Raw genomic sequence first — 69,292 nt, 5'->3', positions numbered from 1 at the left:
CTAAAACTCAAAGGAGGGTGTGCTGTTTTCCCAATGTCTAGGCATACAAGCCAGCAGTTCAGCTAACTCTTGAGGGGGGATGGGCATTGGTCCAACAGTAGAGGTTGCCTAGACCACCAATCATTATGTGCCTAGTTGCTATTGCCCTTAAAAAATTGTATAAAAAGCTTATGAAAGAAAGATAAGGGCATTGCCTCTCCTCTGGGTGCAGGAACAACAAACCTCTTGCTTTTGCATCAAACTCTGTTTTCGAGTCTCATTTGGGGGGTCTCCCGGTAGCTAAGGCTAACTTTGAGTCTTACGCTGACCTCTCTCCTGTGATGTTCCCTAACCCTTGCATTTAGGAGTTGTGAGATAGCTATCCCTTGTGGCTGGGAGCCCCATGACCAGTTTTATTTACAACAGTTGTGACTTTCTGTAATGGTTTCTGTGTGTTGTAAAGAGAAGTTTCTTGGATGGGGCGTGAGAGCTATACTTAATTGTAGGTATAAGGATGACTTTTAGAATATAGTTTAGGAATTACATTGGTTTAGTAAAGTGGTGGTATTAGGTTTCCTCTAAGATCTATGACCTCACTAGTCTCGGGAAGTTAACTAGATTTCCAGTACTAGGCATATTTTCCTTCCTGTTGAGTGGGCTGTAAGTCCAATTAACCGGCTGTTGGCTATTACCAAGACATGAGTGCCGCCATTGTATCCTTAGGGATATCTTGCCACATTAGCCTTTTTTTTTTTTTTTGTGGCTCATAGGTGTCACATCTAAGTACTAGTCCTTGGGAGGAAGCTTTTAGGTCAGATCTCTCAGGTCCTCTGGGTCTCTTTATCTGGATCATTGCTGGACAGTGTTTCTTACTCTGGGGAAGGTCTTTTCCCTCACTCAATCCTTCCTTAATGGTCTCACAGAGGCTTGTCTCTTAGTCGATTCCAGATACTATCAACTTGATGATCAAGATTAGCCACTAGAAATATGTTTGGTGGAAATAGTGCCTCTGTGCCAGGACGATGTCAAATAGAGGGCAGTAGGCAAAAGGACTTCTACTACCTGTTAGCCCCCACCCACCATTAGCATTCCAAGTCCGAACTGAGTAGTTAAACATACAAACCGCCAAAACGTATTTCCTGTTATTCATTGGATTCATTCGCTCTTGGAAATTGAACACTGATAGGTTTTGCTTTGTTTTGTTTTGTTTTCTGGCTGAGTTCGAGCAGAGAGCAGAAATGACGTCAGGACACCGAGACTGTGGTCAGCTGCTGGGGCCAGCCTGGAGTCTTACACAATCACAGCAGATGGAACTCTCTCGGCTTTGTGTGGTGCGCAGCGAGCACCTTCCCTCAGGGAAGGTTTGGATTCTCTGCCCCATCTTCCCAGTCCTCTGGACCACAGTGGAATTAGGAACTCATCAGTCACAGGCATCCGAGATCATAACACATTTTCTAAAGCACTTCTTGCTTTTCAAGTAAGCACCTGTGTTCCCAGAACCAGACAATTGATTCCACTTCTTACTGGAAGCTGTTATGGACCCTTTGAGGTTGAGCAGGGGGCTGTACCTTCCAGGCAGGTGGCTGGACAAGCCTTCCTATGTCTTCCTTCCTTTCTCCAAAGGCTTGTAGCTGTGTCTTCTCTCCCAGATGCTGGCTGCTGGCCCACTGCTTTTAATGCCTTCAACTTCCTGGGTGATGAACAGATACATGGGTTGTTCTCACAGGTTCTTCACCAGAAGGACACAGGCGTGATTAGATCCAGTTAACAATTTACCATAACTATACAACAAAACCTCCATAGGCATCCCTAAAAGATGGGGTTCAGGAGGCTTCTAGATTGTTAAACATGTCCATGTGTCAAGAGAGTGGTGTACCCTAACTGCACAGGGTCAGAAGTTCCTACTTTGGGTATTTTTCTGAACCTTCTCTGGATCTTTTCATGTGGATAAAATGTCCTTTGTGATAATTGACAATAGTAAGTCAACTATTTCCTTAGTCCTGTGAACAGATCTAAAAAGTGACTGAATCCGTGTGTGTGTGTGTGTGTGTGTGTGTGTGTGACAGATTTGTAGAAAAGGTGGACAGAAATTATGGGTAACCTGGGGTCCCTGTACTTTTGATTGTCTGCTAACATAAAAGGCAGTGTTATAAGTCCATGCCCTCAGCTCTGGGATCTTTATTAACCTTGATTAATGTTATCATTGAATGACTGAACACTCGGATGGTGTCAGGGACTTGGCTGGCATTTCTTCTCCTAAGAGGTGAGGCCTGTAAAACTAGGCCTCAACCTTGAGGCTTTATCCAGATTCCATAAGTTTCCAAAGCGAGGCCTCATATCTAATGTCATTATAGTAGACTCAAGGAATTCAAATGAGAGTTCTTTTTCCTGGGGCATGGTGGGGTGAGTATAGGCCCACAGCTGAGCGCAGCAGAGGGCAAACATGGGCTCAGGGACTGTGACTAAACAAAACCTCACCTCGGTGACTATTCCTAGACCAGCAGCCATGTCATAAAAGGACAGAGTCTCAAGAAAATAAAAGTTTGTCCCTCTTTTCACTCTGTTTCTGAGCACATGTCCAGGAGAGTGACCTAGAACTGATGTTGTAGGAGGCAGACGCAAGCAAAGAGACTTGTGTTGTGTTGCAATGTCCTAGACTAGGAGAAGGAGGAGGCATAGCCATGAAGGTGGGCTGTGTGAGAAAAGTGGAGCCTAGTGTTGGGATTCTGTAAACCCCAATATCCAGTTACCTGGCAACAGCCAGGTATGCTCGCCCCAGTTACCTGACACTATAAAAGGGCTGCTTGCCCCTCCTCACCCTTCCCACCTCTCTCTCCGTGTGCTCATGGCCGGCCTCTACTTTTCCACCTCTCTACTCTCCTCTCTCTCTGCCTCTACTACCGTCTTAACTGCCCCATGACCTGAATAAACTCTATTCTGTACTATACTGTGTGGCTGGTCCCTCAGAGGGAAGGGATTCCCAACATGCACCCCTCCCAGGCATCTCCCTTGCTCCCAGGCCTCGATGCACCTCCACGAGCCATATCCTCCCCCCTCCACCACACACACTCTTCATCCTTTTCCTAACACCAGAAAGCAACCATAAAGAAAAGAGGAGGAGGGGAGACAACACTCTGGAAAGGAAGAAAACCATTAAAACTCTCAAAGTAAGTCCTGGAAAACCAAACACCCCTAAAATGTGTGGGGATGTGACTTAGTTGTTTGCACGAAGCCTTGGGTCTCATCCCCAGCACGGCAATAACAGGACTTGGTGGTCTCAGCTCTCAGGAGGAAGAGGCAGGAAGATCAGATGTCCAAGATCATCCTTGGCTACACAGCAAGTTCAAGCAGGACAAGCTGGTCTGTGGGAAGCACTGCCTCAAAAAACACAGGCAAGCAGGCAAGCAAAAGTTACTTTGAAGCCAGTCAGCTAGAGTCAAAGTAGACTTGGTTCTTTGGTGAAGACAGTGGGATTAGAGCCGTACATACTGGAGGAAACAGCCTATCCAGGTTGGAGCTGCTGTCTGACAACTGACTAGCAGGCAAGGTTCTGAAATGATTGGATGCATTTCACAGGCAGCAGCAATAAACTTGCCATGACCACATGTTCCTGGTGGTAATCTCCATGGGTTCTTTTACAGGTCCAAGACCGAAAACAGAGCAGGACACTTGTAACTGTTAGGCAAGGGCCTTTATTTTTCCTAATTCTTTAGCCTCAGTTTATACCCTGCCAATAATTTCATCTCCCTGGAGAGTCTTGGTTAATTAAGCAGTGGTTAATTAAGAAGCTTTTTGGGGTCTGGCTGTAGGCAGAATTGCATTATCTACTAAGAAAATTACACAGAAGGCTTGTAAAAACCTAAGACTTCATAAAAACATGGAACGTTATAGATATTTAATGAACGCAAGGTGTATAGTACCATGTTTACAGTCGCACAAAAAATATTAAGATAGGGTTGAACAGTTAAGGGTGCTTGCTGCTCTTGCAGAGGACCTGAGACCTGGTACACGGGCTGGACAGCTCACACCTGTCTATAACTCTAGTTCCAGGATCTGACACCCGCTCCTGGACTTGAAGGGCATCTGAACGCACACATGGAGCCTGACATGGTGGTGCATACCTTTAATCTCAGTACTTGGGAGTCAGAAACAGGTGGTTCTCTGTGATTCTGAGGCTAGCCTACTCTATATTGGGAGTTCTAGGCCAGCCTGGGCTTTGTAGCAGGAACCTCTTTTGAATCAATCATCCAATCAAAGGACAGGCAGGGTCAGGGGAGGTGAGAGAAAACACCGAGTTTCTATGCTTGGAAGAAAGTGATCTAAAATGGGAAGATCAAGGGAGCAGAAGTAAGGGTGTGTGTGTTTGTGTGTGTGTGTGTGTGTGTGTGTGTGTGTGTGTGTGTGTGTGTGCATGCGATGGGAGATATTTTGAGCACATTTGTTTAAAGTAATACTAAGTTCAGCATATGCTTGAATTCTGTTTACATAATTTATTAGCTCTGATCTCAGGGATATTTTTTTATATTATTTGACTCTTCTTTCTCTGTTTTCTCATTTGAAAAAGATGAAGTTTATCATGCTATTTGCAGGAAAACAACAACCTGGAAATCGTGTGTTAAAGACATAGACCAGACTCAGCAAAGTGAATAATGCATGTTTTCTTCATATGAGGAGTCTAGACTTAAAATTACATATATGTATTACAAGGAAACGAGGCTGATCATGGCAATCCATATGATAGAGCTGTGAGGATTAGATATATTAACACACGTGAAGCAACAGTATCCATGTCAAACACTTCCTACACACTGAGTGCTTGCTATTACTGTTATCATTTTGTTTTTTTAAGACCTTCAGAGGAGGTGGAGAGGGGGGTGATTTGGCAGTGGTGTGGGAGAGAATGAGAGGACTCCACAGCTTATGGGTTGACTGGGTGCTCTAGGCGAGAGGAGTATCCTTTACTGTGGCCAGCGAAGCAGGCTAAGTAAGATTACAGATGCGGATGGGTTTGACTCTGAAGAGTGGACATCGGGCAGGAGTCCGTGAGTGAGCGATCTCCATTTTATCTGCATCGCTGGAATTATTGGGGAGCAGAGCTGCATGTGACGGAGCTTCTCATCAGTTTCCAAGATGGCTTCACTGAGGCACGGATTTCCAACGTCGCTTAATTACTAGGGCAAAGAATAAACCTGCATATCAGGTTGCAGGTCAGACAGGGCTACATACTAAAATAGGAGAGAAAGAAAGAAAGAGAAATGAAGGAAGGGGAAAAAAAAAAAAGAAAATATGTTAGTGAAAGCATTTGAGAAACTGAGTCATAGAAATAAAATAGGTATTAGTGCCCATGAAATAGATGTCACCAGACAAGTATGTGTGTGGATGTATATAAACACATGGATACACTGTGTGAAACTATCTCTGTAAAGAAGCTGCCCCTGTCTATCTGGGCTCAGACTGGGGTTGAATTTCTCCAAACATTTGAAAAGGTCACAATGCAGCACACAGTGCTCCTGTTGGGTGGGCATCTCAGTGTTTCTTGTAGTGTATGTTTTCTTTTTTAAGGTATCATGTGGTCTTTGAGCCACATAGTAGGTATGGGAATGTCTTCCTGTTCTCCTAAACATAATTCACTTCTCTTGTAGTGAATACAGTAGATTATGTTTTGCAGTGGGCACTCAAGTGCACACAATAGGTGCTCTGAAAAAAAACTGTTAAGTAGAATGTGGTAATTCTGGGCCAAGAGTTTGGGGGAAGGAGGGAGCCAGTTTCTGCAATGTCCTCTGACCTCCCCACGCGGGTGGCAGAAACACAGACACACACACACACACGTAATACTTTTTTAAGTTAGGAAAATTTCTAAATATTCTATATTTATTCTCAGCCCCAAATGATGAAACTCTACATGTTTTTAGTTAGTGTTTTAAGATCACATAAATCTGCAATAAAACATCCTAATTGCATATTCTGAGCAGTGTTTGTAATTTGGGTAGATTTGCCTTCAAAACAGACACATATTTTGTTTTTCCGCCAGCACCTGTCTGACACTTTGCTATACCTTTCTGGCCATTGCTTTGGAGGGCTTTTCCAGTCTAAGTCAAACCTGGAAGCCCAAACAAACCTGGGCGGACTGCGCGAACGCATGAGTTTTGACCCTAGTACCTCCCCGTAGACTTCTGGCGGGACCTTTGAAAATCCTTGCCGCGGCGGTTATTGCGAGTGTTGGCGGGAGGGAGCTGTTCCTGCACTTTCAGAAGCAAGTCACCTCACTGCTTTGAGTTCTGAATCCAGTGACACCCCCCCCCCCAACCCAGCCGGTCGCGGCCTTTGAAATCGCGCGCGCCCTAAACTCTTCGGCGGTTACGGAGTTGGCGGAAGCTGTTCCTGCATCTTCCAGACTAAGTGTCCCCCACAGCTTTTACCGGAGGGTGCGACTGTGGTAAGGGAAAGCCTGGCCTACCCGAGGGTTGACAGCGGACGGGGGTGAGGGGTGGAAACCCGGGGGCCTGAGGGGAGGGGTCGTGGACCGCAGGGAGTATCCTGAATCTGGAGGAGCTCTGCGGGGAAGAAAGGCAAACTGGGGCTACATAGCTGCTGGGGGCGGATGGAGGGGAGGACCCAGGGAGGACAGTGGATGGAGAATAGGGGAACCCCTTGGAATCATCGCGCACCTCCAAGTCCCCGACCTTGAGCTCCTTGATCGCTGAGAGTTTGGGGATTCGGGGAGAAAGTCTTCCCCCTTCCCCATGAAGGAAGCGGGGCAGCACTTCTCAGATAATGCCTGTACTTTTAAGGTGAGGCCACCGTAGAAAGGTGGTCTGTGGTAGGGCAGTGACTCATTGGATACAGTCTGCCCAGCATGCATGCACCACTGGGATCCATCTTCAGGACCCCAAAACCTGGGAGCAGTAGTGAGTGCCTGTGGTCTCAGTACTAGGGAATGGAGACCTAAGAAAGGACAGGGACTGTGGCTGTGGGTAGAATTTTATACACGGGAATACTGGTGTTACTTTAAAAAAATTTACATGCATATATGAAAATTCATAGTGAAACTCATAATCATGTAGAGTTAGCATATGCTAATAAAAAGAGGATTTTGAAAAGTCAAGCAGTGTTAAATAATATTATAAAACTATGGGTGGGGGACGTTGGAGCGTTTATTCAGTGGTGAGGGTCTGCAGGGCTTTTGCAGAGGCCTGAGTTGGTTGCCAGCACCCATGTGGAGTGGCTGGCAAATGACTACATGTATTCCAGAGGAGACCTTCCTTCACTTCAGGCTCCTGAACCACCCCCTGCCACATGCACATATATGATGGAAAGTACATGTTGAAAAATAAAATCTTAAGAGCAGTTGTCTGGGTAAACCCGCATGGTGCACATGAGTAACCTCAGTGGGCGGGGATTGAAGTAGGAGTATGTAATGTTGGATATCAGCTTAGTATGCACAGCCAGTTGAAGGCAGTTTCAGTTATAGTGAAACCCAGACTCATAACATAAATAGGGCTTAGAAAGCCCATGTGTGAGCAGGGTCTGGAGAGATGGCTCAGCGGTTAAGAGCACTGACTGCTCTTCCAGAGACCCTGAGTTCAATTCCCAGCAACCACATGGTGGCTCACAACCATCTGTAATGGGATCCATTGTCCTTTTCTGGTGTGTTTGAAGATAGCTATTATAAATATAAAATGAATAGGTACATCTTTAAAAAATAAAAATAACTAGCTCTGTCAAATGTGCTCTTTGAACCCTAAGCCTAAGGGTGATAAGGTTTAGAGAAAGTATAGTTATTTAGCAATTAATGCCTATGGAATGTATATACAGATCTAAGACAGTATAGAGTAAGGCTTAAACTCAGCCAGGAAAGGAAAAATCCCAGACAACCGACCTGGGTGGGGCATATTTTGTGAGTATTTTTGGTATAGTGGAAGGTAAGGCATTTTTGAATGTCCAGAATGTAAGGGAATGTTGAAAAGTTTAAACCTAGGTACTTTAATCTCTTAAATACACGCTATGCTTTTGTATCCAGTCCTCAAGGTGTGGTGGCAAGGACGTTCTGCAGGCCACTCTTTGCCAAGCATTTTACATGTGGCTCACATTCTACAGTCTGCTTTCCCCCTCTGTTTCCTGAATCGGGGTCTTGAGGGTCCCGCCCTTTCTCATCTAGGATCTCAGCTTTAACCCCACGTCTGTCAATAAGCCCACAGAGTCATGTTTTTGGCTTTGCTCCAGATCTGTATTTGGCTGCCTGTTCAACCATTCCACCAAGATGTCTAATAAAGCATCCAAAAATGACCTCCCAATCTCCAGCATCCTCTCTTTTGTTTTTTTGTTTTTGTTTAATCTAGAAAGCCACCTCCTCCCCTTTTTTACATTTTTCTTCCTTGCCAGAGTTGAGCCATCGGGAAATCCTTGCAGTTTCTGGACAGCTCTAAACACGCTTGCTCAGTTGAATCTCCTGTGGCCTTCTCTATCTGGTTTCTGTCCCTTGGCTAAACATTATCTTCCTGGTGTTGTACATAGCAAGTCTGTTACTTTTTGCTCTGTATTCAGCATCTGATGGGCACTTCTGTTGTCTGTTTGGACTGTTAGGAATAATGCTGTTTGTATGCATGGTTTTCAGTTTTTGTTTTGTTTGCAGCAGGGTCAGAAGACAACTTGTGGGAGTTGGTTCTCTTATATATGAGACCCAAGAATTGAACTCAAGTTGACAGGTTGGCAGCGAGTGCCTTTACCTTCTGAACTATGTCTCTAACCTCTAAGTAGATATTTTATAGTTAAAGTTACAACCTCTAATCACTGATAGTATGACCATGAGTAAGTAATTGTATCTCTGGGTGTCAGTTTTACCTTTGTAAATAAAATGGGACTAAGTATTTGCTGAGGTCATTTCAGGTATTATATATTTCTCTGACAAAATGATGTTATGGGATTCTCCTCACAAATGAGAGTATTTTAGGTAATTGCAGTATAACTTAACTTGTTTTCATTATAGGACCTAAAGTGATTGCTACAATGGAAGGAATCAATAATTTCAAGACACCAAACAAATTACCTGAAAAAAGGAAGTCTGGTAAGATTGCAAAGGACCTTTTCTTGTTACTTGTTTCTACTAGAAGCATTTTAGTGTTTGTTCCTTTGTCACTGTCTGTAAACAGTTGTAGTGTAAGACCCAAACTGAGTCTTATCTATTTGAGGCTACCATGAATGAGATGAGAGATCAGGGATCGATGCAAAAGCAAGAGGTTTAATTGTCCAGTGCACTGGGGTGGCCTACATCCTGAGGAGAGGCCATCCTGAGCCCTCCGTCAGTATAGTTTTTATACACTTAGTAACCGGTGGGCTACAGCGATGGTGACTTGGCATGCAAGCATTGGTGGGTTTAGTTGATTTGTAAATCGATTGGCTGCTGCCAACATGGCTTGCATTTCAGGACCTGTGTCCTACATTCCAGGGCTGCTCAGATAAGACATTGCTTCCCAGGAAGGAGTATTGCTTGGTGCCTGCCTGGGTCATATATTAAGGTTCTTCCCCTACATTCCAGGGGCTGCCCAGATAAGGTTGAAGCACTCCTTCCTGGAGGGTGGGGACCGCAAAAGCCCTTAGTGGGGGAGGGGAGCTGTAAGACCCTCAGTGGGAGGGGGAAGCTTAAGGAGGATGTGGGACTGTAAAAGCCTTTAGGGTCCCTCAGTAGTACTGGTCGTTATAATAGTGCTAACCATAATAGAGATTATAATAGCACAGGCCAGACTTTCTGTGTACTCACTGATGGTTGTTCTGTATTTTAGGACCTGCCTAGTAATAATCTTCTGGTTTGCACTAGAGGATAATGGGAGTTGTATTCCTTGTAGATGGGATCCAGGAATCGTGCATCAGACTTGCACAGCAAGCATTTCTCCCTGTGGAGGTGGCTCCAAGATTGCTCAAGATGTCTTTAGTTGGTTATATGTAGATTAGTAGACATTGAGACATTGTGCATTTTTTCCCACTTCAGTATCTGTGACTTTTTTAAAACTTACCTTATTACACTGGCCCAGCATATTTTTGAATAAAGGTGCTAGTGGACACGTTAGTGTTGTTCCCAATGTATCTATTAGATATTTATTCACAGATACCCTTATTAAACTCCGGTCCCTCTACTGCCCCTGCGTCCTGAGATTATAACTTGTGCTCCACACCTAGCCCATGAGGATCTTTAAGAACAAGAATAGTGTGCCCAGACTATCTTTTACATCGGCCAGTATCTTTCTGAACTGTGTCTGTTTTTACTATTCATCTTCTGCCACTCCTGTCATTTGATGGTATATTTTCATTGGTTTATTTTTCTTCTGGCATGAGCCATGTTGTTTGCTTCTTTCATACTGGTAATTTTTGGTTAGGAGGTGGATATCTTATGTCATTGCATGCTAGAGTCTGTCACTCCTCAGAGTGGTGAGAGTGGTCTTTGGAGACCACGGCAGACCACGACAGACCTCTACAGAGCTCCAAAGCTGAATGGTGAGAAGCCTGCTACTTTTGAGACTGGTGTTTAAACTTTCTTACAGACTTTGCTTGGGCTAAAAGTTAGCTGTAGTACTGAGGGCTTTACTCCACAGTCTGCTGCAGTACCACCTGGTCTGGTTTATGTATGGTAAAGTGATCTTATTCTTAAATTCTTGTCGTTTCCTGTTGCTTAGCCTATTGCTTTTGTGGCTTTAGGAATGCTAAACATTATGAGTATAGTTAAGTACTTAGCCCAGCGCTCAGTGGATCTTTTCTGCTCTCGCCTTTCTTTTAGCTCCTTCCAGTGTCCTGCTCCTTAGCCTCCAGCTGCCTAGTTGTCCTTGACCTCTGCTTTGTCTCTGGGTTTGACTATTGGGCTGTTTCCTGTGTTCAAGCCTGGGACAACCTTTCAACGGCTATACGGTGACAACAAGCTTGCTGTTGTCTTTGCTCAGAGGTCTCAGCTCTGCTCTATCTCTTGTCGTATATCTGAAAACTATTGTATTTTGCCAGGTTTTGCAGTTCACAGAGCAGCTCCATTAGTCAATTACTCTTGACTGGAAGCAGAACTATTTCATCTTTAATAATTATAGAATGCTCTGGATTATATTTAGATGTTTTGTTTTTGTTTTTACAGATGCCAGAAAAATCCCAGTATTCAAATATGTTTACATAGGATGTATGTGTGTGTGTGTGTGTGTGTGTGTGTGTGTGTGTGTGTGTGTGTGTGTTTTCTCCTTGGGCATGTGCCATGGGGTAAGAAACTTTATGTAAAAGGCAGGTGTCCACATAGTTCCTGTGTGTAGCGTGTGGCCCCCAATGTAGCTATGGATGTGGCTCAGCACAGACTCATAAAAGTACTTAAAACATTAAAAGGTTTTCTCCCAATTTTACGATTTTGTAACTAGAGTGCAGTTTTGAGCATGTTCTTTGTCAACCTGTCACAGTGTCACAAAGTGGATGTTCCCAGTAGCCTTTGAGGACCATGTTATGCTTGCTTGTTGGTAATCCTTTTTCTCTCAATGTATTTTTATTAATGTGTGTGTGTGTGTGTGTGTGCATGCACCACATCTATGTGGGTGCCCTTGGAGGCCAGAGGAGGGCACTGGATTCCCTGGAAATTGGAGTTACAGATGATCATATACCTGATACGTGTGCTGGGAATCAAACTCTGGGTCTCTGTAAGAGCAGCAAGTGCTCTTGACCACTGAGCCATCTTACCAACCTCAATATTCGTTATTTTTAAGTAGCCTTTTAAGAATGTAAAAAAGGACCAGGGAGATGGCTCATCAGGTTGACCCAAGTGTGATCTGCCCAAATAGAACCAAATTTATGAAGCTGTCCTCTGACTTCCACATGTGTGGCATAGCATTTACCTCTGTACACACAGACATACCATGTATACACACACACAATTATTGAATGGAGTTTTAAGATCTTATAAGCCACAGAAAACAAGCCATTTACATTCGTGTTAGCGTGAGAGTTGCAGAAGTCATCTTAATCAAAGGATACCTGCATACTCTATAAAAAAAGAAATACCCTATGCCATTACTAATCTTACAATGGGGCTTTAAGAATGTTTAGATGATTTTGTACTGCTCTTTTCAAATGTTAAGTTTTTGCTTTTGCTTTTTTAGCATTATGTTTGACTCCATGTGTAAATATCCCTGCCTCTCCGTTTATGCAGAAGCTTGGCTTTGGGACTGGGGTCAGTGTTTACCTAATGAAAAGGTGAGCAAGATTTCCTTCTTGGGGACTGTAGGTCCCTTGTACTTGAACTGGGGAAGTTCCTCATTATGCCTGAAGACTGCATTCCAGTTCTTAGGATCTCGTTAACTGCCGGAGCTCTGACACTAATACTTGACTTCTAGATTCCTCCTGGTTCTATAAGAAGGCAAACTGGTAAAAAGATACTAGAAAACTCAGCTTTGAGTGTGGTGAACAGGTGCAGAGGTGTTCCGTGTGGAGTTGTAATAGCCAATAGTGAAGAAGAGCATGTTAGGGACAGGAAACCATTGGCAGTCACTGGCTCTAGGGAAGGGAGGGGCAGTTCTCTTTAGGGATGCAGACCCTGAGAGTCTCCATGCTCCAGTACTATATCCACGCACTGAGTGGATCAGTGAACTTAAAAAAAAAAAAAAAGAACCCGTGAAGTTAGGAGGGGAAAGTAGTGGTGGTGGGACAGAGGAGGAACTGGAGGGGAGGGAGCAGAAAGTAAATTTGATCAAACACATGTATGAAATTTCAAATAATAAAATAGAATACTATTATATAGAAAGTGTCTTTACACTTTAATATTAATTATAGCATATCATAAATCACCTCTGATACATATAGATAAATATTGATTAAATAATAGGCGAATGTGCCAGGCTAAAAAATAGTGTAGCAGTTCTGAAGTTTAATTATACTTTGATAAGTTCCCAACATCCCATCTTTATTTTTATTCTCTCATCCCTTCTCAGAACTTAGGTATCGGGTGCTATTCAGGGCATCTGATTAAATCCTGACACTGATTTACTCAAAGCAGAAAAGTAACAGGTGTTGATGAGCTAAAGAATTTTTAATACTTTTAAAAACCTTTTATTTCTATGGAGCAGAATTTGAGTGTTGGTGTTTTTTATTCATTTTGTATTTAAGTTTACGTGTGTATATTTTAGATCCCCCAGAGGGTTGTCTCATTCTCCTTGGGCTGTGAAAAAGATAAATCCCTTATGTGATGATCATTATCGAACTGTGTATCAGAAGAGACTAACCGATGAAGCTAAGATTTTGAAAAACCTTGATCACCCAAACATTATAGGTAAGTCTACATTTACTTTGGCAGTATATGGTAAGCAATGTTCTGTGTAGCTACTGGTTTTGCTAATAATGGGTCTACCTGTTGTTGGGAAGCAAGTTAATGTGAGTTGTCTAAAGTAAAATTTCACATAAAGGCCTAGAGAGATGGCTTAGCAGGTAAGAGGACCTGTCATACTTGCAGAGGACTCAGGTTCAGTTCTTGGCACCCACATGGTGACTCACAACCATCCATGTGGGATATAGCGTATGGACTTCCACTGGCAACAGGCATGCATGTGGCGCACATATAAATGTGCAGGCAAAATACCCATAAAATAAAAAATATTTAAAATTCACATATTTTAGATCTTTAAGCATTTGTATTTAACCTTACTGGAGTTGGAAATAGTAGTTTCGGTGCTGGTTCTGAGATCTCAGGGATGTAGAATGGTCCTCATGTAGACCATTCATGTTCATTTAGATGGATTCTTGTGCTGTTTTCACTTTGCATTTTTGGTACTAATTGGGCTGGTGGAATTATTCTGTTTACAGAAGAGTAAAGGTATTTTGATCTGTGCTGCTAGACGCACTTGTAGGCATTTGAATTGTGCCTCTGGGCTTTGTAAATAGTGGCTGCTTCACTGTGCTAGTGCAGGTCCATGTTACATTAATGAAGAGTTTAATAGAAAATGTCTTGTTTTCTAAGGGTATCGTGCTTTTACTGAAGCCAGTGATGGTAGTCTGTGCCTTGCTATGGAGTATGGAGGTGAAAAGTCTCTCAATGACTTAATAGAAGAGCGGAACAAAGACAGTGGGAGTCCTTTTCCAGCAGCTGTAATTCTCAGGGTTGCTTTGCATATGGCGAGGGGGCTAAAGGTAACTATGTCACTGTATTTTAAACAGTGAACTGTGAAGAAATTAAACATGTGTTGTACCTATTTTTTGCTGTGTTTGTAGATAGATAGAAGAAATGCAGACAAGCCTGGGCAGTGGTGGCACATGTCTTTAATCCCAGCAGGCAGGAGGCAGAGGCAAGGCTGATCTTTTGAGTTTTGAGGACAGGGCTACAGAGAAACTCCATTTCATAGGAAATTGGTTTTTGAAGCAGATTGAGAAAAATGCATTTTAAATATTTTTAGATAACTTTCAATAGGACAGAGCTGGGCATGGTGATACACACCTTTAATTTCCAGCATTTGGGAAGCAGAGGCAGGTGGACCTCTGAGTTCAAGGCCAGCCTGGTCTCCATAGTGAGTTCCAGGACAGCCGAAGGATAGAAGCATCTGAATTACTGACTTTAAGTATGTATATATAACAAAATGAATAAATTATAATGTAACCATGTTGGCCTCTTCACCATATGATAGGCTGCATTTGAAATAAGCATAGTAAGCTCTTGTGTAAGAGCAGATCACATCAAGAATGGCCTCATTTCAAATTTAGGCTCATGGTGTAGTTAGTACTCAAATGCTGACAAATGAACAGACAGCCATTGTGCAGCACTGTTCAAAATGTGACTATAATTGTTTGCAACCCAAGAAGTTAATATATTAAAACATAATATAGCTTTGGATTACACTTTGGCTTCTGCTCATGAATTATTGTGGCCCTGTGTCACCTACTTCTCTTGCATTATATCAAAGTTGAGGTAAGTTTGCTTTGTTGTGAAGATTCTAAAATTAAGTCTATAACTATTGGCCTCAAGTAAAATTGGAGTGTTTGGAAATCTAGATAGAAAATTATATAGGCTTTGAGAATTCAAACATCTTTAAGAAAATTTTCAGATGACATGGCATGTTCCCTCCCTGGCTTCAAATACTTTGAAATGGACAAATAAGTCTACTTTACAAAGGGAATTCAAGTCATTGCTTTATTGAACGAGTTTTATTAATTTTTCTGCTCATTTGACTGCTTTTTCCAATTTTAGTATCTGCATCAAGAAAAGAAGCTGCTTCATGGAGACATAAAGTCTTCAAATGTCGTAATTAAAGGTGACTTTGAAACAATTAAAATCTGTGATGTGGGAGTCTCTCTGCCGTTGGATGAAAATATGACTGGTAACTAGCACTGTTTTACATTCATACAATTTTGCATTGTAAACATAATGAACCTACATGGTTTAAAATGAACTCCTTTTGGAAAGTGTGTAATAGTGTCTTTTCAGTGGTTTGCCTTCTCTGAGCCTTAGCTCCTCCTTCCCTTGCCACATGGACGATTACCGACCTGGTAGCACTTTTTGTCTAACTTTGATTTGTTTTGAATACATCTGTTCTAGTTTGGCCTTGAACTCTTAGGCCTCCCGGCTTTCCGCCTGTGTCCACACTGGATTTTAACTGAATAACTTTGGGCAAGACACACCCACTAGACAGAGCTTCCCCAGCTTCTAGACTTTCTTAGCTAATCATGCTAATCAGGATCAACTAACATCTTCCCTTTTCTCTTCAAATGTTTCTTTTTCTACTTGTAATTTTACTAAAGCCTCAAAATAGGATTTTGAAGATAAAGTGCTTGCTTTTCTCCCCTATGGTTTGGAAGAGAGTTATAAGCATTTTGTTTTCAATTCTATCCTTGTGTAAAAATGGAGATTATAGTAATAAAATACTGAAAAATTAAACACTTTAAAACTGTCCAGTGAATTTGATTTATCCTAGTTACAGAATAGTTTTTAAACATGTAAAGCAAAATTTGCCTTAAGGAAGATATAATAAGTACAGTACTTTACTAGAAAAAGGAATTAAATTAGAGACTACTAACAAAATATTGAGGAGAGCCTTGGGTATTTGGAAGGTTAGCAGTATAAATTTATATAATTATAGGAGAGTATCTGGATCACAGAGAATTGATTCATAAGTGATACATGTTAAATCACTAGTTTCTCAGGAAAATTAGTAGCTATTAGTGATTATGTTAAAAAAGACAAAACTTCACCCTCACTGGCTTCACTTCCTTGTTAGCCAGGAAAGGAAGAGCAGAGTCCATGGAATAGAGACAGGAACAGAAGTCAAGAAAAACAAACCCTGAAAAATATTAATGACAATAAAGTCAAAAAAAGCTGGTTCTTGGGAAAAATAAAAATTCTCACCAAGAGAAAAGAGAGAATATAACCACCGGTATTAGGCAGGAAGAGGTCTCAGCTGCCTGTTCTACACATTCATAAGGACTGTTACAGAAAGCTGCTTTTCACCAAGTTGTGAGCATAGATGAAAATGATAATTTACTAGAAGAATATTATTATCAAAATTGACATAAGAACTAGGAAGGCCACAAATCTGTTAGTAAATAAACATCCTACAAAGACGCCAACATGGTTGGTTTTAGAAAAGTGACACTGGAATGACTGAGGTTATCAGTTAGTTCTATATATTAGTAAAATGAGGAAGGTGAAAACTTAAAATTCCACTTATAACTGTTAAATTCCCAACACATTTAAAAATGAGAATTAAAAAAAAAATCCACTAAGTGTAAGTCTCTAGTCTGGAAGCCTAAAGCATCATTAAGATGAACTAGAGAAAGATCTGTATATTAGAAAACTAATACTATTATTGTTAGATGATTCTTTGTGGATTGATCTAAGAGTCTGTCCTTTCCTAATCAGTTTTTGCCAGGTTTTTGTTGTTTTTCTATTGCGATTGACAAAATTACATTAGACTCCTATTCCTGGTCCTGGGCAAACCTTAAAGACCAGTGTGTTATCCCTTCTGGTTCTCCTGACTTAGCAGTCCTGGAAGCACTGAAATGTCATTTGGCTCTCAACCCTTGTGACTTTGCCACAGAAAGCCCAAGGGCCAGACTTGAAATGGTCTGCAGTATCACACAGATTGCAAATCTTTAAAGCGAAGCAAGGTGTACTAGCTTGCCTAGAATTTTGACATCTTTATATTTCTGTCACCTTTTAATTGAGAAATGGTTTCTTTGTGTAGCTTTAGGCTGGCCTACCCTCTGTAGACCAGGCTAGCCTTGAGAGATCCTCCTGAGTGCTAGAATTACAGGCTTGAGCCACCACTGCCTGGTTGAACTATTGTTTTCTTACATTCTCAACTGATGAGATCTTTTAATACTTGCCAGCCTGCTGAGGGACAGATCCTTTATAGTGAGGTTGAACATACTGATTAGCCTCTGAACACCCCATACAAATGGGTATTGCTTGTGTTGTTTTGGTTGCTCTCATGACTATTCTACTTGTATTTTGTTTTAGTGACTGATCCTGAGGCCTGTTATATTGGTACTGAGCCATGGAAACCCAAGGAAGCATTGGAAGAAAATGGCATTATTACTGACAAGGCAGATATGTTTGCTTTTGGCCTTACTCTGTGGGAAATGATGACTTTATGTATTCCACATGTCAATCTTCCAGATGATGATGATGATGATGAAGGTATAAATACAAATAGGTTTTAACATAAATCTGAATCTTTCCAGTACATTTGTGCATATAATTGTCTTTCCACTAAATTAAAAATTAAACAGTTGTTTCAGATTATTAGTTGGCTAGATTTAATCCTATATAAATGAGATGGAGATTGATAATAGGAAAATAAGGGTATACCTCTCCACTCATGAGTTCTCTTTATTTTTTTAATAATTCTACATTGGGTGGGTGGGGTATCTAGTTGAACAAACTGCTGAAGGAAGGTAAGCCATTGAGCTATTCCATGACCAACACAGTTTTGTTTTCATCTCTAACTCCCTCATGTGCAGATGCAACCTTTGATGAGAGTGACTTCGATGACGAAGCATACTATGCAGCTCTGGGGACAAGGCCATCCATCAACATGGAAGAACTGGATGAATCCTACCAGAAGGTCATTGAACTCTTCTGTGTGTGTACTAATGAGGATCCTAAAGATCGCCCGTCTGCTGCACACATCGTTGAAGCTTTGGAACTAGATGGTCAATGCTATGGTGATCTGAGCTCAAAAGCATAGCTTGTAATGGGAACAGTTAACTAGATGTATTTATTTAATGTAACTTATAATAGCTAGATTCTAGAAGTGGCTTATTTTAGGATCATTGTACATAGTTAATATTTGCATAACTTTCTTACATGTCATTTCATATATATGCATTTATTATACTTGGTAGTCTATGATGTTTAAAAAATTCCCCAGGTATCTAGAAGCTGCCCCTACTGTTTTAAACACTAGTGACCTCTAGGATGACTTAGAATCAAGGGGCCATTGCTTTGTTAAAGATCTTTTTAGATACTCTTGCTACTTTAATGGTTATTAAAAATTTCACTATATATAATACACACAATTGTCTGCTCATAGTGTCCACCCTTAAGCTGGCCTGTCAGCCATGTGCCCTGGAGCTTGAGAAGAGCATGGTGCAGAAGCATTAACTCCTAGGGTGTTTCAGACCGTGGTTACTGTCTTGCCTAATTTACTTTGTTTTTACTGACTGTATACTAAGTCTTTTACAGTTATGTAAGGAAAAATAAAAGACAGTTTTAGTACCAGACACCTCAACATTATTTTCTGTTTTTGTTGATGTGTTATCATTGTATTTATAGAGTGAATGTGGTTTCTTTTTCTCAACCTTGTTTTCTTATGTATATAAAGTGAGGTTAAATTGTCAGCTTTTTGCATCACAGCTCCTTACAATTACCAGAATTAACTAAAAATGGTGAGACCGTACTTGGCAACAGAGTCATTATTTTCTAGAATTTCCTGGTAGGTTCCCTTTAGGAATATACCAAACAGATCACTAATTAGCGGATTGTCTATCAAAATAGTAGGAAAGTGACATCAAATTGTGTAAGTGTGCACACTGAGCCTCAATATTCTCATCTGCTCCTTATCTGTTGTGTCATTTTAAGTAGGTTTGCCCAAGTGACAGGTCCTACTTGCCATAAAGCATGAATTAGCTCAGACATATACATTGGCACTTTCATTGTGAAAGGAAATTAAATTCAAGGTCTGATAATCCTGTTGCTGGTTTTTGGTATTTTCTTCATAGTATATTTTAGTCTTTAATAATTAAGATTTTCCACAATCTGACAGTCTCTGCAATGCTGAATTCTCTTTAAGGAGAAATGTTTCCTATACTTTCCTTAGTTTTAGTTGTCTGAAGATGATTTGTTTAGGCTATCTCTTATACAAGGAGATGGAATGCAGGGTGAACAGACAGAGAGAAGTATCTTGTCAGTTGTTAGATAGGAGATTTGGGGCTTAACTGCTTTCTCGGGATACCTGGGCACCATCGATTGCGGAGCTCTGGAATTCAGTCATTAGTGAAGCTATAACTTATCTTGTATAAACACCACGGTGCCTGGGACTGAGGAACCCCAGAGTGTAATTAATTCTTGTGTAGGTAGGTACCAGGGCCCTAGGAAGAGTCCATGCTCTCATACAGGGGGAATGGGGTGAGGAGGTCATTGTGTGGGGCTCAGGCTCCTGACTTCCTGACTGCAGTGAGTGTTGGGTGAGCTTTGTACTCTAATTCTTCCCAGCCCCGACCTGGGGTATAAAACCCCCCAGCTTTCGCGTCTCAGGGTCGTTACCTCTGTCTCCTGCATGAGATATGCATCACCCCATGCTTTTGCAGCAAGAAGGTCTCTTGAGTTTCACTGGGTAACCCCGTGTCCCAAGACTCGAGTGGGGGTCCCCAAAAGGGGGTCCTACAATTGAGATTTCTTCCCAGCAATTACTATAGACATCCCACTTTTCATATACCATTTACCCCACTGCACCTGTCACAATAAACCAGCACCGAAATGCAATCCAACTCCATACTTTATTCAGATTTACTCATCAGTGACTTTTTCTGTTCCAAGATCCTATTCAAATACCACACTTAGTCAGGGGTCATGACATCCCTAAGTTTCAGATTCTTGTTTTTCATTGCTTTTGAGTTTAGGGTATAGTGGTATAGGGTATAGTACCCCTCTGATATAGCAAACCAAATATTAACGCAGGAGAGAAGTGACTCCTAAGGGTTGTTCTCTAACCTCCATGGAGGCACCCATGAAATGCATGCATGACACGTGTACACTAATAACAATTGTAGTTGATTTCTCACAAGTCACTGAACAAGGAACATTAATTTATAATAAAACATCTAAAGAGGTTTTGTGCAGAAAATAGCATTAAGATGTTTGCATAATAATAATTTTAACACTTCCAGGCTAAAGATGAACCAATTTTACAAACAATAATACAATCTATAAACAAAAATTTCTTCCTTAATGTCTCATGCCAGGTATCAGTTAAATGACCTTTAAGAATTAAAACCACCTGAATTTCTTGCTTTACAAATGAGTATCCAAATTCAGAAACTCTTGAGTGCACTTAGGGGTACAAAGTATTCCATAAGGTCATTATGTTCTTAGGTCCGTTAGTCTGATCCATGACTTTAATGAACTACCAGCATTTTCATGTAATAAAATCAGGTAACAATGCCAAACAGTCTTAATTAAATTTTATAAACATACTTTTGATAAATTTTCTAAGGGATTATGGAATTATATATGTAGATATGAGATAATGATTCCTGCTATCTTATTACAAGTCAGACATTCAGAATACTTTGAAGTATTTTCAGCTTCAGCTGCTACAGTATGCTTGTGAAGTAGGATGGCTACATAAGGAACTGAGGAATTATCTCGTGGCCCATGTTTAGATTCACCTCTAACTGATGGAGCATGAGACAATCATGGTCTTAAAAGTGAGTTATGTGTTCCTTATAAAGTGGCCCAGTTTCTGCAAAAGCCACCTTGCTGTGAAGTTTTTCAGAATTGAGAATTCATAGTGTATACAAAAATCTTTTTCTTTGAATCCCAATTCTCAACAAATTACCTAACATATAAAAACTAGTATGTACATGTGTACAGTCTTAAGATTTTCATTCTGATACTACTAATTAGTTTCTATCTAGCTGAACTTTTCCACATTGTACCTGATTTGTGGCTGCAATTGGCTTTAGCTATGAAAATTATATACAAGGAAATTAGGGGTGTTGCAATACTTGGTTGCAAATAATTTGCCATCTGGTGTTGGATCAGAAAATGCAATTTCATTAGTGCTGAGGAAACAGCCAAACATGAAGCAATTCCTACAAGGAAAAAAAAGGGGAGGGGGAGAAAAGACCATTTATCAACTAAAATTTTGGATTTCAATTAAACAATACAACAACAATATAAGCAATTGACTAAAACTATTTCTGATAACAAAATGCCTTGGATTTAAAGATGGTGTCTCATGACATCATCTCAGATGAGAAACTCAAAGGACCAGAATGATAGGAATAAGAAAACCAAGAAGCACAACCACTATACAATGTGATCCTGCATTAAAAATAAAAACTAGTGAAAGGTATTTGAAATAAGTGAGAAAAATGCAACCTGGACTACCAACTAGATAAAGATAATGTTGACATTAAATTTCTTGAACTTGGCCATTCTGTGGTTATGTGAGAACATAAATGTAAGACAAATAAGTTGAGGGGTGGTGAGGGAGGAAGATAAAAGACATGGCTGATTAGTAAGTAGTACATATATACTTGTGGTAGTTTGAAAGAGAATGGCCACAAAGGTTCATATATTTGAATACTCAGTCCCTAGTTGGTAGAACTATTTGGGAAGGTGTGGCCTTGTTAGAGGAGAAGTGTCATTATGAACCAGATTAGATATTTCAAAAGCCCATGCCATTTCCAGTTAGCTTTCTCTGACTCATGTTTGTGGATGAGATGTGAGCTCTTCAGCCTGCCTTCTGATGGTTACGGACCCTAACCCTCTGGAACCCTGAGCCCCCAAATTAAATGCTTGCTTTTATAAGTTGCCTTGGTCATGCTGTTTTGTTACAGTAATGTCTCGCAGAGGACTAGAGTTTGGTTCCCAGTACTCAAATTTGGCTCGCAACTACCTGTAACTCCAGCTCCAAATGTGACGTTCCCTCTGGCCTTCAAACACTGCACCTAACATGGCTGATACCCACACAGACATAAAAACAAAAAAGTGAGAGCAAAGTGGTGCATGTTTGCAGTTCTAGCAATTGAAGCAGAATCAATAGTTTAAGGTCAGCCAATGCTAATAATGAGACCTACCAACCATGAACCCCACCTTTAAAAAAAATAAAAGAAAGAAAGAAAAGGGAAGAAAAGCCTGGCATGGAATGTATATCGAGTAATTCCTTCTAATGTTAACATCTGCCTTAGTCTGACTTTGACAGTATATAAAGAAATGTTTAACCAAAATTCTGTTTTGCTTGTGAATAAAGGAAGGTTCTGGGAAAGCTAACACGTCACTGTGCAAGGTCTAGAGCTGTTCTGTCTCCTCACCTGACAGTGTCAACCAGTCGTCTTGCAATGCGCTTTCTTCTTTTTAGTCTGAAAACCCAGATTCTACTTATTCCACAAACTGCAGGTTCTGGTACATCTGAACACCGCCAAGCTCTAGAACATTCTTTGGTGGCACTTGGTTCTGATAGGACACGAAAGGCCTGCAATGACACACAGAAGTGTCTACAACTAAATACACAGACAAGTTGACTTTTCTTTTAAAAAGCAAACAAAAATCCATACTTTAAACAAAACCTGTTTAGAGTTAGTCTGCAAAAAATATTGTTACTCCTTAAATCATATTTAATTATGCACGAGTGTTCTTTCTGCATGTATGTATGTATGTGCACTTGTGTATTTGATGTCTGCGGAGGTCAAAAAGGGTACTGGATCCCCTAGAACTGAGTAACCAATGGTCATGAATGCAGGTTGAAATTAAATTAGAACCCTTCAGCACAGGAAAGGACATATGCAGAAAGACAACTTAGGAAAAAATATCTACAAATTGCATAGGTCAGAAGGTTAAAATCCAAAATATACTAGGATTTCAACCGAATAGCAAGAAAATAACCCAAGGGCTAGAGAGATGACTCAGCGGTTAAGAGCACTGACTGCTCTTCCAGAGGTCCTGAGTTCAATTCCCAGCAACCACATGGTGCCTCACAACCATCTTTAATGGGATCTGATGCCCTCTTCTGGTGTGTCTGAAGACAGCTACAGTGTGTTCACATACATAAAATAATTTAAAAAGAACCCTAAAGATTACTCATACAAAACTGACAACCTAAATTCCTCCCCAGATCTCCTAGTGGAAGGAGAGAACCCCACACATGCCAGGCTGTCATACATCATGTAAACAATAATAATACAATATTAAGTGGGACAAGGACCTTACTATACCTTCTGAAAAAGAACCTACCAGTGCTGCGGGTGTTTGAAGAAATGCTCAATACTATTATAAACAGGGAAATGCAGATGGGAATAAGGAAGTATCCCAGCATGTTAGAATGGTTATTATATAAAAGTAAAAGGTCTTGGGCAAAATAAGGAACAAAGGGAACCCACAAATATAATATACAACTGGTGGGAGTGTAACAGCCAGTAGTGGAAACAGTATGAGAGTCTCAAACACACCAAAATTAAAGTAACAACAACCATAAGACTCAGTGCACCCACTTCAGGGTATGTCTCCAAAAGAAAACGTGGGAGGGTAAAGATGTCTGTGAGGTTCCTTGCAGCTTCACATAAAATCCAGGGCACAGAGTTAAGTGTCCATCAATGAATGAAATACAATAGCTGAGGAAACTCTATTCAAGTATAAAACGAAATCTTGTCATTTGAAGCAAATGGATGGACCCATAGTACATGCCAATCAGCTATCACAAAATGGCAGACCTTCAACAATCTAACAAATACAGAATCTGAAACTTATCAATGTTTCATTTAGATACAATGAATTCTACCTAAGGCCTCCACATGTTTATATGTTTAAATGTATAAATGCATGTATAGGGTTATAGTTAAGCTGTAGGTAAGCCCCACCCAATGGCGCAGGCCTGAAACGTACATGAGACTGAGGCAGAAGATCACAATTCAAGACCCCAGAATCAACTTGCAGAGAATTGCTTTAAAAAAATACAACCTGCTGTTTTAATCTATGGTGACATGAGTTAAATAAATCAAGACAGTTAACATTTTTAATCACTCTACATATTTTCCTGTGAGGAAAACATTAAAGATGTAATTTCAATATTCCTCTCCTCATTATTATTGTTGTTATTTATTATTCTTTGGTATTTTTGTGACATGGTTTCCCTGTATAGCCTTGCGTATCCTAGAACTCTGTATGTAGACAATGCTAGCCTTGAACTCAGAGATCTGCCTCTGCTTCCCAAGTGCTGGCATCAAAGGTGTGAACCACCACTGCCTGGCTAACAATTTTCAAGTATGTACGTACACGTTACACACACACACACACACACACAAAACTTGGGATCAAACTTGAACCCAGTGCATGCATGCTGCCCAAATGTTCTACTGTTCCTTTGGGTTCTTTTGTTCTTAGTAAAAGTGGTTTCTTGGCAAGCATTCTTTCCCAGCACCAAAGGATTAATGCACATTTTTGTTATGATGATTGTCTTTACTGCTTGCTAATGCACACAAACTGTTTTTCTCTAACTTTTAATAAGAAAACTGTTTTCTAGAACACTACTAATTACTTTAGTGTCTAAAGTAGATTATAGTTGGGCATAGGTACACCACACGCCTTTAGTCCCAGACTTCAGAGGCAGAGGCAGGAAGACCTCTGAGTTCCAGACTAGCCAGAGGTAGAGACACTGCCTTACAATAAACAAACAAACAAACAAACAAACAAATAAATACATAAATAAAATATTTTAAGTGAGGAATGAGTAATGATTTTGTTATTCTGCTGAACTGCGATATAATAACTTAGGTCTACAGATTCTCACATAAAAATCACTACATTTTTATACTCCCAGGTAGAGAAGTGGCTACACAAAAACAGACTTATTCTGCTTATACTTATATTATAGACAAATACTAAATACAATGTAGATGAATGAATTTAATTATAGCCAAATACATTTTAATAATGTAAAAGACATATAACACACCTGTTTGATGGGTTCCGCAATTAAACATCCAACTACTCTCTTTTCATCAATAAAGAGGAAGGTTTTGGTTTTGTTTGGACACATGGGAACAACCTGCTGGAAACCCAATTCCAGATCCACAAGTTCTTGGACATCCTCTACCTAACAGTGTTAAAAAACAAAACTCTTTTAGAAATCACAACAAAACTAAGTATGTGTTATATTCATGAAACATGATCAACATCATTTAGCTTTTATCATCTATTTTCTAAAAATATATCCCTCATGCTTATTTCAGAATTGATGCTCACACCTGGTACTTAGGAAAAAGGCTACTTTTAAGGAATGCTTTTAACAATCATTCAGAATCCTAGCAGAGAGGAGGAGTCAGAGCCCAAGGCAGATCTGCTTTAGCTTTATTATTCCTGCTGGTGACATTCAACTCAGGAAACAAGCACCACCAACAGAGAGTAAACACATCTGACCAGACTCTGTACAAGCCAGTATGAACACTTAAGCCTATGCACCAAGGAAGGCTATTGGCACACCAAGAGAGCAGTTCACACTTCACTGATGGTTTTGAGAGAAGAGAGGAGAGAAACAATCCCATACATACCTTTTTGATGGCATAACTTGGATCACGTGGCAGAACCAACACTATCTTCCCATCCCAAAACTCTGCTACTACCCGCTCTCTCTTCCAGCCCTGCCAAAGCAGGTAAAGGAGAAAACAGTGTTAGGAGACAGATGGTCAAGCAATGAGTGACAAGGCAGGTGTAGACCAGTGGTTCTCAACCTAGGGGTCAACATCCTCACAGATGTCACAAGACCATCAGAAATAACATATATTTGCATTTGGATCTGTAGCAGTACCAAAATTAGTCAGGAAGTAGCAACAAAAATAGCCTCTGTTGGGGGTTGGTATGGTGCTGTTATGTATTCATATGCTAAATTCTGTACCACAAGATCCCCCCCCCCCCCCCAATTCTCAAGTGCACCAGCTTACCAGCTTTTGTTGTGCAAAGTTTGCTCTGAAACTTAAAGTTAATTAATAAAGACCTGTGATTGGGCAGTAAAGGAGAGAAATGTTGGATTTAGGATGAAGGAGTCTGGGGCAAAACAAAAGAGAGAAAAGGAGAAAGGGAAGAGGCCGAAAGAGTACTTGGCCAGGAGGAACAGCAAGTAACAAAGGCTATATGGCTGGGATCTAAGTTAGAATATCGAAGTTCCAAAAAGTGTTAAAATTATAGAGAGGATACAAATGGACTGAAGAGAGAGAAATAAGCCCAGATAATCCTGAGGCTCAAACGCCTTTTCCCTTCAGGAATTCTGCACAGGTCTGACCCTAGATCATGTTTAACGAAAATTTCTCCCACAAGTTAATGTATTTGATACTTGCTCCCCTGCTGATAGTGCTGTTTGGAAGGTTGTGGAAATAGAGCTTCACTGGAAGTGGGCTGCAGAGATTAAGGTTTAATAGCTGGGTTCCATTTCCTGCTTACTCTCTGCTTCCGGACAACAAGTGTGAGCAGCTAGCCTCCTCCTCCTACCACACCTGAAGCTGTATCTTCACCATAATGGGATGGGTCTCGCCAACTAATCCAGAATAACCCCTCCCCCACCAATTCCTGCCAAGTACTTAGTCACAGCAAAGAGAGACACAACTAACTAGCTCTACACAAAGGAATTAAAAACTCTCATTCATTTATCTCACCTTTAGTGATTTGCCCACTTCCCTCTGAATGTGTAGAACCTTACAGGGGTGCAGTCCTAAAGAGCCTACAAAATGTGTTATTTCTTTACTTCCACTGAAGTGGACATTTCGGTTACGTCATGTGATTTTTTTTCTGGAAACTGTCTTCTGAGAGGATGTTTCTGCTGAAGCAGACACTTGGGAGCATGTTTTGCTGAGAACAGACACATGATGTTTGGAGAGGGTGTAATATAGTCCTGGGGACAGTGGACAATGCTGGGTGGTATTGGTATGCCTTATTCTTTGTTGGTCAACATTTGTTGTGACTTCATAGAGAAACGAACCAAAACACTCCGGTGGTATTCTGGTGGCAGGCCGACTGACAGAGCCTTGCAGTTTCTTCTGGATGGATGATCTGTGCAAACTGAACTGCTGAAATCCTGACAATGAAGACTAGATTTCCTCCAAATAAATATTTTTAAACAGGCCCACACCCTTAGCTACAGCTTCACAGTCATGTAAGCCCCTGGATTTTGATGCCTAGTGTGAAGGATAACAACAACAAAAACAACTTTTCATACCATCAACCTCAAGTATTCTTATTTTCTAGGGTGGTGTGTTACATATGAACCTGTGTGTATGTGCTGCTAGTGACAGTATGTGTCCTGCTCTGTCACTCTCTGTCACTCTCTTCCCCGAGACAAGGTCCTCACTGAATCTGTAATTATGTAGGCACTTACCAGAACCCAGAAATCACGTGTACTCCCTCACAGCTCTGGAATTCCAGGCTCCTATGCAGCCACATCAGGCGCAGCTAAGCATTCTTACTCTCTAAACCTTTCCGACAGCCTGTTATGCTTGTTTTCTTAAGACAGGGCCTCACTCTTATAGCCCAAACTGACGGACTGGCTTGAGGCTCATTCTGTACCCAAGCCAGAATCTGAACTCACAATGATCCTTATGCCTCAACCTCTTCCTAAATACTGGGATCACAGTGGGCTGGAGAGGTAGGTGGCTCTGTGGTTAAGAGCACTGACTGCTCTTCCAGAGATCCTGAGTTCAAATTCCACCAACCACATGGTGCCTCACAACCATCTGTAATGGGATCTGATGTTCTCTTCTGGTGTGTCTGAAGACAGCTACAGTGTACTTATATATAATAAATAAATCTTTAAAAATTGCTGGGATCACAGGTGGGAGCTAACACGCCCCATTAGCTTCTACTTCAAGCAATGAAATATTTAAGGATATATAGATCTTTCAACAATTATGGTACAAATGCCTTTGTTTGGACGGTTTTACCTTCAGAACAAACTGAAAGACTTGACTCACCACATATTTAATTCCTTCCAGAAACCGGTGGTGATGTTGAAGATGTTGTATTTCATCTTCAGGGTTGGAAGCAGTATAGATCATGCCACAAGACTTACACATAGTTGTCCCAAAATGTTTCTGACCTGCGTCCTACAATGAAGAATGAGCAAGCAAGCAAACAAAATCATAAACCCAAAAACTGGGAGAATAGACCTCCTTTAGAAAAGGCTCATATAAAAGACCAAGAAAGAAAAGGCCTCATTTCAAACAGAAGGGTTAACATTTTATATTAATCATAGTGGTTTTTGCCTTATGCCATCTGAAGTGTTAAATTCTTTATTTGTAAATATTAAATTCTTTGCCTCAAGAGCTAATAGGGCTCTACGAATTCCACTCTCACAAAACATTGTTTTTAATGTCATTGAAAATACTAGATTCTGAATTATTATTTAAGGCAGTGCTTGGCAGTTTTTCTGTGAAAGGGTAGAAGTAAATACTTTAGGCTTTTCAGACCCTGTGTGATCTGCCATTGTTGTATTTGAATAAGAAATGTATTTAAATACTTGGTGCCCGGTTGGTGGGGCTGTTTGTGGAGGTTATGTAACCTTCAGGAGGTGCAGCCTCCCTGGAGGAAGTCCATCACTGGGGGACAGGCTTTGAAAGCTTACAAACTACTTCCTGCTGTTGTCTCTGTTTCCAGTGTAAGGCTACAATGTGAGCCTTACCTTTCCACTCTGGCTGTCTGCTATGTTTTCCTTATCATTATGCCTTCCCTTCAGGAACCAGAAGCCAAAACAAACTTTCTTCTGTAAGTCATTGTAGTTTATGTACCAACAAAAAATTAATATAGTTTTATATTCTTCTCTTTGCTTCAAAACTTCTGAAAGCCTGGCCTGGAGGCACAGGCTTATAATGACAGCTGCCTCAGGGACAGAGGTAGAAAGATTTAAGAGTTCAAGGCCAGCTTGGGTGACTTAGTGAGATTCTTTCTCAAAATAAAAAGCCTCTGGGATGCAATGTAGCTTAGTGGCAGAGCCTTGCCTATCCATGAATGAGACCACCAGGCTCGATTCCTAGAACCATGAACATAAATAACGTTAACTACACTTTCCAACTCACAGATTATAGGACTGAATCTGAAACCATTTCCTAAACTTAGTTAATTTAATGTTGCTATTTTCATTGCATCTCTTATTGATCAAGAATTTTCTTACCTGGAAACCATTCATAGCAATCTACTCAAATACTAGCACTGCCCAAAACTCTGAGCTCCAACATACTGGCTAGCTTTGAATGCTACCAAAACAAAACTGACAATTACAAACTTGGAACTCTACAACCCAAGATAACCATTCTGAAAGGCTGATTGCATGTGCTATGTGTGGAAAGACCTGTTTTAAATTTACTCACAATGATGAGCTGGTCTTTTCCTCCTTTATTTATATCTCTGGAATTAATATTTTTCTGTACACATGTCTGTTTCAAAAAGTTAGTACATGTAGTGGATCCAACAGAAGACTGTTCGTCAGGTGGAAACCTTGAAAGAGAAATTAATATATAACAGTGAGAAACCCCAGGTCCCAGAAGTAATTACTTACTCAAAAGAACTTAATGAGTAAATTCAGTGTTAAGACTCAAATGCAGATCTGACTTATGGCCAAAGAACTTTCTTCCGTAGTATTAGATACACACATACAGAACTGCTTTGGAAGTTAACTGCACTCTAAAAATGGACTTTTCTCTGTTGGATCTTAGGATATTATCTACCCACTTAAGTATAAAGAACTTCCTAGGTAAAGTTAATGTTGAATCTTACAATCCAAAGCAACCATAGTTACCAACATGTTATGATCCAGCAACATTTTACTTGGGCACTTGAATGAGAAACCCTGTCTCAGAAAGTAAGGTGGCAGCTCCTTAGGAATATCACCCAGGGTGACCTCTGGCTCACAAATATACAGGTTTGTGTATACATGTACACAAGTGCCCACATCAATGTATACATACACACACACACATACACACATGGGTGCAGGGGACTAGGCCCAAAATTTTATTTCTGAATACCTAATCATTCAACACCAAATGGGTGGGGAAAAAAAAATCAATATTCTTTTAGCAAGATGTTCAGACAATACAAAAACTTAGGCCTTCCACTTAGCCACACTACTTCCCCATCACAGTATTAGCTTCAGTCATGACTTAACAATACTAAACTTACTAAATTTACTTACTTCTCTGGCCACAATTTCTCCCATCTGTAAATTGAAACTACTAGTATCTACATGATGATTATAAATGTTCATTAAAATTTAGTTATTGTTAATATACTGTCATCTAGGGGAGGCAATATAACCCAATGGGCTTTTAATTCAAATGTGAATTCTATGCCTGGCCTAGCACTAAGGACCTGCTAACTGTGCAATGGTGGCTAAATTTCCCAGTTTCCTCAGATGAAATGATTATACAATTTTAACAAGAGTAACCACCGTGTTTACCTTCTAGACTGTCTGAGGATCTTTAAGTAAAATAATAAACTAATTACAGCAGGCTAAGTACTATATAATAATGTAACAATTATTTTACTCAAGTCCACAAAGATCTATTTCATCTGCATAGAAAAAGAAACTCATCTCATCTTCTATTCTCAATATTATTCTTATTTCCCCTTAGTAGTAAAGAAAAAAAAGATGTAGCATTATATGGGAGAAGGAGAAACCTATATAATTAATAAAATTAGGACATTAAAGCAAAAATAATTCCTACCTCTTTGTGTTCGCTGAAGAAACACTGAAGATGGGATAGACAGACTCTGAAGAAACTGTTAGGGGGAAAAGCAGCAGAAGGTTGCATTACCAAATAAACGATGAGTTCTGACTCATAAGACTCTGAAGGTTAGTAAGAAAGTTTACACTGCTTGACTTCAAGAGTCAAATATAATTAAGACAGTACAACTTGTCAAAAAGAGATAGGTAGGCTAATGGAACAAAAGAGATCGGAATTGACCCATACAAACAAAGCAATGATTTTGGCATAGAAAAAGGTAGTCTTTCACAAATAGTGCTGGAACAATTGGGTACCCAGTCAAAATGGATCACCAATCAAATTGTGTGGTGGTGGTGCTGGTACATGCCTTAAATCCCAGCACTCGGGAGGCAGGTAGATCTCTGTGGGTTCAAGAGCAGTCTGGTTTACAAAAGAAACCCCCCTGACATAAAAGAAAAAACAATAGGGTAAATACTGGACTAGAGAATATGAACTCATGCTAAAACATGAGGAAGAGTCACATGCTCTCCAGGCATGTGAGGGCCTGGGAGCAACAGCAATCTAGGAACAACTATAGCAGGGCACTGCCCAGATCTTAATACCATTCTCCAGTAAAAAGAGTAAGGTTCTATGGAGAAATCCTGATTTTAGGGCTAGAGCAAGGGAACTAACAAATGAGTCCATAGAAAAAGAAACTAAGACAGTGCTAAAAAAACAAAGATATGAGATATGCCAGAGAATTAAGCTGAAAACAATCCTCATGATCAAAACAGAATAGTTTCAGCAACAAAAGTATTTAATTTAAACAGATTTAAATGCAAAAAATAGGCATTTACTTATCCATAGTGACACATATCCATGAGTTCACTGGTCTATTTAAGTGAAGAATAAGAAATAAATGTGAGAGGGTCTAACTCCCTAGAAAGCGTAGATAGTGTTAAGACGACAAATCACCTGAGGTGGAGGCCTGATCCCAAATTCAACCCATGGAATTAAAAAAAAAAAAAAAAAAAGCCAACCAGAAAACAACAACGGAAATCAAGATGCAGAGTTTGGTGCATGTAATCCCAGTAATCCTATGGGAAGATGGAGTTAGGGAATCAGACACCACAGGCTAGTCAGTGGGAATACAGAAAACACAAATGAGACTCTGACTAAACACGGTAGAAACAAGAGAAGCCCTCCAGAAAGTTTTCCTCTGACCTCCGCTTGTGCACAGAAGTGACCTTAGGAAAATTAGAAATAGCCAGAGATTACCTAAGAATAAATCTTTTGTGTTTGAAGCTTTAACCTAATGGTAGACACGGTAATTTTTTTAAAAGGTCTAAAAAATACTAGTATATATAAAATCTCATATTGATATGCACAAACTGCTGGGCTAATTAATGCAAATTTTCTTACTTACTTGTCTTGTTTTCATCAAGTGAATTCTCTGAAGGAAAGTTATGTTTATCAAGTTTACATTCCTTTGAAGAAACTACTGCACCTGAGGAATTCTAACAATAATAAACAGAAATAATTAACAGAAATAAAGAAAATCCCTGATCCTTAGTTATAGTTCCTTCAAGTGAGCAAATCTAAACAATGTATCATGTGCAATACTTTATAGCATGACTCATCAAGTCTCCGATCTATTTTTTTTGGAAATTTCTTCTGCATTCATTGAATACGATTCATCAGAGAACAGACATAGAGATTGCAATACTTGTAAAAATGCATACTTCAAGTTTTCGGAGAGATAGTACAGTGGTTTAGAAAGCTCTGGCTGCTCTTCTAGCCAGGTTCGGTTCTCAGCACCTACTGTTCAACAGTTCAGGAAATCCAGTTCCTGCTTTTGGCCTGAGGGCACTATACCCACATGCAGATGCCTATGGGGGGGGGGGGGGACCACGACAGGCTAAAGCTAATAATAGGTCTTTAAAAATATATATGCTTCCAGATGAGGAAGGTGTAAAGAAAATTATATACTATTCTTTTCATTATAGTGAAATTAACTTTTAAAAGTTAGCAAAGATGGAAAAAAAAATAACCAACTTTCTCTTAAAACTAGTAAGGAAAACAAAGTCTCATCATGGACTTGCAACAGGTAGGTTGGTAAAGTTTTTGCTGTATAGTATGGGGGCCTGAGTTGGACCCCAGTATCAGTTTGTGCTCCTAATCCCAGGGTCAGGGAAGAAAAAACAGGCAACATATATAATTGGATCCATGGCTAACCCCGTCCCCCCCGCCCCCCACCAAAAAAACACTTGCCACTGACCTCTCTACCATGGGCATGCACACATACACAGAATAATATTAACCACATTCTGAAAGTCATTAGAGGAAGTTTTGTCCATAATAGTTCCTACTCCTCCCCCTAGCTTTTTAAAAGACTTGTTTTATGTATATAAATACACTGTTGCTGTCTTCAGATACACCAGAAAGGGCATCAGATCCCAAAATAGATGGATGTGAACCACCATGTGGTTGCTGGGAATCGACCTCAGGACCTCTGGAAGAGCAGTCAGTGCTCTTAACCACTGAGCCATCTCTCTAGCCCATAGTTCCTACTTTTTAATGGTAGTAGAGAAACTACAAAAAGCAAAGGAGAAAACTTTCTGCTGACGTTCCAGAACATACTACCTAAAGCCAAAGGAGACCACATTTTTTTCTATCCATCTTTAATTTTATAACTTTATATTTTATTGATTTATAAAGGTGTCCCTCCAAACTGTTAAAAAAAATATATCCACTTATGTGATCTACATAATTATATACACATAATTTATATCTAAGCATTATTAAATTGCCAGCTGTTCTTAAATGATATTTAGCTTTACCTTTCTCAGTATCTCTTCATTTTTACTTCTTGCATCCAGTAGTTCAACATTTGATTTTTCTTCCACTAACAAGAACTTTGGTACTTGCTTTGCCTCAGGAGCATCTTTAGTGACCTTTGGTCCATTTTTCTGCATAAGTATCGGTAATGGATTATCTTCCAGAGGTGAATTTTTAAGAGAATTTCTTTTCTTAACAAAAAATGCTGCTCCCCCTTGGAGTGTAACTTGTGGCCTTATTTTCTGGCTTAGAACTCGACGAGGAGAATTTGGGGGATTTTCTGCTGGAAAACTGTTTTCTTTGTCCACAACTGGCTTATAGATGACTTTATTTGGCTTGGAACTTTTTAGGTTTCTTGATATAGACTTGATGTGCTTATAATTCGGTTGATGCTTAGCAGTTAAGCTCTTCTGGTTCTTTTTATTCTTCTTGGTACAGACCGGTTTCCTCTGAACTATCTCTGTCACACTGGGAAGGGGTTTATCTCCATTTTTAGTTGCTAGACAAATAGATCTGCACTCTCTTACCAACTTCCTCTCCAGTGGATTGAGGTAGTGCTTATTTTTATTGTAGAAAGATATGGTAGATACAGCTGGTTTAAATAAGGAGCTGCAGGCTGCAAATGACAACCTAGTATTTTCAGTTGTTTTGAGTGGACTGGAAGTGAAATGTCGTTGGTAGGAGCATGGCTTCTCTTCCTTTTGAACACTGCTTTGACAATTATGTTTCTTATTAGGTGATGGAAACAGATTTTCAGCAAATCTCAAATTTGATTTGCTTGATGAAATATCTGTTAATAGGCTACAAAATGGTAAGAAAGTTCATTGGTAAGTTTGTGGTTCTTTTTTGAAATTTATTTAGATCGACTAGTAAACTTCTCCCTACTAGTCATTCAAAAATAATACATCCCTCTCCATTGTTTGACATTATCTATTAGTTTAACAGGAGCCTCAAATTCTGTCTTTAAATATATTTCTAATATATTAACATTCATAAGCTGGGCAGGGCAGCACACACCTTTAATCCTGGCACTCTGGTGGCAGAGGAAGGAGAATCTGTGTGAGTTGGAGGCCAGCATAATCTATATGGAGTTCAGGACAACCAAAATTTACATAGAGACCCTGTCTCAAAAACAAGCATATAACATTCATAAAAGCAAATAGTATTTACAAAGGAACTTTGATATACAAGTAAGTGTATTTCAAAATCGGTTTCTGTCTAGGCTATATAAAAATTATTCCATACTAGGTTTGGGCATGGTGACACTTATTTTAATCCCAACACTCAGGAGGCAAAGGCAGAAGATCTCAATTAGCCTGAGGCTAACCTGGTATATAAATATTAAGACTGTTTCAAATAAACAAAACAAAATACCAAAGGGCTGAAGGGATGGCTCAGCTGTTAAAAGCACTGGCTGCTCTTTCACAGAACCCAGGTCTGATTTCCCACACATGGTCCCTCACAGTCTATAACTTCAGTCTATGTATGGGCATTGCACACACATGGTACACAAACATAAATGTAGACAAAACACCCACATGCATCAAACAACTTTTTTTTAAAAGACATACAAATTATTTATGTATTTTCCCAATCCGCCACTAAAATACCCTATGATAAATTTTCTGTAATAGACTGTCTTCTATTAGAAAATCCAGTCTCTGGCAAGACTGAATTTTCCTTCTTAAAGAGTTCATACGTATAGGTTAAGACTTACCCATCATCATTATCAGCATTCAGTGCATGTTGCTTCCTCTTTCTTGGAGTAAAAGTTGCCATCATCTTAACTATTCCTACAGGCAATAAATGTTATAATCAAAGTCATCAAGTGGATAGAAAACATAGCTATATCAAAATTGTATTTTAAAAGTCTGGATTACAAATAACTGATTGCAAATAAATACCCACGGGAAAATTCGTTTTTGAGATAATGCTTCATTTAGCAGAGGTTAGCCTCAAATTCAAACTCAACTCTAGTTTTGAGCTTTCCAGGATTAGAATTCCAAGAAACAGATTAAGAAAAACAACAACTAAACACAAACATACACACACACTATTCGGGTATGAAGGTGCTAATGGAAGGCTGAGGCAAAGGGATCCTGAGTTTGAAGCCAGCCTGGAATACAGGAGTTAAAAAGAAGAAGAAGAAGAAGAAGAAGAAGCAGAAGAAAAGCAGTAAATTATTTAAATAGAGACTTAAACAGTGGAAAGAGAAGGGAAGGAAAGTGGGTTGGGGAAATACTGCCCTACAGTAGATGAGAGCAGGGAAACGTTGGGATGCGTTTCTAGCTGAAAGGTGAGCGCCTATTGACGAAGCCAAGTGGACTCTAATTAGGAGTTCACCTTCCTTTCACTAAACTAATCACATCAAGTTTTAGCACTCCTGGTAGGCCTTCTTTGGCACTGCCCTCCTTCCACACTGCCTGCTGATGGATGTTCGCTCCCAGCTATGTCTCCTCCATATTCCACTTAGCACACTTTCTGACTAACCAACCATCTTCATTTACAGCTTGCACATCCAGCGAAGGCAGAGCCTGTTCGGATCCTTCCTGGAAATCTGAGGAAGGTAACGTGGGAAGGCCAGTCCTCCCCACAGGTCGCAGCTGGGCTCCCTTGCAGAAGCGTCCTTATTTATAAACGACCCCTTTCCTCATTAGAGGGCTTCTAAGGCAATACAGCAGTCAAGCCTCGTCCCTAAGGGAGATAACTCGAGAATGTTCTCTCCTTCCTCTCCCCTTCCTTCGGATAGGGTATGTCAGTCCCACAGACTCCCACAAGCGCGACCACTAAGCCAAACAGAAAGTCTACCAGCATCAGAGAAGACCTCTCCTGGCTGCGTGAGACAGAAGCTGGCACCCAGGGCACAAGCCCCGCGTGAGGAGCAGACAGCGTGGGCCCACATTCAAGCCCTTTGCCCCGTGACGTTACCTTTGTTCCTCAGTCTCTCTCTGGACCCGCGTCCACTGCTGCGGGAAGACCCACGGAAAGACTCTGCACCTCAGCCAGACAGCGAACAACTCGGCTCACAGGAGCCCGGCGCTCTGCCAGTGCGTTCAAATTCACGCGCGCTACTAGAGACTAACGCTGCTGCATCCTGATTCGTCGCTGCTCAGCGCTTTCCTAGTTCCTGCGCCGTGATTGGCTTGTCTCTAGTTCTTGCCCCGCCCTCCGGCGAGGTGGTCTCCAAGATTCTCCCGCCCTTGAGAGGCAAAGTTGGTCAGGAGGAGGGAATGGGGGGGGGGGGGGGGGGAGGGGAAGGAGGGGAAAGAAGACACGCCTCCTGAAATCCTGCAACAACTTCTGGCTTCAGACTGCCGCCCCGTGAAAGTGCATTCTGGGAATTGTAGTTTATGGATCAGCTGAATTCGAAGTTAAATTCTGAAGCACTTTGATGTAAGCAGTGAACATAAAGCGACATTTCCAAGACACTGAAGGCTCTTATTTTTCATATTTGTTACTTTTTCATTTTATAAAAAACAGTGAAATTTTAGGTTTCCATTTCACTATTTTATTATTCAAATTATGGTGTCAACGTTCGTTAAATTCTGTTAGATACTTCATATATATATAGATTTGTCTATTTGTTATATATAAGTACACTGTAGCTGTCTTCAGACACACCAGAAGAGGGCATCACTAGATCCCATTACAGATGGTTGTGAGCCACCATGTGGTTGCTGGGATTTGAACTCAGGATCTCTGGAAGAGCAGTCAGTGCTCCTTACTGCTGAGCCACCTCTCCAGTCCACTTTATATATTTTTTAAGATTTTATTTATGTTTTGGCTATGTGCTCGTCTTTGAGTGAGTATGCGCATGTGAGTGCAGACACCAGCATAGGTCAGAGGAGTTGGATTCCCTGGCTCAAGTTTTAGAGAGTTGTAGGCTACCAAATGTGAGCTCTAGGCATTGAACTCAGGTTTTCTGCAAGAGTAGTACGTGTTCTTAATAGCTGAGCTTAATCTCTTGTGCTGGATGCTTTACATATTTTATTTAACGTACCCCACAATCTAAGAAGTTTGTATTATTATTTAAATGAAAATGAAGGCCTGAACACAATGCTATTTACAGGGAAGGCCCGTGACACTCCAACCCAGCACTGCTTTTGTCAAGTATCTTTTGGCAAGCAGAAACGTTCTTAAACCACTCACAGGCTTTTAAGAAGTTATCAGAGCCTAGTAGTATCGAATACGGTTAGTTCTAAATAAGTTCACGTGATGCCCTTCTTCACAGAACAAATCTGGCTGGAACAAAAGACTAACAGATATTGGCTATTTTCAGGACTCAGAAATAGGTCAGCTTCTGTGTTAGAAGCCAGAATAGAGGTTTCCATTAGGCAATGGTAGAACAGTATGTTTTGTTGAGGGAGATGTCTTTGAAACTGAGGCCTCACTACTCCAAACTCCACTACAGCTCTGTCCCGAGTTCTGAGGCCCTGTAATAGGGCCCAGACCTTAACAGAACCGACTCCATGATGAAGCTGTCAATCAGGCTGCAGAGACAGCACCACTCGGTCAAATGAAAACAAGACCTAATCCATCAGAATCCATAGTTCTGGGAAGTCTCTAAATGCATGAACCTTGCTTTTTGGCTTCTGTAGTTTTTGTTAACTGAATAAAGCCAACCCAGAACATGTCTTTTTGAGATTTTTTTTCTTTTCCTTCCTTCCTTCCTTCCTTCCTTCCTTCCTTTCTTCCTTCCTTCCTTTCTTTCTTCCTTTCTTTCTTTCTTTCTTTTTTTCTTTTTTGTGCTTAAAAGCTCACCCTGAGAAAGGCTGAGAAAATGTTACACTGGGATCTCAAACTTCCAGCGTAGTATCTGGCCAGCTAAGAAAGCCTTTCTACTGGCTCAAACCCGCCTTGGAGCAATCTTCTCTGGTGGACACTCCACAACACTGACAAACACCAGGAGATGAAGAATAACAGTTGGTTTTGTAAAGTTAGAAACAACAAAAGAAAAAAAAAAAAACAGAACAATAGGAGAAACTGGTTAAGAAGAGACAATGACTAGTTTCTTTTTTGAAAGTGAAAGCCAGGGAGGGGACTTTATCATGCAGGTTCTACTTGACTGGAATTTCCAGTTTCATGAAAGACTAGGCAGGCTCTCCAGAGATGGCAAAACTCTTTTCCTGTAGCACTTTTGTTTGGTCTGACTTTGGGGACTTGTTGGAGGGATACAGTCCAAAATGGAGTCTCAAAATTTTTCTTGATCAGAAATAAGAAAAACTACCAAGTCAAGCCTAGGTGCTGTGAGAGCATTTTGTAAAATTATAGCAAGAGAATCTGAACTTCAAAAGTTTCATATTTGTAGTCTTGTAGGTAATTAGAGTCAGACATTAGCTTTAAAGGAACAATAGCCTGAGCCGGAATCCCAATTAGCATAGTGCCTCTGGAAAGTTAACAGTAACAATTCGACTGAGAACCATTTTGTTAACTGTGACAGGGCAAGACAGTGCAGCATTTCTTCCATCTTGCATTCTTGCTGAGGCCATCTCAGGTTTAAACACAGTTTGATGGAAATTACCCAGCTCTATTCTGACTTGGTTAAGCTAACAACAACAACGAACCACAACAAAACCCTCACCTATGTCAAGTGGTGGGAGAATGAATTTATTTAAAATTGGTTCTTACTTAAGTGCCTCCTGAGGAAATGGGTACAGGGACCCTTAACCATGCAGGCAATTTCTGCATTCTTGAAGCCCATGTAGAGTGGGGAGACAGATTAAAAAAACAATGACCAACTTTCATGCCCACTTAGTAGAGCCTCTGAAAATAAAGTCTGCCCATAACATTGATCCTCATGGCTTCAAACAAGATGTATTTTCCAGCTAATTTCACTTAACAAGTCGCTTGAGCGGAATCTTCAAAAATCCCCGGGACACCCGCGCTTCCGCCAACAGCCTTCCCCTTCGCCAGAACTAAAGATGGCGCCGACAGGACGGCGTTGTGACGCGACCGCACGTCCGCCGGAAGTGCCCAGAGGAGTGCCTGGAAGCCGGCTCACCCTCGCGCCGGTGGTTTCTCGAGCTTCGCGATTTGAGCAGAGGTCGCCACTCTTCTACCAGGATCATGGTGTTCTACTTCACCAGCAGCAGTGGTGAGTGACGCCGGGGCCCTGCTAGCAACTTCCTCCAAAGCCGGTATTCCCCAGCCGCCGCTGGGCTGAACCGCGTCCTCCAGCGGGCTCCTCTCCCAGAGCCTTCTGGCTCTCGGCTTGGCGGTCCCCTCGCTGCCGGGTCGTCGCGGTGGGAATGCGCCCCCGCTTTCTTTACACCTGCTAATCATTCTCACCCCCCACTTGACAGCCCCGCCAACGCTTCCTGGACCTGGGCAATGTGGGGGTTCGTGCATAGCTCGCCCCCCTCCCGGTCGCAAGCCTTTACCCTAGCATTCCGCCCGCACCGTGGAGCGCTACCTGACCAGTGACACAGGTGCCAACAGTTGTCTCCTACAGGAAGAGTACCTTGCCCTTCTACGAAGGGAGGGCCTGGAATGCCGAGGAAAGCCATAGAAGAGCTAGAATGTTAGTAAAACCCCTCCCTGGGCAGAGTCGAGGTCCCAGTTGACGTCTGGGTAATACTACTGAGTTGGTTTTGGGAGGTCAGGTGGTGTTCTGGTTTCCAGGAAATGCCGCGTCAACTTAGTGTCTCTGCCCATGTTGCTCTTGTCCAGAATCGATGTCTAATTTTAAATTCTCACCCCGTTAAAATGACTCTTGGCTTTTTAAAGGCACTGTGTGAGACCCAGTTTCCAGGTCAAGATTAAATACACATTTTTTTTTTCTGGACTCCCCCCCCACCCCCAACATTCCTTTCGGACCTCTCTCATGTGCCATTAAAAGCCGTCTGCTTGAGCTACAGGGCAGGTCTCTTAAGAGGCAGTCTGTCTTGTCTCCTTAGCATAGCGCCTTACTTATATAATTGGCTACTGTGTTGACTCCCCCACCCCCGTTCTTGAGACAGTGAGTGGCTCAGGGCCTTCAAACATAGACCCTCCTGCCTGAAGTCTCCCTGATGTTGGCATTACTTTCTAGGTCCCCCAATCTGGAGTGAGTGATCGGTGGTTTTGTCTCTTAGTGCTTTTCAGTTTGTTTATTTTTGAGACAGGATCTCATTTCTTAGCCCTGCTGGCCTGGAACTCACAGTGTAGACCAGGCTGGCTTTGAATTCACAGAGATCTTCCGTCCTCTGCTCTGCTGCCCCGGTGCCAGGATTAAAGGCATGCACTACCTAACCTTTCATGATACTTTCAATTGAAGCATTATTTTGTGAAGTGTCCCTCAGTGTGAGCGTGTTTCTTTGCTTTTCATTTTTATAGTCATGCTACACTAGTGTAGCACAATGAAAGATGTAGTGCCAGTCAGATGAGGCACACACACATGTACACACACACACACACACACACGTACACACACTCGTTTATATAGTTTTGAGATTGAGACAGGGTTGCTGTCCTGGAACTTGTCCAGGCTGACCTCAAACTCCAAGACCCACCTGCCTTTGCCTCCCAGGTTCAGGAATCTGTTTTTAAATGTTTGCAGTCGAGGTTGTTCGTTGTGGGGAATGGTCGTTGCTGTTGTCATTATTGTTGACGAAGGCAAAGGTACAGGACTGAGCTGGAAATTGCCATTAAACTTTATCCCTAAAGGGAAATAAAAAATAATACGAACTATGTCACTGAAAAGGAGAACAGCCATTCCGCTGTAAGGATTGCTAAACACCTTCTCTGGGGACAAGATACTATTTTACACTCAGTAACACTTATGCAGTCCCTAGTTTAATCTTGGCTGGCTGCTGTCAGTCCTTTAACTGTATACAACTTGTTCTTAACTCCCAGGATGCGCAAGAACAGGTAGGTAAGCTGGGGTGCTCCCTGGCCATGCTCTGATTTTCCGCTAATTGTCTTTTTATTTTTGTTTTATTTTAGTGAATTCATCTACTTACACTATTTACATGGGAAAGGATAAATATGAAAGTAAGTTTACAAAAGCATTTGATTTTGAAATTTCAGGCAGGTAAGTGCTGTGCCTGTGCCCTGTTTGTTGGGTTTATGGGTTTTGTTATTGGTTTCTTTAATTCCTTTTGAAAATTAGACTTCACAAACAACAGTTGCCAGCATTTTTGAATACGGCGTTTTGATATGTGCACACATTGTGTGGTGATATACTTGAAATCTGTCACCTCAGACTCTTATTATTTGCAGTGGAGTATTCAAAATCCTGTCTTCTACCAAGTTTGGTGTAGACTTTGATAACTGTATATACTCTGCGACAGAATTCCAGGAGTGCTCCTAACAGATCCTTGTTTTACTGGATGACTAGCCTCTCCCAGAGCTCCCCAGCCACTGCTAGCCTCTATGTCTATGAGGTTTGACTTTCTGTTTCTCCTCTGCTTGTCTTGTTCAACTGGGTCTGGCATGAAGCTTAGTTGTAGTATGTGTCTCTTGTATGTCTGTTATCCCAGCATTATAGAGGATGGTAGAACTGAGGGCCTCATGAAGGCCAAACACAAATACTGCAAGTAAGCTACATACCAAATTCACTTGAGCACTTTTTTTTTCTCACTTCTGAGACAAGATTGCACTCTATATAGCTCAGAGCCTTAGAATTCATAGCCATCCTTCTACCTCAGCCTCTGGAGAGCTGAGCTTCCGAATATGAACCCTTCTGACTAGCTCAAGCTGACCTTCTTGGTGGCCAAGAGAGCATGGTGTTTTTGCAACACTGGTCCTCATTGTGAAGCTGAAGAGGCAGGAGCTCAGAAGGAGCTGGAGAGACAGAGTGTCATTTCTCAAGGTTGGAAGGTACAGGGACTGTGAGGCTTTAGGAAAGGCAGCCGTGAGGTCACGCTGCCTCCAGCTGAATCAGCTCTCTAGAAAACAAGCTGCAGTTGCAAAACCTCTTCAGACCTCTGAGTTCTTAGACTTGAGAGACTCATGGGCTGTAGCTACTGCAGAGGGTTGTCTAGATTAGGAAAGAGGACCTGTAGACAGTGTGCCTAAGTAAGGGTTTTACTGCTGTGAACAGACACCATGACCAAGGAAAGTCTTATAAGGACAACATTTAATTGGGGCTGACTTATAGGTTCAGAGGTTCAGTCCATTATCATCAAGGTGGGAACTTAGCAGTATCCAGGCAGGCATGATGTAAGCAGAGCTGAGAGTTCTCCATCTTCATCTGAGGGCTGCTAGTGGAAGACTGGGCTTCCAGGCAGCTAGGTCTAGAGTATTAAAGCCCATGCCCACAGTGACAACACCTACTCCAACAAGGCCACGCCTCCCATCAGTGCCACTCCCTGGGCCAAGTATATACAAACCATCACACAGTGCCTACCCCACAGGTGCACTCATTAGCTGGTAGGTAGAATCCCTGGAGTTTAAGCTCTCAGATACCATTCTCCACCTTGCTTCTCTGGAATCATTCCCTGGGGGTGGTCTGAGTGCTGGCTGGTCACACTATTGTCTGTGTGTAATCTTTTGACACTCCTTGTCTGCCTTTCCTGGTTATTTCTAAAACTATCAGTTTCTAGTTTGGTACAGCTTGAGATTGACAACAGTTAGAATTTGATAGTTCATATGCATTAAAAGAGGCACACATACCATTCTTCAATAAGAGAAACTTCACAATAATGAAATAAGTAAGTCATAAATGGGTGCTATAAAGCAGAGCTGGTACGATCAAGATTGTGTGACGTGAGAAACAACAGATCACAGCAAAATAAAGTAGCTCCCGCTTTGAACCAGTCTTTCACTGTAATGAGTGTATGGCAGACTAAGGTGTGGCCTAATGGTAAGTCATCCATATTATATTAATACTGTTTTTAGCTTCTCCTTGTAGCCCATAATATCACTGGTCCTGCAGGAAAGGAGGCTGTCTCCCTGTTCTACACTGAACAGCAAACCACTGCTACAAGAGCCGTAGTTACTCAGAGTGGATATGAAAGCAGATACCAGGACTGTCAAATGTGGTTTTCTTTCTTCTCCATCAGAGTGGGGGAATGTGAGACTGTACAGCCGGGAAGCTTATAGCCAGGCAAGCTTCATGAGTGGTGCAGGCTTTGCACTGTAGAACCAGGTGGGGGAGCTTTACATATTTCTTAACGTAGGCCTGCACTGCTCTGGTTCGCATGGGTGGACTAGTGGTGGTTCTGACATTTCCACCTGTCTCTCTTTTCCTTGGGTGGTTGTCTCCTCTTTGTGGAGGGCTTACGTATGTGGAGGCCTCATTCCAGCCTCTGTTAGGAAGATGTAGGTGGAGATTTTGCTGCATTCTGGTGTTCAGACACAAAAACTAGTATGTGTTGACTCTGTTGTTAACCTAAAACTGCTCTGAAATAGAAAACATTTTAAAATGCGGACAAAGTGCAGTTGTTTCTACATTACATACTAGCACGTGCTGTAGGAGGCATGGTAAATGTGATTTAAGGCACTGAGTTGAGAAGCCTTCACATTTGTGGTAGAATTTATGCCTGGAGACACACACCTACATGCAGAGTCCATTTGTGAGTCTGGATGTCTAGAACCTCTGATGTTTTGTGTCACTGTGTATGTATATACGGAACATTTGCTCATCAGGAAACTTAGGGTTGAGTAGTCAGCCCCTCCAAATTAGCCTTATATGAAAGGAAGCTGCATTTTAAAGATTTATTTATTTATTATATATAAGTACACTGTAGCTGTCTTCAGACACACCAGAAGAGGGCATCATTAGATCCCATTACAGATGGTTGTGAGCCACCATGTGGCTGCTGGGATTTGAACTCAGGACCTCTGGAAGAGCAGTCAGTGCTTTTAACCACTGAGCCATCTCTCCAGCCCGGAAGCTGCATTTTAAAGCCTCCTTTTGGAAATATTCATGGTATCACCCATTTCCAGTAGTCCAGCAGATTCCAATTAACCACCACACTCCATACAACGTAAATGGAATTTTTAAGTAGTGTATTTGAACACTTGGCAGGTCTGTTCTCTTCATAGCCAGCAGATGGCCTCATCTGTTCATAGCACACTTAGAGATGTTTTACTCTTAGGATCTTTTACTTTTTTGGTTATTTGTTCAGCTTCCCGCTTCCCATAGTACGTTTCTGATATCTGTCAGGTAATGCCAAGAGTGTCCTCTCCCCACAGGGTTGTGTGTAACTTAGCTATTTAAAATCATCATGTAAGCATCACGTTTTCCTTGAAGTTTTTAATCAGCTTTACCTTTACTGGCTTACCTGTCACGTATATGGTTTAAAATATCAGATAATACAGTACACACATAATCAGTTCCCCACCCACAGAAACTCGTTCCTTTTCATCCCTCCCAGGACTTGAGTTCGGCTCCCTACCTCCCAGAACAATTCCTTCTCACTCTTTCACGTCTGTCTGCTGCTGCTTCTTCTCCACTTAGGATCTTTACTTTCCTTTAGACGTAGTTTGTAATATCCGTAAGTATACAGTCAAAGGTTGGCTTCTTTGTCTTTAGTTTTCTCTCTTCGGCACTGTTCTAAGACAAGGTCTTACAAGGTCTCACTAAGCTGACCTTGACCTAGCTTTTTAGTGCAGGCCGCCCTCAAACTCACCATCCCCTAATCTTAGCTTCCCAGGCGTGTGCAACCACAGCCTTCGAGTTTTTGAGGTTTCTCTTGGTCTGCGCATTTGTTTGTTTGCTTGTTTCTTCTTTCGAGACACAGTCCAGTTAAGGCTGACCTTAACTCTTTAGTGGCCAGGAATGACCTGGGTTTTGATCTTGTCAGTTGCTGAGATTACAGCTGTGTGAACCACACACGGCTTCCGTGGTGCTGGGATCAAACTTAAGGGCTTCAGGAATAGGAGGCAAACACTGCAGCCACTGAACTATATCCCCAGACCTTTATTATTATTATTAGCACTATGTAACCCATTATTTTAAAATTTGATCAAAATTGTATTAACATTTAATTAAGCTTATAGTCAGTCAGAATCTCCTGACTTCCAGCTGTTGAGATCTTTTTCAGTATCCAGATCATTCAAAGAAAGCGTCTTTGGGTTTTGGATTAGAAGTGCGGAAAAACCATGCAGCGTATGTTGTCTGACTGTAAAAGCTGTCATTCTTTTTTTTTCCAAGCTTCCAAGTCCCCACCACTGTTGTCTCCATTAAGAAAGACAAAGTGTGAGGGGGGACGGGAGGGGGTGATGGTATTTTTTCCCCTTCCCAACATATATTTTCAGTTAGCGCTTTTCTTAGTTTCTTTTTCCCTCTTGTATCTTACTGCAGATGAAGATCTGATAAAGTACGGCTGGCCTGAAGATGTTTGGTAAGTAGCAGTTTTTATTCTATTTCAGACTTGGCCATCTACCTTCCACCTACAATTTAAGCACATCATCTACACGGTGTCTTCCTTCATGGGGTTCCTGAGTGAGTAGCCATGGTGCCTTCAGTGCTCACCCTGTGACCCAAGAGGAGGGTGTAGGCAGGCTCCTAACACGGCTTCTCACCTCAGTCTTGTCCATGTTCATTTCCTGTTTCCTACGGCTTATTCTCTCTCCTGGGACTCGGTCTTACCACTCAGTGGCTAGCGTGCTCCCTGGATAAGTTCTGGGGTCCTGTTTACTTGGGTATGATGGCAGTAGTGTGCATTTTTCAAGGACTTAACTGCCAAATACTGTCAAGTGTCAGTACATTTAATTTCACAACAACCTATGAAGTGTTGCTACTGTGCCCACCCTTCTTCTGCACTGGTTATTACTGGCCCAGCCTGGCTCTCACCCCCAGCTCAGCTTCTAAATCATTGATGATTTTCCTCACCTTAGGGCACCATTCTACCAGGCTCTCACACCGAGCTCAGCTTCTAATTGTTGATGTTGATTTTTCCCCGCCTTAAGGCACCATTCTTGCCACCTTAGGTCACTGCTTCCTGCTGCTCTTTCACCCCCTCCGAGGCCCAGGCCCATTTCTGAACTCTGTACAGACCTTTTCTCCAGCTGTGAGCTCCCCATCCCCTGATTTCCTTACAGTACGTGAGCTTGGGTGGCCACTCTTCAGAAGAGCTGGTTCAGTTTTCTTCAGTAAGGCAGATGGCCTTGAGCATTTAACAGGCTGTCTTACAGGGAGTAACTCAGCTCCCACTGACGTGCAGCTCTACTCTGAAGCCCCATGTGAGGGCTCCCTAAACAGTCTCTTGGACTTTTATCTACTTGGTTAGGAAGGGCTCTAATTCATGGCTATAATGGGCATGTTCTTCTTTCATTCCGAAGTTCACACTGAGAACCAGTAGGTGGCAGAAACATGAGGAATTTCAAAGGTTTAAAAAAATGAAACTATTCCAGCACAGTGTCCTAGCTTCTGCGCTCAAATGTACCATCATTGGGTTAGACACTTCTTAGGTAGGACCCCTTTGCTCAGGTAGGCAGATTGTACTGCTGGGAATTTCTGGTCTTCCTTCAGAAGGCCCTACCATTCCATAGGACAGTGATTCGCCTGCTTTATGAACAAGAGGTGGCCGGTGCTGGCACATAGCAAGAGTTTATACTTGACTCACGTGCTGCCTTCACAGAAACACACATGTTGAAGGCTTCCTCACCGTGAATGCTTCCTTGTCTCCCCATTGAGTATCTGTCATCCCCAAATGCAGCCTCTCTGATGTCAGTATCTGTACCTCTTGGCTAGGTAGTCACCTGTGGTTCCTTTGTCCCCTTTATTTTTTTCCAAGGTAGAGGTTGACTATTCAGGCTTTCCTGGAACTCACTTTCTTGCCTCAGTCTTCCAAGTGCTAGAAGCACAGCTGCTGTGTCCACCTGCCCAGTCCATGCGCCTACAGACTGACACATGGCTGCCCACATAGGAAAGGTTATATATTCAGATAGACCTTGGAAGTCAGTTTACCACACTTTAAAACTTAAAAAAAAAAAAAAACAAACAGGTAGAATCTTTAATTTTAGACAGATTCTAATTTAAAGCCCACACTAGTAAATACAGCTTGAGTTGTTTTTTGTTTCTTTCTCCAGGCTGATAGCTACCTAGAGTTCTCTCTTGGCACCTTTAGTAGTCAGGAATGAATGACCAAAGCTCGGCACAGTTAACTTTTATCTTCAGAGCTATTGGAGAACTCAGGGAACTGGAGTAGCCCCAAACCTCAGGACCCATTCCAGTTCATGTGTGGTCAGTCCTGACGATCTGCCAGGGAACCGAGAGGCACTCTGAGCTCATCTGCAGTGCAGAGTTTTTACCTGGTATTCTCTGCTGCTGGTGTGGAGAATTTACCTGTTTCAGCATTCAAGTCTATCCTGGAAACCTGAGGATTGAATGAGATTAGAAACAATAGTTTTTAAGTGAGGAAAAGAAAAAGGTGTGCTTTACTTGCTGCCAACATCGCCTGATGAGTAGGATTTTCACAGACCCCACTTTAAGAAATTGAATCGCTCCCTGAGCCTCTGCACCCTCCGGTAATTGTTGCTCTTTTATTAGTGAGGGACATCAAAGGCAAGCAGGAATGAAGATATAACAAGGACACGAGACTAGAGTGGGCATAGTTTAAACTCTAAGTGTTTTTAGTAAAACTGAAAGACTTTTTACAGGAAGTAGCTTGTGCTGCATTGTTTCTGGGTTGGGTATTTCAAACCCTGCACTTCTCTCTGTCTCTCTGCCTTTGTAGATATTTACCATTATATATAAGCATGAAGATGGCATACACAAAGTGTGAAAAGACCATGACCACAGAAACTTTAAATAAGAGAAAGCGTTTAGTTGGGGCCTTGCTTACACTTTCAGAGGCTTAGTTCGTTGTCACCATAGCAAAGAGCCTGGTGGCACACATGGAACTGGAGCAGTAGCTGAGAGTTGCATCCTGACTCACAGGCAGAGGGAGAGACTGGGCCTGGTATATGCTTTTGAAATCTCAGAGGCCACTCCCCAGGGACACACTTAAGCCAACAAGACCACACTTTCTACTCCCTGGTGACTAAGCATTCAAATATGAGCCTGGGGGGGGGGGCACTGGCCGTGATACTCCTACATGTGCTTTGATTACTTAGGTATGAACTCACTAGCATATATTGAATTATTTTGGTATTTCTATCGACAGCATTCCATTTAGAAGACCTTGAAGAAAAAAACAGAATCGAATAGAGCAACTCTTGCTGCTATGCAGGAAGAGCTGTTATTAATCAAGAGCTGTCACTAAACAAGCAGGAGCCAGAGTGGCAGGTGCACCTTTTCAGTTGAGGTCAGTTCATAGCATGACATTTTTCTTAAGATCCTGAAAGGAGAATGAGATGTATAAAATCTCTAGATAGGAATTTTTCTGGGCAGAAAAATGCCCAGCTAAGGATGATACTATGAATTTTGCATGGGAATGCAAATGAGTAAAGGAACAGCTTGGAAAAACATGACTCAAATATGATGTAATGTCCATTTTTGGCTATCAGTAATGACTAAGAGTTCATTTGCCCAACGTCTGAACACTGTTCTATGTCCAGAACAAATAGCAAGATACTTAGCTTCTTTGAGGGCATAGCTTTCATACTTGTTATATCCTGTACTGAGTGTGACCCTTTTAACACCTAAAATAGAAGTTGATTAACAAAAAACTGCCTGGGGAAATCTGTAATGCGATGCATTAGGTTTTTGTTTGGTTTTAGGATTTTCCTAAGTAGTTCAGGTTGACCCTGAACTCACGCTACTCCTTCCTGCTGGAACTACAGACCTTTGCTACTCTGCACGGTCTCCATAGGCTTCCCCAAACCCTGTTAGGAACAGTAGCCACTAAAGTTAACAGGGTCACAGTGTCAGCCATGTGCAGCCTTGTTCATTGTTGATGCTTGAATTCTAGGCCCAGCTCTGTGTGTTGCAAATTATATGAATGAAAAATGTCACATCAGTTTTAAAAGATTGCATTAAGTTGATGGACAATGAGAACCCTGTCTTAGTGTCATTATTTCTGTAATAAATAATGTAATAAAACTCTGACTAAAAGCAGCTTGGGGAGAAAGTTTCAGCTCAATAAAGCATTCACCATCAAAAGCAGTGATGACAGGAACTCACACAGGACAGGAACCTGGAGGCAAGCACTGATGCAAAGGCCACGGAGGAATGTGCTTCCTGGCTTCAGTCTGCTTTCTCATAGAACCCAAGAGTACCAGTCCAGAGGTGGCCACACCCACAATGAGCCAGACCCTTCCACATCAGTCACTAATTAATGCTCTACAGGCTTGCCTACAGTCCCATCTTTTGGAGGCATTTTTTTAGTTGGGCTTCCCTCCTCTGATGACTCTAGCTTGTGACAAGTTGACAGAAAACTAACGAGTACAAAAGCTAAAGAAAAGTGAATTCAAGAATTTAATTAATGGTCGTGTCTCACCCAGCATTTAGGAGGCAGAAGCAGGAGGTTCTCTGTGAATTCAAGGTTAGTCCAATTTACATAGTAAGTACCAGGCCAGCCAGGGCTTTGTAGTGAGGCCCTACCTCAGGAAAGGGAGGGGGTGTGCTATGGGGCATTCTGAATGATTTTCAGACAGTTCCAGTGCCGTATAGGCTGTGTTCATCCAGAGATGCATATTGATGTGATCATCAGTGTGTGTGGCCGGGCTTGAGGTCGGAAGAACTCTTAGTCTGGTTCATCTGGCTCGTTTACTGATGTAGCCTGCTTAGTGAGCTAGCTAACTTCTCTGGATCTGCACTCGATACTTGGTTCTGGTTGTTTTGCTATTACTTGGAACCTGGGGTATCAGAAACCATATTGTCCTCTTCTCCAGAGTGCAGTCCTACAAAGCTCCCAGGTCAGCAACAGCAGGGTTTCACTGACTTCTTCCGTCCTTTCTCATCTGAAATTCTTGCCCTGTTTCTTTTCTTGGCCTGTGCTTTGGTTGGGCCAGCCACTCTCAGCTCTTCCACAAAGCCTCTGGTCACTGGTAGCTCTTGTCACTTGAAGCTGCACTCTACAGAGGATGTTCCATATTTATTATCCAACTCACCTTGACTTGTCGCCATACATAGATGCACAACTCTCAAGTCTCTTGCCTCTCCAGCTTGCTGGCCAGCCTTTGGAGACGGTGTCTGTCCTCCACTCTCCGTGCAGCCTCTCGTGTGATAAGTCCCTGAGAATGCTGTTGTGGAGTGAGATGCTTTCAGTGCAAGTAGTCAAAGACATGGTTGTCTCGTTGTTGCTAAAAGTGGTTTCCTTCTTTGTAGGTTTCACGTGGACAAGCTCTCTTCGGCTCACGTATACCTACGATTACAAAAGGTAACAACTGAATGTAAACACGGATTCATGACCTTTACTGATAAGCATCATATTCTTTTTGTGTGATTAAGTTGCCTAAATAATAAATGTGTTCAAAGTCATAAAGATTAGTAAATGTCTTCCTCCTATCCAGAAAACTGTTATGGAAAATTCTGGATGATTTCCATGGAGAAGCCCTGCCTTATCCAGCCAGCTCAGTGCGTCACCTGTCCCCTCTGCTTGTGCTCCCCCTCTGTTCAGTTGATGCTGTCGTCTATTTCTAGTGGCTTCTTCTCGGACTCACCCAGTCCACCTGTCTCTCGAGGGCGCTTGTTCCCAGAATCAGTGTCTTTGGACAGTCGAGAGCAGCAGTAGGGATATAGGGACGAAGATTCCATGGTCACACAGCACCGCCATTTGTTTCTAATTTGCTTGTATTTGTATTTTCAGTAGTTAAACTACATACTGTGCATACTTGTGCTATGTTTTAAAAAAATAAATGTACTTTGGACTTACAAGATTTTAGAAAGTCACAAAGGTCACATGGCTTCCCCTGTGGCTAGCATCTCAGGTTACATGGCAGATGCCTCAACCAGCAGGCCAAATCCACTCACTACTGTCAACTGAATTTTGGACTTGATTTGAGCAGTTTTCCCATTAATGTTCCTTTTCTCTTCCTGAAACCACTATGAGGTATCATTGTGCACTCACTTGTCCCTTCTGCCCTGATTTCAAGACAGTGTCCCCTTTTTATGACCTTGACAGTTCACTTAGTGATCTTATATGTGTCTTAGTTTTTCTCATAACTGCATAGAATCAGAGTGGGCGTGGCCTCTCCTCCATCACGTCAGATAGTATGTGTTCTAACATGCCTTACACTGGTGGCATGAGTCTGTACAGCCTGCCCAGGGCTGTGCCTGCCACCTTTCTCCACCATGGCGCTGCATTTCCAGAGTTGGTTACTACAGATCAGTTGGGGTCCAGCTTCTACTCAGGCAGGGCCAAAATGTAGTTCCATGTCTTGGAGTAGGGTAGTTTTACTATTTGAGGTTCATGCTGGATAGGGCTCTTTTCTTCCCCCCTTATTTGCATAAGTGAGGACTTTTATATCTGCTGTAGGCCCTTATGTATATTCAGACTCTGTGTTCTGTTGATATTTATTCAGCTCTGGTGAGATCCCTTTCAGCTTCCTGCGCTCTGCCTAACACACCCAACCTCTTGTTCATTATTTTTATGAGAAAAAAACGTTACTAATTTTTTTTTAATTTTGTTTTTGTTTTGAGACAGAGTTTCATTATGTAGCCCAGGCTGGCCTTGATTTCAAAGAAAGCTGTCTCCTGAGAGCTGGATTCAAAAGCATGTGCCATCATGCCCAGTCCAAAAAATGTTCTTAACAATGTTATGCTGTGGAGATCTGTTCAGGACCTGTTAAGTAGAGCAGACTGGCCTTGAACTTATGATCTCCCTTCCGAATGCTGGGATTACAAGAATACAGATGGTAACTTAAAACTCTGAGCTGCAGTACTTGGCAGCGTTCCTTGCCCTCAAGTTTATGGTGGCGTGCACCTGTTGTGTTTTCAGGGGGGCGGCTGAGGTGAAGTCGCTGGGCAGCATGGGAAGTGATGCCTGAAGGTTTGGTTATGAGTTGATTGGGTGCCATTGTGAGTCTCAGAAGCTGGAGACTGCAGCTCAGGCTTAACGCAGCTGAGGATTCAAGGACAGTGGTGTAATGATTCTGATCTTCCGCTTTGTGGTTTCCATCCAAAACATTGTCACCAAAAGTTTAGCTTAAGCATCCTTTCTGTTCTGTCTGCACATCTGCCATGTAGTTGGACTATTTAACCTTGGCCTACAGCCATGCTGTCCCAGGTTGATGGAATTACTTCTTAGGGTCATGGTTTATAAACTCCGTACTATGTTGTTTTCTTGTTTGTTATTTTGATTGCCGTAGTGAGCTGAAAATAGTGGCCCAGTTAATAGGAAAGCTACTTTGTCAGAATTTAGATTGTGTGCAACTTTTCAGCATTATAAACCCTTACTTAGAAATGTTTATTTGTTTTGAAAGTGTCACTGTTGGCCATGCTGATCTTGAACTCTTGGGTTCAAAAGACCTTTCTGTTTTCTGAGTAGATGGGACTGTAGGTGGGCAATCCATCACCACACCTGACTTTGACCTCTTTCTTTCCTTTTTTTTTTGTCACTGTGGCTGGTTGGGAACTTGCTGTGTAGAACAGCCTGAAATCTGACTGTAGCACATAACTGCCTACTTCCTCCTGTGTAGAAGGGACCAACTCCTTATTCAGTCACTGTGAGGGTTAAGACCTTGAAGCTTTACAGAGTAGCATCTGACAGGTACTGTGTACCTTCATTGTGGTTCGAATCCAACCCAAAATGTGCCGATCCAGACTCTCAGCCGTGTTCACTACTGCATGAGCTCATCCATTGCTGCTGCTGTTTCGGCCTCCACTGGCTGCTTTATCTTCCACTGGGAGCAGCACAGCAGGTGAAGAACACACGAACTTCACCCTGATTTTGGCTGGGAAGTAAACAGCTGGTAGATGTTTGGGATCCAGAACTCCAAGGCATCTGTTTCAAAGGAAGGTCACAGGGACCTCAGCCAGCAAGATATCTAGATGGGTACTATTTTCCCCAAGCTACTGAGGAGATGAATGAGGATCACAAAAGCTACTGAGACATAACTGCAGTTAATGCCTTCAACATGGTTTTTTAAAATGTGTTAAGTATAGTTTTCTGTTGGTTCTCTCTCTTGGTCCAGTTAGCATTCCATGGTGGGCATGGTAAATTTACTTCATCTTTCAGTGTTCTGTAATCCACCTGAAGAGCCCCTGCTTGTAAGCCCGTGTTCACTAAGGCAGCAGATGCCTTGTGAGTGCTCCAGTGGCCATCAGTAAACAAGAGGATTGTTTGTTTATCTTGTGTTGCAGGGAGAGAAGATAGAAGACATTCCAAAGGAGGTTCTGATGGACTGTGCCCACCTCGTGAAGGCCAATAGCATTCAAGGTCAGTTTGTTTAGAGGTGTTTCCTAAATCAGCATGTACTTTTTCCATGTCTGGATCATAGTCCATGTTAGCAGGCCTGAGTCTGGGGACAGCAGAAGACATGTCTGAGGAGGGACCATTTGGAGGCTTGTTAGAGAACTAAAGGCTCATGTCCTACTCTTCAGTTTTACTGTCCTTTCTGTCTCCACTCTTTTGACTTTCCCTTTCCTTAAACAGGAAGTCATCCAGTTCTGCCTAAGACTTACCAACATGGCAGTGTTGATAGTGATAGCTAAGGAGGTGTGTCTACTGCCACCATTTGTTAACAGATTATAAAACTACAGGGGATTGGCTCAGGTTTTCAGGTTTTTAAAAATATTTTATGTGTATGTCATTTTGTTTGCATGTTTGTATTACGTGTGTGTCTGGTGTCCTTGGAGTACAGAAGAATTTGTCAGATTCCCTGGAACTGAGGTTACAGACAGTTGTGAGCCACAGAGTGGCTGTTAGGAAATTGAACCCAGATCCTCTAGAAGAACATCCAGTGTTCTTAACAGCTGAGCCATCTCTCCAGCCCCTCATTTGGATATTTTGAACCTGGATCTTGATATGTGGCCTAGACTAGCATGGAACTCACTGTGTGGCCCAGGCTAACAACTCAAAATTCTACTATTTCCGCTTCCTGGGTACTGGAAGTTTAGGTGAGTTTTTAACTATAGTAGGCTTAGAGCCAGAGTCTTTAAATCATGCCTTTTCTTTTCTCCTCTCCCATGCTTTTCTTTCATTTAATTTGTGAAGGTTTTGAGTCCTTTGACTATGTTGTCCTTCTTATCCACAAAATCTTATTTAGCTGATCTGGGAGGTCTGTGAGTGTCCTTATCATTGAGGAGCTCTCTGGGTGAGTCCAGTGTTCACTGTGAATTGGAAACAATCACCTTTTGTGTTTTAGGCAGTAGTTAAAAATACAGGGCTTGGTGCCTGTGTAATTCTAGATAAGATTAAATCTAATCGAAAGCTCTAGAAGGATTGTTATACGGGTGGGGATGGCAGTTATGAAGAGGTTGAGAGAGGGGTGAGTTGGAATGATTGAGCTAATGAAGATTTTAGGGGTAGGCTGTAGACCTGGATAGAGAGAGAACTGTTTATAAATGAAGCTGGAAGATGATCGAGAGCAAACACAGCTGATAACAGGCATTGGAATCCCTGATTACACCAGGAGAGCTTAGCAGCCTTTCTTCATGTAGGCTGCTCTCTTTGGTCTCAGCCCAGGCAGCCTTAATTACAAACTAGCTACATAGACTAAGAAACTTAAAGCTTGCTTTTAGGAGCCACCAGTTTCCAATTCCACAGTCAGCAGGTTGTTCTGAGTGAGGTTGGGTATTGCCAGGCTGTGGCTGGTTAGCCACTACTGAGTCAAAAATTCATTCAAGAGTCTAAGGAGACTCAGTCCTTTTCTCTTGAAGACTATGCACATGGTAAGTTAGCATTCAATATTAGGAACTTTTTGGAAGTTCCTGCTGTTAGTCATGGACCCTTGCTTTTTCTACTCTAATACTTTGGTATAATGTTCAATTCCCCACGCCTTTGGTGCTTTGAGACATTGGAGGTGAGCTCTCCTTAAGCGTTGTCTGGGTGGTTGATATTTTTCTGTGGTGAAGGCTGCACTACTCACTCTCACGTTTCCTGCCTGTTGAAGACAGTCTCTCTTGGCAGGCTGCAAGATGAACAACGTTAATGTGGTTTACACGCCGTGGTCTAACCTGAAGAAAACAGCTGACATGGATGTGGGGCAGATAGGCTTTCATAGGCAGAAGGACGTAAGTGCTCAGACCACCGAGGGAGCAGGCCTGACCCCAAGATGAGTGTCATGTGCTTCCTACGGGTGTTAAACTGGGTGACTAAAGCCCTGGAAAGCCAAAGCCTTGCCCTCTTAGGTGAGAGAAAAAAATAATTAAGTACTTTTCCCCTTACCTCCCTCAAAGGTAAAGATTGTGACTGTGGAGAAGAAAGTGAATGAAATCTTGAACCGATTAGAAAAGACCAAATTGGAGAAGTTTCCGGACCTAGCAGCAGAGAAAGAAAGCCGAGACCGTGAAGAGAGGAATGAGAAGAAAGCCCAGATTCAGGAAATGAAGAGGAAAGAGAAAGAAGAAATGAAGAAGAAAAGGGAAATGGATGAACTTAGGTAAGCTGGGCTGAGGCCTTACTCTTCACTCTGGCTCTCCCCACGGGTTCTGAGGATAATGCTGGAGGCCACACACAATCCTGGAGGGTTGACTGAGTTGTTAAAGGTAGTTGTGTTGATGTGGCAAATTCCCGTTATAGAGGTGTTGGGTGTGAATGAGCAAAATGGAAGATTACTTCACCATAAGCCACTGTGGGCTTTCCTCAGAGGCTGGCTTGTTCTTAGGGAAGGAAGAGGTATAGGAGTCTGTACAGCTGGGCCATTGGAACCACAATGTGCAGCCGAGCAACTCAGAGCTGCTTTCAAATGCCTTTCCTGCCTTTTGGAACTTGAATGTAGTTGATGTGATGAGACCTGCTACAGTGTCCCACAGTTTTAACAAGCAGTTAAATTACAGCTTGGCTCCGGAAATCTATGAGAATGCTGATTGTATCAGTTTTCTGTTGCTTCTGTAAAAAGTTGCCCCAAATTCAACTTCTCAAAGCAATGTACAGACCTCCAAGAAGTTCTGACTAATCAGAACAGACCATAAGTCGGGCATTCCTTTCTGGAGGCTCTAAGAGGTGACTCTGGTTTGCAGAGGCTGCTCACATTCTGTGGCTCCTTGCCCCATTTCCTGCCTTCTCTGCTTTTAAGGAGCCATGTGACTGGATTAGACACTCTTGCATCATCCTCAGTCATCTCCCTGTTATAAAGAGCTGTCACTCCTGCAAAGTGTGTGTCTACATAAGACACCATGTCTGTTGCTTCTGGAGATGTGGATGTGAACATCCTGGGGGAGGGGGAGCTTTGGAAGCAACATTCCCCCCCACCATGTTGAATTGCTGCACTTGAACAGGCCCAGTTGCCCTGTTTATGTTTGAGTGTGGTGTTGGCTTTTTTGAGATAGCTAGCCTCAAACTAGTAAAGCATCTGCCTCCTGAGTGCTGGATTGCCAGCATGTACCAGCTACCCCTTGTTTTTCTTTTTGCTTTTTCTCTTCTTTATGCAGTGCTAAGCATCTGACTAGGGCCTCATGCACATGGCAAATGTGCTAACATAAAACTATCTCTGAGGCCCCTCATGTTTCCCCTAAGAGGAGGCTGTCCTTGGGACTTTTAGACATGGAACTCCTAGGTTTCCATGGATGCCATTTGTGATATGTGCACTAGAAAGGACATAAGTGCAGGGTAGTGGGTGGCATCAAATCAAAAGTCACCTATCTGCCCTTGCTTTGACCCAGCTTTCTATGAATACCCTGGGTGTTTAGGAAGCTTGTTGGGCAAGAGCATAGCTGCTGTGGTTGTGTATGTTCAGGTGTGAGGTACCTGCTTATGTTCCTGTCCAGGTTCTGAATCAGGAAGTCTGGCTTCTTTAAAGTTGAACATTCAAATGGAGAGCTCAGGGAATGTTGTCTTGCACTGGTCTGCTGACTGAAGCAAGCCTACACGTAGACTTGAATATCTGGTATTGCCTGCAAATGGGAGCCTGCTGTGAGTTGTTAAAATGGCTCATTCCAATAACATTTGAGTTCTGGCAAGCAGGATTTGCAGCTGTCTTAGAGTTTTTATTGCTTTGAAGAGACATCATGACCACAACTCTTACAAAGAAAAGCATTTACTTGGAGCTTTGGAGCTTGCTTATGGTTTCAGAGGTTTATTCCATTATCTTCATGGCAGGAAGCATGGTGGCACAGAGGTGGAGTAGCTGAGAATTCTACACCTTGATCCCAAGGCAGCAGGAAGAAAGTGACGTTGGGCCTGGCTTGACCATTTGAAACCTCAAAGCCCCACCCCTAGTGACACACTTCCTCCAATGAGACCACACCTCATAATAGTGCCTCTCTCTATCTCTATGAGCCTGCAGGTAGGGGATGGGGGTGGCATCATTTTCATTCAAACCACAACAGCTAATTCTGGGTTTTAGTTTGGAGTATGGGGAAACTGAAGAAAATACACCCTTCTGTTTCCTTTGAATCTTTAAATAGTTCATGTAGAAACATGGATGGATGCTTTTTGTTAGAAACACAATATCACTTCATTCACATCTTGCTAAGGATGAATGGCTGACACTTTTAACATTTGCCATTTGACTCACACTGTTCTTGAAAGTGCTTCTTGCATGTCCTCACTAGCAGTGACATATTTCTGTTACCTGAATTTGTAAAAGGAAAGTGAGTCTGAAGAGCACCTAAGCATCTTGCTGAGAGTCATAGCTAAGTGTGTCTGTCGTCTGGTTCTTAAGTCTACACATTACAAAGCTTTGCTGCCCTCTAGTTAACTCCGTGTATACAATATTCATTAAGAGTGAGTTGAGTAATATAGAGATGTCATGACTGATGGTGGAGGTGGAGCGGTCCTCTGACCACCATGGACAGGCTGCAGTTATACATACGTACACATAAGACATCATTTCTTCTTTAAGTTGCAAACAAAAGTAACGAGTGAGTGAGAAAGTGAGTAGTCAAGTTAGTTTTTTTTGAAACAGCATATCTCTCTGCAGCCTGGCCTAACCAGGGATTCTCTGTGAACCCTAAGCTGACCTGAGTAGTAGTTTTGCAGGCATGGGCCCAGCTGGTGGCTTGTGTTTTAGTAAGACTCTTTGCCTGGTGGATTATAGTAGGACCCAGAGGCAGTGGAGACAGAGGTTAAGTGATGGGCAGTGGTCCAGACCACGATGAAGCTTGGACTCAGTGAGAGGGAAGTTCACTGGATTGGAAATGGAGTGGACAGTGATGCTGTTCTAGGCAACAGGAGAGTAAAATGTATTTGTTTCTGTAGGGAATAGATTTTGAGTTGGATATAGACCAAAAGTCTGGAACTATCTTATAGGAATCTCAAAAGGTGTCGGGGCAGTTGGGTTGATAGGAGGGAGCGCAGAGGAAATGTGGCCTTCAGAAAGGCACGGTTGTGGGCTGCTTTCTTTAGAGTGGGAACAGAGTCACCAATGTGGTGACCGTCTGTGAAATGTTTGTTGACACAGTAACCTCATTGGGTTTTAGGGTGCTAGCCACCCACAAAATGCTTATTGAGAAATAACCTCAATTTGACTATTTTCTTTTCTTCTAGGAGCTACTCGTCACTAATGAAAGTTGAGAATATGTCCTCAAATCAAGTATGTTCACATTCTTGCTCTAATGTTGTGCCTTGAAATATTGCACAGAGTCTTTAGTAGTTGAGTTATTGATTTCAGTAGTGTTGCAGATTACTTACCATGATTGGCAGCTAGTACTCAGAGGAGGTTGTGTGTGTGTGTGTGTATGTGTGTGTGTGTGTGTGTGTGTGTGTGTGACTTTAAAAACAGGGTCTGATACCTCACCTGTTATGAAGGGCAGGCCTATTAGTATTACAAGGTGAGGCAATCAGCTTTCTCTTACTCTAGCACAGTGCCCAAGATAATCAGTTTAGGACAAAAGGAGCTTTATTTTGACTTGGGATTTTAGAGGTTTGGGGCTATGGTCAATTGCCCTGCTGCTTTGGGTCCAATATTAAGGTAGCATCATGATGGGAACACAGGAAACTGCTTGTCTTACAGCAGTGGGGAAGCAGAGGTAAGGGGAAGGCAAGAGTCCAGCACCTGTGAAGGACACGCCTCGGGTACCTGACCTTCTTCACACTGGACACCACTTTAAATGTTCTGCCTCCCAGATGGAGCATGGGCTGGAGAACAGGCCTTTAGCACGTGGCCTTAGGGGACATTTCCAGACCCAAAATTGTGGCACAGCATTGTAGTCCAATTCTTTCCTCTTTTCTAATTTCCTCTTACTACTTCCAGCCACCCCCCAAACCAGCCCTCCCAAAAAAAAAGAAAGAAAGAAAAAAAGAAAAAGTAAGCTAATAAATTTCCATTTATTAATATCCTCTACTAATGGTACTATAAACTTCACAATATAGTCAAACAGTCAGAATTACCCCTTTTAATTAAATAAATGTACCAAATACAGAGACCATATGTTTCAGCCTAAAGACCAGCACTGATTCTTTTCATACTTGTGAGGACCTGGAGTAAGTGTTGACATGTTTCAGGGTTTTGCTTTGGTTTTGAGACAGGTTTTTTCCTTTGTTGCTCAGGCTGCCATGAAACTCCCTTCACCCAATCTGGTCTCAGACTCAGTCTTACTGCCTCTGTGTCCAAGTGCTAGGATTACAAGCAGGCACCACCACATTTGGCTCAGGTTCTTTCATAATACAGCTTTTAAAATGTCTGCTTTAGATTGTGTCGTCAGATATGCTAGGCATGAATTGCAAATGCTGTTTAAGTGAAAATTAAGTTTAAAGCCTGTGTTCTTCAACTGTACCAGCTTTGTGTGGCCTGGTGGCTGCTATTTCAGTACAGATAAAGAACCTGCCATTACCTCAGGAAGCTCTGCTAAGTGGCTCAGTTTCCCCCTAAGGTTATCTCCTCAGACTCCAAGCTAAGTGCATGATTGGAGTCAGTAGGACTTTAGACATTGCTCATGTCCAGTACCTGTCCAAGAACGGTTTGATTTATGAATCAAAATGTGTTTGTATAAATTATTTCTGACAATTTCAAAAATAGCACTGTGTAGTTCATCAGGACTGAATGTGAAGTCAGGAGATTTAAACTGTCAGTGGATTGAGCCTACTACATTTTTAGCCTTTTTAGGGGGATTATTGCTTAGTGTAGAGACATTACCTCATGAAGTTGTTGTAACCTGTAAACAAGGCTGTGACCTTATGCTAGACTTGGTCATGTCATAGGTAACTGTCATTGGTCCTTACTTGGAGACCTGAGTTTGTTTAGCCCTCTGCATATTATTCTTGGCTTTCCAGAAACTCAGAACATTTTAACCTTAGCAGAGGCCTATGACAGATTCCAAGTCAAATTCAATAAAAACTAATGCTCCTGTCTCTGCTGTGCTGACTGAAAACCTTCTGAAACTTTATTTGGAGTGGCTTTTCACCAGAAACCTGGCCTGTGTTTCAGCCTTGTGCCTGTTGTTCACACAGTGGATCTTCAAGAGCTTACATGTTCTTCTAGAGTTGGAAACACATACATGCATATGCACACACACTCATACACATACACGTGTGTGCGTATACACATATATGTGCACACACCATCTCTTGACATTTTTGAGGCATTGGTTCCAAGGCTCTAGGAATACTAAAGTCTAAAATCTGCAAATGCTCAAAGCCCTCAAGAAATAGAGTATTCTCATGTGAGTCATGTTTTACCTCCCCATGTGCTTTTTATTCTGAGTATTATCACTTATACCAAATACAGTGTAAATGCAGGTGCAGATAGTTGTCACACTACAGTGCTTAGGAAATGATGACAAGAAAAAGGCCAGTGCCTATGTTTGTGGGATCCCTAAGTGCTATGTTTGGTCAGATCTGCAGACATAGATCTCACAGATGCAGAGGTCCAGCCATGCATGTGTATGCACAGATACTGTCATTAAGAGTCCTACGACTACAGAGTTTGACATGAGACAAATGCTCCCTCCCCCCTCCTACTCTGTTACTTGCTGCCCTGGGTGAGATGCTCAAATTGAAAGGCTTCAGTCTTCTTGGAACATTTTCTGTTGTGTTACCATCTTGTATTTTACACTGAATTTACACTTGATCTTCATTCGGAGGCTGATGCTTGTGTGAGACAGGGTTGTACAAGCTCATCAGAAAGACTGCTGGTCTCTGAGTTGATGTTCATCAGAATTTTTGATTTTCCATTTAGCATAACATCTCGGATCTGTAATTTTTAGTCCTTTTTTATGTGTGCTTGGAAGCACAGATGGTTGCTCTTGTATTCCTCTTCTTCATCAGTTACCACTGGGCTACCAGGGGCCTGTCTGTAAGCTGAGTGGTAGAGGGATGGAAATCTGAAATGTCATAGTTGTGCAGGGACATTCCCAGACTTCAGGCACTCAGTTAAACATTCCTGTGGTGCCAGAGCACTTTCCACTGGGCAGTGTAAACAGCCTACACATCCAGTGAGTAGAGTCACCCCTGTAGTGAGTGTGCACTGTCCTCCTCACCAGCTGGGTGGCCTTACTGAGTTGTTTGTCCTCACTCGCTGAGTAAAGAAGCTGTCTCTGATGCTGCTCCTGAAGTTTAGGGCTCTGAGGCAGTCAGTCCTACTGCTGGGACAAAACACAAACAGTTGAGCCAAGTTTCCCATTGTTCTGATTCCTGTGCTAACAAAAGAGAAGCACATGGGTTGGAGTCATGGTTCTGCAGTAAGCAGAGCTTTCTGCTCTTCCAGTAGACCTGATTCTGTTCCTGGCACCCACACAGCTGCTTGCATCTCCTAAGACTCTAGTTCCAGGGTACCCAGTCCCTTCTTCTGTCTTCCCAAGAGTTTTTGCATGCATATGGTACATGTACACATACACTAAAGTAGGAGTATCTTTAAATTAATCTAATTTAACTTATTACTCTGTGTGGTGCAGCACATGCATGCAGTGCCCTAGACACTAGAAGATGTTGGATCCCCTTGAACTGGGATTATGGATGGTTATGAGCCACCATATGGGTTCTGGGAATTGAACCTGGGTCTTTTGCATGAATAGCAAGTGCTTTTAACCACTGCACCATCTCTCCAGCTCTTAAAATAAACATTTTTTAAGAAGAGGGGGGAAGAGGAGCAGCATAGAAAGAGCCACTGAATGAAGCCAGAGGAAAACAGCCTTTATAGAAACTACTGTCTTCCTACCATTTCCAACAAGGGTCCTTAAAAAGAAACCTAAGTCCCATCCTTGCCCCTGGCAGTACTGGTATTGAGCGATAGCAGTAGAAACTGAACTAGTGCAGTAGTCAGTGCTGCACAAGCCCACACTGTGTCAGAAAGAACCTGCTGGTGTGTGCTGATGAAAGGCAGCTGGGGCTGTCAGCCATGCAGTAAGATTGCCCTTTACCCATGTGCTGTGGTGTATAAGAGACCAAGCTGGCTAGCTTGATTACTAGCCCATGTTTGCCTATTAAAAAGGAAGGGAAAGTCAGCTTTCATATGAAATCACAAATCTAGGAAAACCAGGAGGTTCACAATACTGAGATTTAGGGCACAAATATTTTATACATGACAGTGTTATTGGCATAAGAAAGCAAGATACTGTTCATATGGTTTATTTGTATACTTGTGGAGGATTGGTCTTCTAAAAAAGGACTGTGTGTGTGTGTGTGTCGTGATCTGATGTGACATGAGCTGTGTTCAGAGATTAAGTCACTCCAGGCGAACAGGCTCCATAGCCGTCTCTCAGTCACTCTGTCTTAAAAGTTGAGGATTTATGCTAAATGATTAGGTATTCCTTATCCTCTGCAGTTAGTTTCTTGTACTTAGGCTCTTCCTGAGTACTAGTTGGGGGTGGGCTTTACATTGTAACTTGGGAGTTAAAGTAATTGAGGAATTTGGAAACTATGTCTACTCTCCTTGGTTAAACAAGAGCTAATGGCATCAGGCAGCAGTGAGCTTGGTCACCTTCCTGTTAACTTTCTGCACCCCTGCACCCCGAGATTAGGACTGAGAAAGGGGGCTGCAGGTTATCATGATGCTTATGACTGTAAAGTACTGTCTGGCGGGCTCAAAGCCTTCACTATCTCTCTTGTCTCCTGCAGGATGGTAACGATTCTGATGAGTTCATGTGAGCTGAGCAAAGGACCCTGGGAAGACATGAATGTGCAGACCATTACAGAGCTTCTGATTTCATCTAGGTTCTGAATTACAGAAACCAACCAACCAAAATTCTACCTTCATTCTACATAGGCATCATTGGTTTTTGGAGTTTAAAAAAAGTCATCTTTTTGCTGATGAAAAGAACAGATGTATAATATAGTTGAACTTGAAGACAACTTAAATTTAGGGAAAGGAGAATATTTTTGGCAGAATATCTGTCAGTACCTCATGAAGGCTAGTTGCCTTTGTTTTTGAGATAGACATTGGAGCAGACCGACTCTGCACAGTGTTTTTGTGGCTGTGGTCTGTCCTGGAAACAGACGTCATGAAGTGTGTTCCTATTTCTAAAACACCTACTTGTATGAAGAAGACCGTTGGGTTGCTCAGGCCTGGCCCTCCTGACGACGGTTTCCTGATTAGAGGAAAGGCATGTGGGTTTGACTTCACTTGGATTTCAGTATTGGCAAGTTCTCTCTTGCTGGCATCAATGCCTAGCTTATTCTAAGGGTTTTGTTCTCTCTGAGGTGAGGGCCCCATCTCAGCATTGTAGTTACATAGATGATCTTAACCAAGCTTGGGAACTCATCACTGAAAATCACAAGTGACCCAAGCCACAGATGTGACAACTAGCGCCTGAAGCCATTTCTGTGTGTGGAGGGAGACAGGAAAGGGTGCTGTGACACAGACGGCCTCATCATTGTCTTGACTGTATCATGAAACAAAATCTTTAGAAAGAATCAAGCATTTTCCCTAGCCAGCCAAGGGATCTGTTTCTTTTTTTGGAATAATATGTTGAATTGTAACCCCACAGTTGTAGGTTCAGTGATTTCACATGTAGCATAGGTACTGGTCTAGATACCTTTTTGTTACAGTGTTTAAGGAAACCCCTATACAGACTCAACAGAACAGTGAGAGAAGAGAGCAGAGCCCTCAGGGTAGTGAGTGGCAATGCAGATCTGTACTCTAGAGCACCACACAGTGCCCACAGCACTGGGTGCTGAGCCAGCAGAAATGATTTCTTCAGCAAATGTACCAACTGTCATCACTGGGCAAATGGGCAAAACTAGATCATGACCCCTGGTATTCCAAGTTGAGTATGAGTTGAACTGGAAAATTCCCTAAGGCATAACTTGTTAGCCAACTTGAGGGGTATGAAAGTCAGCACCAGATATCTGTATGTGTGTGTGCGTGTCTGTGTATGTGTGCGTGTGTGTGAGTGTCTGGACTGGAGTTCTGTGATTTAAAAAAAATTATAATAAAGTATCATTTTTTTATCAGAAAGGATATTGATATATGAATTCTTAGAACTTTTCTATAAAAGAGCAGACCCTACCTCCAAGCTGGTTTGAGGCTAATTGTGCTGTAAAACTCATTTATCATGGGTTCCTTCTGTAAACTCAAGGTCTTAATGCATTTGAGGTAAGCATTACCCTACAGCCCACCGGCCTCTGGTTCGAGGGGCCTGCAGGGGTGGCCTCCTTATGTCAGATCTGAGCAGCTTGGCATGGCTGGAGAAGTTTGAGCTAAAGGCCAGGCTTTGGAATCCCACAAGGAATCCCTCCTGCCTAATCCCTGCAGGCATTCCTTTAGTGCCTAAGCTCCTTTCATTCTTGGCTCTAGACACCTCAGTAGGAGGCTTTGCTGCCAGCATTGCCTGAGTCCCCCTCGCCTCTGCATCTCCAGGACCTTGAACTTGCATGGAGGAGGGGGGGTGTCCGTTCAAGGTCAGGTGCTTGGCTTACATTTGAGGGTAAGTAGTTCAGAACTCAGCTCACAGGTTTAATATTATCTGGGCCTCTGCTGAGTTCTCAGGGTTGAATACCTGGCTCTCACCCCTCACTTTTTTAGCTGTTCTGTGCCTAAAGCTATTTTCCCTGTCTCTCTGCCCCCACTTTATGTTTTTCCAGTTTAGTTAGTTTCAGGAAAAAGCAGAGACCTTTTCTTTTAAGGACATAGTTCAGGAATCAGACTTCCATCAATCAAAGCCATCTGGTTTTGCTGCTGGCTTTCGTCCTAAGTGTTTGATAAGGAAGTTCCAGATTGTTCTATGCTTATGAGTTCACCCCTTTGATCATTTCTGTGTGTGTGTGTATGAGACCCCTGCACTCTTTCCAGTTTCCTGGCTGTGTTCTCTGTGCAGAGGAGGCCTGCCTAATCACTCAATTAACTTCACAAGCTGCTGTTGGCATATCTAGGTCGTTTTAGCTCTCTCATTTCTTACTGTTGCTGGCTGAGAGATCAGATGCCTGGAGAAGGCAGGTTTGACCCAGTGCGTGCTTTACCAAATTGACAAGGTTCTGACATCCACAGAGTAGGTGTGGGCTTTAGTTGAACCCATCCAGGATCTTTCTGTGTTTTGCTGATTAAACTCTTTCTAAAAATGTAGATATTAGAGAGCCCTTTAATTGTTCTTTGTCAGTGGTCCTGTCTCACCACCCCCAGGAAGAAATACTGTGAGCCACACAAGACTCCAGCCTCTAGGTAAACACAAAGCCGAACCAACCCTGTGTGTAAGGAGGGAGTGCTCTTGTTTCTCTTAGTTGGGATTGTTTAAGGGGAAAACAGGGCAGGGCAGCAAAATGGAGAAATAGCACAGTCTTCCAGAGCGTCCTCGGTCGTGATAGTAAAGTCTGCTTTTTCTTTGAATGCAGCATATGGCTGTCATCCCAAAATTGAAAACGATCATATTAAGAGTTTTCAGTTTTGAAGTAAAACATAAAACAACAAGCTAGAGTCAGAAATTATAAAGTTAGAAGCTTAGATTCCAGACCTAACATTTTCCACCCACCTAGTCCAGCTTTTGCCCAAGCGAGTTTTCAAAAGCTGTGCTTAGTGAGAACTCTTTGTGAGGCAGCTGGGAGCCCAGCATAACCAAGAGTCCACTTGCATCCTGTCATTACCGTCGTGAGACTGTCAGCCGTGGTGTGCTGGAGGAGTGTTCTGTAAAACAACAAAACCTTAACATTTGAGTAGAGCTGTGTGTGCATGCCGGACTTCTTGTCTTATAGGGCTCAGCCTCTATAGTGAGATGTACATAGAGATTATAAGAGAGTCAGGAAGAGAATAGCATGTGACATGTGATACCTTTCAGTTACCCAAGAGTCCCAGAACGAGAAGCTGAAAGACTGATAAAAACGCTAATATTTGCAATTTGATTCCACGTGTCTACCCCGAATGCTTAACTGGTCTGCCTGAACTTTGCTGGTAATGTTTGTTCTCTGTTGCTATAATTAACTTGAAGCTGGATAATTTATATGCAGAAGATTTACTTGGTTTTGGTCTTGGTGGCTCCCCACGATGCTAGAGCATCCCAGCCAGGGCCTTCTCTTTGTTTCGTCATAACACAGAGAAGAGGAAAGGAAAATGGCTGCTTGTAGAAGGGACCAGGCATGGGGGTGGGGCAGGCTTTATGACAGCCCACTCTTGGGAGAACTACTGTGAGACCCATCAGTCCATTCATGATGGAGCCCCCACATAGAGCTACCGCAGTATCTTGTGGACCAAGCTTCCAGCACATGGACTTGTAGGGGGCAATCCCAGTAGCTGGAATGAGGCTATAAATGTGAAAACTTCCCAGATGGTTTCCCTGGTGACCAGAGGGCTCCGGATTGGCATTTGTTGGTTCCACATTTCACCCCTTCACCACAGCACACACTATAGTGTTACTAAGTGTTTATAGAAAGCCAGGGTTTTCCTCTCTCAGCCAAGAAATTATTTGATTTTTCTTTTCTTAAATACACCATTTATTCTTTACAACTTATTTCAGTCACACTCACCCTCCACTGCACCGATTCCTCCCAGATCCCGTCCCATGTCCACTTTCCAGCCTCATGTCCTTAAAAAATAGTTAACTACTTTTGTCCATGTATGCATGGTAGGCGAGCTTATCTGCAGGAACATGGTCTTTAGGACCACACTCCTAAAGAAAAACGACTTACCCTCTCCTAGCAACCACCGACTGTCAGTGACTCTTCAGCTGGGGTGGAGGCTCCCTGGCACACAGCTTGACCCTGAAGTATATGTACCCATCTTGCATGGGCTACTTTTTGCCTTTCTGATTTCACAGCTGTATATGAACTGTTAGAACTCTGGGGTTTGTTTGTTTTCCCCACAAAAATTATTTCTGCATTGTACCCAGACCACACAACACAAGATAGGACCTTAGCATTGGTGTTCTCTGACTGGTCCTGACTCAGCATTTCCTACATTCGTGACCAGCCGTGGAATGGCAGCCCTGGGAAATAACTGTTCATTCTGGAAAGCCATGTAGCTTTCTCTGGTTCTCAGACATGGTGAGTAGGTGTTAGTTAATTTTTAAGGCTAGAAAAATATTCTCCAAAGTCAGCATTGTGCTTTCTTACTTCTGCCCCTGGAGTTGAGAAAGGGGAGTGGGAGGTGGGGCTAAAAGCACTCTGCCACACAAGCCAGATGATGTGAGTTCATATTCAGAGCCCATGTAAAACAACAGGAAAAAAAAGTCAGATACAGTAATAGGCATCTGTAATCCTAGTGCCCCCAAGTGAAATGAGAGAGAGTTGGAAAGCTCGCGGTCAGCCAGCCAGCAGTGCCACCCAACAGCAGAAACAGCCAGAGAGATCCTGCCTTGGAGCAAGGTAGAAGACAAGGCTCAGCTCCCAGCAGTTGTCTCCTGACCCTCGCTCGAAAGCATGCCTGTGTGCACACATACCTGAGCTCCGTGGGAAGTGACCCATAGAGAAGGAGACATTTGCGTCTCTGTGCTAGAGGGTGGACGGTGCAGAGGGAGCATGCGTAGGTAGGAACAGGACTCGCTCTGGGCAATTCCAGACCAGTGCCCCTTGCCTTTGATCCTCTCCCCAGACAGGGCCCTGCCATCTCACCCTATCGGGAAAACCAGTATCGTGGGAAAGGAGATGGAGAACAGAAGCAAGCAGTATTTGCACACCTGCTCTTTAGTATACAGCCCTTTTATTCTGTGTCACGTGTCTCCTCTGGGCTGCCATCTGTCCGCTGGGAAGTGAGGAATAAGACCAAAGCTGAGACTATCAATTCTAGTGCCAGCCTATATGGGGCAGGTGACATAGCTAAGGATGTCAGGCAAGATGATGTCATACTATGGCCGTCCTGAAGATGTGGCACGCAGTGTGCTGATACAGGGAAGCCAAGCTTACAGAGTAAGCCAGTGAGCTGCACTGAAGGAGCTAGATGACAGGACAGGACAAAGGCGGTGGCTCCCCCCAATCCTTTCCAACAGGGTTTCTCTACCCTGCACTTTAATAACATCTTAGGAACGGACCAAATTCCTCAATGCCCCAACCACAGCCCACCTACGAATGGCTTCCCTTTAAAATGTTTCTCTTCTAGTTTTAACCATAACTTCCATACGAAACAATCTTTTATATAATTCACCCCCCCCCCACTTCCCTCTTCAGGCCTGAACCTTCCCCCTGCCTCTTCTCAGCAGCTGGGGGTCAGTTCAGGATAGGGTAGAGGGCAGGGACAAAAGGGGTCTGTCTGGGTGATGGTGGTCTCCAAGAATGGGTGGCACAGTGGTAGCTCTTCAGTCTTTCCTGTGGGCTCTTGGAGCTCACTCAGAACAAACAGTGGGCGCCACATCTCCTGATCCACG

At 42.3% G+C, this 69,292-nt stretch overlaps 3 protein-coding genes across 3 annotated transcripts; 2 read left to right on the top strand and 1 right to left on the bottom strand.

Annotated features, from left to right (window-relative positions):
- Positions 1–8,985: 8,985 nt before the first annotated feature.
- On the top strand, positions 8,986–18,161 carry PBK (PDZ binding kinase; the record flags this gene model as incomplete). Its single annotated transcript, XM_080926763.1, has 7 exons — positions 8,986–9,043; positions 12,093–12,186; positions 13,116–13,258; positions 13,943–14,112; positions 15,164–15,293; positions 17,432–17,611; positions 17,935–18,161. The coding sequence occupies 7 exons, from the start codon at positions 8,986–8,988 to the stop codon at positions 18,159–18,161; spliced, it is 1,002 nt and encodes a 333-aa protein (XP_080782889.1).
- Positions 18,162–21,155: 2,994 nt separating this feature from the next.
- ESCO2 (establishment of sister chromatid cohesion N-acetyltransferase 2) lies at positions 21,156–35,499 on the bottom strand (the record flags this gene model as incomplete). Its single annotated transcript, XM_080926097.1, has 10 exons — positions 21,156–21,288; positions 22,513–22,673; positions 25,149–25,289; positions 25,744–25,833; positions 28,153–28,284; positions 29,545–29,671; positions 30,901–30,955; positions 32,306–32,396; positions 33,720–34,518; positions 35,435–35,499. The coding sequence occupies 10 exons, from the start codon at positions 35,497–35,499 to the stop codon at positions 21,156–21,158; spliced, it is 1,794 nt and encodes a 597-aa protein (XP_080782223.1).
- A 4,284-nt stretch (positions 35,500–39,783) lies between these two features.
- Positions 39,784–65,086, top strand: CCDC25 (coiled-coil domain containing 25; the record flags this gene model as incomplete). Its single annotated transcript, XM_080925913.1, has 9 exons — positions 39,784–39,808; positions 41,641–41,688; positions 45,947–45,986; positions 50,858–50,909; positions 53,834–53,909; positions 55,602–55,705; positions 55,871–56,073; positions 59,121–59,166; positions 63,627–65,086. 9 exons carry the CDS (start codon positions 39,784–39,786, stop codon positions 63,654–63,656), a joined length of 624 nt encoding a protein of 207 aa, XP_080782039.1. The 3' UTR covers positions 63,657–65,086.
- Positions 65,087–69,292: the final 4,206 nt, after the last annotated feature.

This window comes from Micromys minutus (genome assembly GCF_963924665.1).
Source record: "Micromys minutus genome assembly, chromosome: 12".
NCBI classification, from domain to species: Eukaryota; Metazoa; Chordata; class Mammalia; order Rodentia; family Muridae; genus Micromys; species Micromys minutus.
Note: the sequence above shows the minus strand (reverse complement) of the source record. Positions and strands in the feature narration are given on the sequence as shown.